Below are 72089 nucleotides of genomic sequence, written 5' to 3' on the forward strand. Positions count from 1 at the left end.
AATATAAATCATATATGTATACATACATATCCATATTTATATATCATTAGAAGGTATCGACGATGCGGTCAATATAAGACTAATATTGAATACTTTTGACATTAGTTTAAGTAATTATACGAGTGTTTTTTGAAAATTAGTTTACTATAAATATGAGGCTCTAGTCTCATAATTCTTGCACCAAGTCTCTTTAAAGAGTTTTTTTTTTTCTCACCCTTGAGCATTCCGGCCCCTCATGATTCGACTTCTTTTTATATAGTTTTAATATAGTAAGTTTAGCGCTAAAGTGCTGGATGAATATTTTAAGAAGAAAGATTTAGCGACGAATTTTTTACCACAAACTTTCTAAGTGTTGCTAGAAAACCCTGACTTTTGAAAGGTAAAATTAAGGTGTTAGTTGCGAAGCTCTAGAGCGTTAGAGACCCTGGAGAAAGAGTTTTCTATTTTGTAGTTCTACCCGCGTAATATCCGGTTTTTTGTCAAATAATTTGTAAGTTGAGTTATGTTTACTATCCTTTAAGTATAATTTATATTTAGGTTTATAACTGTTATTATGAACTTAGAAATAAGATGTATCAATAGTATTAGTCATTATACTAACCAATCTACTTATGGGAAAGATGACAATGCAAGATATGTGAGGTGTTTAAAGTGGATTTTCCAAACATTATATTTTTATATACCAAACGGATCTTACCTCCGATAAGATCTTACTTGGTTGTTTCTTTGGTGTTTAGGACGTTACTTTGGGAATCTAGAAGTATGTATGTATAGTGCATATTTTTGTTTGGTTTTGACTTTAGGGTTAGACCATTGTATGTATAGTGCATATTTTTGTTTGGTTTTGACTTTAGGGTTAGATCATTGTCGTCATCTAATTCCCTTCAAATGTCTAACTTTGAGTTTACTCACTAAGATCCTAAACCTAGAATTACTATTTTTATAAGTACTCACGTTGAAGGATTGGTGAAAATTAGTAAAAAAATTAGTTTTTTGATATTTAAAATACTTGTATATTAGTTTTCATGTAATGTAATTTTTTATTAAGCTATTGCTTTTAAATCTATTTTACTTGCACCCTCATATGATTTGGCAAACTTAAAGATCCGAATGATTTAACGGTTTAAGACCCAATTTTACAACATGATTTTCTAATAAAAAATATTGTTTTTCTAAAACAAGTTGATTGTTTATTTTTTTAATGAAAAATTCAACTGGTTTATGTTAGGAATGTTTCATTTGGTATTAGAGTTTTGATTTATGTAAATTATATATTTAATATAATGCTTGTACTTAAAGTGTAAGCTTAAGTAAGTATTAGGATTAAGAGTTAACTATGTTTTGCGATTGAAACATAGTATTCCATATTTGTATGTTATAGGATAGAAAGGATTATCATTAGCATTTGACATTACTTAGTAATAAAACAAAAATTTGATTATCTTGGATTTGAAATTCCTAGGCATCTCCAATCCTACATTAAAAACCACTTTTACATAATAAATTACATTATAATGCTTCAACCCTACATTATAACTAACACTATATATAGTGTTGGATTTCAGTGTAACACTAAATATAGTGTTGAATAAAAAACAATATACTTAAGATATTCTTTTTAGTGTAAAATATAATGTAATGGGTTGAAAAATTTTATTATTTATACTATCTTCTACACTACAATTATAGATATATTGTAAAAAAAAATAGTAGTAAGGATAAGAGATGATCTTAGACCTACCAATTTGCTATACTAGGAGTTAAATTGTAAGTGTTATTAGAATAAATTTAATATGATATTGTACTTTCTATATTTTGCCCAAGAAAAAATCAAGAAGAGTTTTTTTTACTTCCTATCTTAATAAAATAATATTTATACTAACATATGTGTACAAATTCAATTTACTTTAACTTAGTTACTAAAATCAACTATTTAAAATATTAAGAAAACCAAGCATTTATTTTCAGTTGTGATTATATATATATATATATATATATATATATATATATATATATATATATATATATATATATATATATATATATATATATATATATATATATAAAAGTTTTATGAAAAACAAAAACCCTAAAAATAAAAAATATTTAGAGATCATAAAACTTTTTGTTGACTTTATAATGAAAAAATCGCAGTTTTTTCTTCAAATTCGCTGAAAAAAAATTATAAAAAATCTGCGATTTTTTCATATATAAACTCAAAAAAAAAAACGTTTTGTGATCTCTAAGTATTTTTTTTATGAATTTTTATGATTTTTAGGGTTTTTTTGTTTTTCATATAACCTTTCCCTATATATATATATATATATATATATATATATATATATATATATATATATATATAGAGAGAGAGAGAGAGAGAGAGAGAAATGTTCAATTGAGAACAAGGTGAATCTGAGCCACTCCTTTTGAATCTGTCATTTAAACGTTCCAGCGTATCGAACCGACGGAACAAGTAATATATATATATATATATATATATATATATATATATATATATATATATATATATATATATATATATATATATATATATATATATATATAAAAGTGTATTCATATATGAATAAGTATATCTGGTTACTCATATATAAATATGGCAGTGATGTGTGGTGGCGGAGGGAGGTGGTGAAAATTATTCTCCATTCTCAATCTTTTTTTATTTTTTCAATTAAACTTATATATATATATATATATATGGGACTTAGGGAATATATATGACTGTTATGTACCTATGTTTATATATAGAACTCTCCAAATTATATAATTTTGATCAATTATATCTAAACTAATCATTATATCTCTTTTACTATTCTTCTTTAATCATGTGACTTGCTAAACCGATCGAATTTATGTTCTTTTTCTTCTTTGTGTCCAAGAACTTAAAACATTAATAGTTATAACCATTTAGTAATTTACGCAACCTTACTAAATTTTAAATAAAATCAAATACAATAAAAGATTAAAAGAAAAAAAGAACATCCAATAACTCAATCAAGGTTTTCACAAAGCATCGCATATAGTTTTTCAATTGAAGGAAAAAAACCGTTTGAGTTATATTCGTTAAAAATATATTTGTTTTTTGGGTAAATTACAAGAATCGTCCCTCGTGCAAGTGTCAAAATGCACGTTTAGTTCCTATTTTCAAAAATTAACTCGGACCATCCCTCATTTAGTTTAAACTTGCACGCTTCATCCCTACTTAGTTTAAATATACATAATTAATCCTTTACCATACATAAAAAGACTATATTACCCTTACTAGTTCATTTTGAATTTATAAAAAAAGGGAAAATAAATTCTAACCCTTACTTTCATATTTATTTATAACTTTTAAACAATTAAAGATATAAACTCTACCTAACCCCACCTATTTACCAGAACTCGTAGAACTACCCTAACTCCTCTCTTCTCGTTTCTCCACCTTCTCACCTCTCCCTTGATGCCAAAATATGGCCACCGAAAGTCTTTGCCTCCAATCCACCACCATCCTCCCCGCAAGCCATTGACTGCTTCTACAGGTTTCAGGTGAGGGTTTCTATCTCATAATGATGGTTATTTGCGCTGCTGAACTTCGCCATCACCACATTTGAACCTGATGTCGATGGCTACTCCTTCTGGCGAACCTTCGCTCTTCATCCATCACCGTCTCCAGCCCACTCTCTCACATTCTCACTCACAAATCTGCTCAATTTATACATAATCGTTGCTCGATTTGTGGTTCGATTTTTAGATTTATGGTTTTCCAGGTTTCAAGTTTCTTCTTTTCAGATTTGATTTGGTTTAGTGTTGATTATAGGCAGTTTTTGGAATTAGAGCATGGTTGTTTTCATGGAGGGCAGAAGGAAAAAGGGAAAAGGAATGGGGAGAGGTGGGTAGGGTGTGATGAGTGAGGGTTTGATGGCGTCGTCGGAGGTGTGTTAGAGTGGCCGGAGTTGTATTGGTGTCATCGGAGTATTGGGGGTCGGCCGATGTGGGTGGTAACGGTAGGTCAGATGTACTGAAGAAGAAAGAGGGGGGGGGGGGGGGGGGGGATGGTAAAGACGAGCTATTGCCCTTGTTAATAAATAACAAGTAATTAATAAATAACACGCTTTTATCAATATATAATTAATAAATAACAAGTAAATAGAAAATAAATCAAAAAATAAATAAATAAGGGTAAAATGCAGAGGGACTAAGCAAGCAAGAAAAAACAAAACAAGGGACGGTCCGAGTTAATTTTTTAAAATAGGGACTAAACACGCTTTTTGGCATATGCACGAGGGACGATCGGTGTAATTTACCCTTGTTTTTTACTTTCCCTATAATCTTCAAAGAATTTTTTTACAATAAAGAAATATATAATTGATCTTTTTCATTTCATAATTTAACTCAATTCAATGATAATATACTAAAACAAAATTAAGAGAATGAAATTGGATTTGTTTTATTTAAAATTATGTCATTTAAGAGGTTGTATACCTAAGATTAGTTACATAACATATTCAATTATATATATATATATATATATATATATATATATATATATATATATATATATATATAATTTTTTTTTTTAATTGATCATTTTTTAAGGATATCACAGGTATCTCCTATGAAATTCATTATTGTTTTTAGATTTTTGATAAAAAAAAAAAATTATATTATTTTTGGGAACACCTTATTTTGATTATCCTAAATTGTCATTTTTTTTCTCTAATTATAATTTCACTTGCAGTTTATGAAATTACTCTGTATCCTCAAATCTCTCAAAATGAAATTTAACCGGCATAATTTATATATATATATATATATATATATATATATATATATATATATATATATATATATATATATATATATATATATATATATATATATATATAAAAAGAACAAAAAAAAAGTTGTAGGAATTTATTTGAAGTGAAAAAAATAAAAGAAATAAAGGGAATAACCAAATGAATGAGAAAGCATTTTGACTTTTGACTTTTGTTTGAAAGATGGTTGACTAGAAGCAAGCAGGTGATGGTGGATTGGTGGTGGTGTATGGCGTGCGCTTTACTTGAGAGACATGTAGGAACAGGCACCCAGTCTCTGCACCTGCACACCCCATATCTTTCCTCACTCCTCACATCACACGCCAAAAACACTTTTCACCTTTCTTGCTTTTTTTTTTTTTTCCTTTTCTTTTAATTTTACTCTTCAAAATAAAATATTAATTTTTAGTAATAAAGAGTTTAGTAAATTACAGTCTTGGTCCCTATGGTTTACAGGTTATAAAACTTTTGGTCTTACTTTTGGAAAAGCAATACTACTAGTCCCTATGGAGGGTTTTGATAACATCCGTGATCCTCCTCTCTAACAACCCTAACATAGGAGTTGTTAAACATTTCAAAAAGACAAAATTGCCCTTCTACCATTGATTCCACAACCACCTCCACCTACTCGGCACCATCAACATCACCAATCTGTAATCACCACAATCTCCAACCACCATCGCAATCACCAATCACCACCACCATAACACCACACTTGTTGCAACCACCCTCGCAACCACCATGCCCTTGTTCATCATTGGTTTGATATGGTCAACAACTTGCTTTATAAATAGACTCGATGGGGTTGTTGTAACGATAGTGTCATAAGCAATTGTGGGTGATTACCGGTAACCATGGTGAACATAATTTTCTCACCGGAAAAATACTGGTGGTGATTGATGGTGGGGCTAGCATGTGGTGATGGTTGTGGTGGTGTGGCAGTTGAATGGTGGTTTGTGGTTGTAAAAGTGGCAAAAGAAACAATAATGGTGTGGCAATGGCATGGTGGTTGTGAGGGTGGTGAAAACAAATGTGGTGGTGATTAGTGATGATCGTGGTTGTTGGATATGTGGTGATTGGTGATTGTCGGTGGCGGGCTAATGGTGGTAGGTGGGTGATGAGTGGTGGTGGAAGTAGTGGTAGAAAGGCAATTTTGTATTTTTAAAATATTTAATAGCCCCTACATTAGGGTTGTTAGAGGGGATGAGCATCAATGTTACCAGAACCCTCCATATGGACCAATGGTGTTACTTTTCCAAAAATAGGATCAAAAATGTTATAACCGATAAACCATAGGGACCAAGACTGTAATTTACTCTAAATAGTTTAAATAATGCTTAGTTGGCAAACATTGTCCACGTGTCATTCAAATCATCATATCAAAAGGTCATATTTGTATAATTTAAACAATTTCTACCGATATAAGAAATAGAGTATAAAAACCTTGATATGGAGTATATACTTGTGGATTGTGGATGACGAATTTTGAATAAATTATATTTCTGGTCCCTGAGTTTGTTCAAAGGTTACAGTTTTGGTACCAAATAGTTTCCTTTTGCAATTTTGGTGGCTAGATTTAATCGTTGTAATAAATTTAGTCCTCTATATTTTCAATAGTTTCCTCTTGCAAACTAAAAAATGGGCACCGAAAAGAGGAAACCATTCAGGACCAAAACTTTTTTTTTTTTTTTTGGTAACAAACTCAGGGACAAAAATGTAATTTACTCTTTTGTTTTTGATAACCAAACCCACTAATGACAAATCCAATCAAATTTTTGAATATGAGTATGTATACATCTTTAGAAAAATCCTTTCGTATCTCCTTTTAGGTGTAGGTGTAGAAAGTAAAATGACAAATTTGCCACTAACATAATCAAGAATGAAGCATACATAATAACATCAACACCTATTTCCCACTAACATAATCAAGGAGATGTTTGTCAAGTTCAAAATGCCTGCAAAGACGTTTCTACAACCCAAAAAAAAAAAAAAAAAAAAAGTTATTCCCATTAAAAAAATATATCAAATAAAAATAAAAAATACCTTTGTTATATCAGAAGCTTTAGCGACAGAATTTATCTCAGGAAAACGTGAAATTTCTTCAGCGTTCTCAAATAAAATAAAAGTCGGGAGTTGATCGGGTATTCCTGTATATTTTTTCATTTCAATTATCAGATTTTTTTTAAAAAAAAAAAAAAAGTAAACAAACTTAACACATGTTTATATATTTCTTGCATTTTACGTTTTTAACCCTAAAATTAATAGCATATATCACGCACCTAAAGAGACGCCAAATCTTGCAGCTGTATTTGGGAAAAGCCCAAGATCAACCACTCCAAAAGATATATTTTTATTTGAGAAACTATTGCACAAAAAATATATATAATGAGAATGATATTATTTATATATATTTTTTAATTTTTAATTACCACAATCAAAATTATATAAATATACTCACGTAATTGATAGTTCAGGGAGAACACGACTCGTGCGTATACAAGTAGATGAAAACAAAGATCGAAATTCCACCTGCCAAAATTTTTTTTAAAAAAAATGATAAATAAATATTCAGATTAAATACACCAAAATATAATAACTTTTTCTGTATAAAATTTGATAACTTGTAGAATTGTGAAGCTAACCAGCCAAAATTTTGATGTGCCACCTTCGGTTAATAAAGCTTCTAATTGTAAGGGTGTTAATTGTGCTGAAGAGCCTGAAATTATATAAATTTTGGAAAAATTTGTAACACGAAACTTCAAATAAAATAAGAGAATAAGTGAATGTAAAATTGAGTGTTTACCTAGTCCTGTGTAGGGAGGTTGTTGTGTGAAGATGTATATAACTATAAATGAATCAATGCAATGAGTTATGTGTCAAGAATTTATTAAAATGAAGGAGAAAAAATATATTTTTTTTTTAGAAATGAAAGGTACCTAAGAATGCTAACATGAACCAGAGTGTAAGGTGATAATCCACAACTAATGAAATGCCAACAAGAAATATCTGGAAAATGTAGGGAAGATCATATGAATAGAAAGAAAATCTATAATTGTTGATGTTTGTTGAGGGAGATATGCAGATCCATGGTGTATTTTGAAGGGTAAAATAGTCATTTTACCTTAGCAAATAGCAGCATATCTGCAACAAAACCATCCCAGGTTTCTTCTTTCACCATCTGCAAATAGCAGGAAAGTTGATTAAGTAGACTATTTATTAACAATACTTCAGAAAAAGTAGAGTAACATTTTCTTCATGAACATTGTTCATCATGTCAGATGCAACCTCACACTATGGATGGATTCGTATTATTTTTTACTATATGATTGTGATCAGAAAGAAAAAGAACTTAATTTGTTAGTTGAACTCTTTCCCCTTTAGCCTTAGGATGTTCCCAAAAGAATGTGTCCCTCACTATTCCAATAAAAAGACCTACATTTTGATGTTTGATATCAAAGCAGAGGATTTTGTTGCAGAAGTAATAATAATGAAGTTCAAGCAGTTAACAATTGGAAACCAAATTAAGGGCGTAGGGGTTTCACAATTTCATGGTAACATTAGATGTGGTAGTCAAAGCTGTATACCTTGACAACGGTTAATGTAACGAAAGCAAGAAGCGCTTGAAGTTCCTGTAATCAATGAAAGATATTTGCAGATCGATACATTAATAAACCTGTGTAAGTGATAAAGAGAGGCCTGAGAAAAGGAGATCGCTTACACGGCGGAGGAGGTGTCCGGCGAATTCAGGAGAAAATAATTGAGAAGTGGAGAATCTGATGGAGAAATAAGAGAAGAAGGTGAGGAAATGGAGGAGATAATAGGGCTCCGACACCATGGCGAACAGTATGTTCATTGTTATATCGTAATACTGAGTGCGATCAACATCGGATTCACCGTTATTGGTGTTCTTCCCTTTCTTCCCCATGATTCCTAGGGTTTCAGATAGCCGGAAGGGGGGTTTCTGCCAAATCCGCCTCTGTAAATCTCAGATCAACATTGGAGCTGGTTGCAACTTGCAAAGACTCCCAACTTCATTACACTTTACTAATGATTTTTTGATGGACAAATTTTTGTCAAATATGTATATTCATGTACAGTGATTTAAAAACAATTTGTTGTTTGTTTGATTTTTGTGTTTTTGTTAGGAAATATATACATGAATATTCATTTATGAAATTAAAAAGATGTTAGGAAAGATGTAGAATAAGTAATTTATTGCCATTCAAATTGTTCATCTAGATACAAAACAAGCAACAACTTTCAATACAATTTATTCAAACAACCTCATAATAAGGAAAAAAAACAAATCCATTAAATTTTGCATTTAGGTTTGAATACCTGGGAAGATATGTTCCAAAGTCATCCCATCATTCGAGAAATCTGGTATATCTTTACGGTATATTCAAGCGATCAAGTTAAATCATTGTGTAAAAAAATTATTTTTGAGTGAAAACAAATAGTTATATCTAGTATATCTTTTTTTTTCGGGAAAGGAAACTTCCCTAATAAGGGGTTATAGATCGGTTATCGCGTGCTAATTATCCCTTCTGCAAACATAAGATTATGTCTCGTGACCTGGATTCACTACGACGAACCTTCATGACCACAGGGGATGTGTACTGTCATGATTTGAATACGAGTCAATAGATTATCGATCATATTTTCCACATGTCTTGTCAAGTTACCACAACTTAAGTGATTAACTTTTATAGGATATTAGATAATAGATTATAATGATTATTATAATGATTGTTAACCGATAGCCGAAAATAAGCTAGTTACTATTTATTGTTGAATTTCATGGTTGATGTTAGCATTAATTAGGTAAGTTTATGCTTTTTGTTATTGTTATACATAAGATCATGCATAATAATATTATATCTCAAAGATATATTGATGTGGTTTTAAAAAAATAGTTTTGACATTCAAAAAGTTGTAACGGTTTACCTTGTTGTCTGTTTATCCTCAATGTCTATATAAAATTTTTATGTACAATTTAATATGTATTTAATTACATGTTATAAAAAAATAACAATTGAAATGGAGTTAACAACCTAAAAAAAAGTGTTAGGCGTGTATGAGAGACGATGCATAGACAATGTCTAAATGCTATGTAGACAGTCTACTTAGTCATGTCTTTTATACCAAATGTTACCTAAATGGTCCTCACTCGAGTGTGAAAAAGGTTGCTAATTCATGTCCTTGAATCCTAAGCAGGGCAAAGGAGTACATCGTTACCCTCAAATACCAATTTAGCTTGCAACTTTTTTTTTTTTTTTTTTTTTTTTTTTTTTTTTTTTACAATCACGCCTAATATATTTATGTTCAATTAAACACATTGACCAATTATTTTACAAGGGTCAAGTTGTAGAAGACAAATATTTTTAACCTCTAGTATGAATCTAAAGTTGTTAAAAAGATCAAAGGTATTAGGTATATGTATAGTTTGTAAATTAATATATAAGAGTAAATAGTGACCCAAAGATCTTTAGCCCGTAGCCAACTATTCGATATTGTTGGGTTTCATTGAATCTGAATGCTTGACTTTATGGGCCCATTGAATCTAAGTTCTAAACATATTGATCTTTTTTTTTTTTTTTTTTTTTTTTTTTTTTTGTGTGTGTGTGTTCTTTAGTTATAAACAAGGCTTGATATTTTACAATTATACCCAAAATCCACATACCCAATATTCATAGATATATTAGAGTACTTTAAAATGTCTCTATGAATACTTTCAAATATATATTAGAGTCGTTTAAAATGCCTCTATGAATACTTTAAAATGATGTATGTTGTATTGAATATACGATGTAAGGACATGATAATAGGTTTAATTATTACTTTTTAAGTTGTAAAATGAATAGCGTGAAACTAAATTTGATGTAATCTAACAAGTTTTTAAATATTTTTAGATTCTTCTGAAAATATGTTTTATATATTTTGTAGGAATATTAAATCACTACAATGACCAAAAATGGGTAGAAATTTGATACAAATGGTTTTTTTCTTTTTTAATCACAAAATAACAATCTATTTAATAAAATGAGCTTTTGAAAAATACCTTTTGTTGTGAAACAATGATGTCAAAATGAAACTCAAGCTTATACAAGTCTATATGAATACTTAAAAAATAAAATCAACACCAATGTTTATTTTTGTAAAAAAACGCTGTATATATAAGATATATTTCTTTTCTATACAGAATAAATGGTTTGAACAAGCTTGAATGCCCCTTTAACCGTTACATTCAAAAAAAATTCGACAATATTCATCAAATTCAACATGAAAGAAGTTGGAAGAAAAAACACAAGGTACATCTATGTAAAGGATTAATGTCTAGTCAAAATAAGTCAGTTTTTTTTTTTTTGTAAAACCATTTTTAATATGCCTCTTACTAGGTCCGATAAAAGATTGATTCTAATTCGGTCAGATTCTGACTGTTTGATACAACAATTAAAAATCTTCGATTTGGTCATATAACTGGTGATATGCCTCTGGGACTGCTTGATAGTTGTTGTCAGAATTAGATCTAAGTCAAGACTTGACCAAGTAAGACACAAGTCACAACTATGAAACTAACCCTATAAGAGACATATGAGACGAGCCAGAGGCTTCTAAGTATGATATCAGACCGTATTAGACTCACCTTTTTACTAGACTCAATAAGAAACATTATCAAAAAGCCCCTTCCTAAGTCTGATAAGAAGTTGGGTTTAACTCAATCAGATCTAAGCTCAATCAACAACCATCAAACAACCCCTAAATCATTATCTCTAGATTAAGTCAAAAAGAATTAACCATACTCATTAAGCTCATTATGTCAAAAACAAACAAACCTTTCCCCTACTTAAAAAAAACACCACTAGCACTTATTATCTCACTCAATACAAATGGAAGATCAAAGTGCTTTCCACCATTTATTATATAACAAAAACTTTAATGTAAAATAGAAGCAACACACAGAGTGCTCTAACATAGATTATGAGATAAATTCATCGTAATCATGGGTTAGCAAGATTAATTAACAAGAAGGATGGAAATTGAAAACAATAATTGAAAATGAATTTTTGGAATTCTATGCTTCCATTATACAAAATTGTTGCTAAAATCTTTCAACAAATATATGAAAAGAACTACAAAAAAAGATACCAATTTTGTGAATCATCATGCCATCTTTTGTGAATTTTAAGGTAGACTCCTCCCTTATCGAGGCACACTGAGACCCATTTCTGGAAAACAAAATAAGTCAAAATAAAATGAATTTTAAGCATGTACATTTATTAATGGATATATAGTAAAGTCTTTGAAGTATGCTAAACAAATGTATAAACAATTCTTATTTCTTTCCATGAAAAAACACATAGCTAATTATTAAAACAAAGAATAACATTCCCACATTCCAAAATCAAGTCAAAAAAAACAAATATGCAAAGGGTTTAAAGAAACCATCTGACTATTGGTTAAACATCCTTTATACCTAAATCAACCATGAATAGTTATCACAATTACTAACTGGCAAAAGGGTAATTCTGGAATAATTTTTTCCAGAAGAAAAAGATGTTGCATTTACATGAAGATACCAAAAATGTCGTTGCATTTGTTCAAGCAAAAAGGAAGCAATCAAGGTTATTTTAAAGGTTTCAACTATCAACTTAATTACCACAAACCAAAACTAGATTTGGGGTAGAACTATGAAGAAGGGTCGGGGCTTCTCTCAGTTTACAGTTCATATCCTAAACAAGATTAATCCAGGATAAAGAAATATCAATGATCAGATTCTATCTAATCCTCAAACAACAAGCCTAGTTCATGATCGCATGTCATAAAGGTTTGAAATAAAACAAAGTAGTATGCTTACAGATAAAGATAAAGAGAAATTTTCAAACTCCCGGGTTCGCACTGGAAAGCATACCCTGAGACAAAGATCTTGACCCCTTCGAGTCTATCCCGAGACATGATGTTAATCGAGCCGAGGACACTGCTGAGTGTAGTGGCAACAGAGATTGCACACAACCTATTCGAGAAAATGACCTGAAACAATGAAAATTTTCTTTTTTTTATTCAACTAATTCACCGATAAAACAATCACCATTTATAAGGTAAACATGACATAAGAACACCCGTAATTATGGATTTAATATTGGATGGAAGTTGCGCATTTACCTCGTGACAGTTGTTGGAGATGAACGAGGAGCGAGGGATGGAATTGAAGTAGGTTTAGGTGAAGGAGTAGCCATGGATTTGAAGATTGTTGAAGCTGGTCTACAAATTGAGCGATATCGAGACGCCATTGTTGATGAGTGTGGAATATGGAGGTTCCGTTATTAGGGTTATAATTGGGGAGAACGGGAAAAACTTTTAGCGGGTTTTGCCTCCGCAGTCGGCAGTCAGCACTTCGGAATAAAGGTGTGCCATTTTTGGGGCTTCGGTTTAACTTTTTATTTAAAAAAATAAAAAATAAAAAATAAAAAAATAAAAAAATTTACTAGAAAAAAAAAAAACCCAATAACAATCAAAATCAAAATCGCAAATGATTTATCGGGCTGCTATTCGTAAATGGGCTCCAATTCATTGGACTACGATTTTCCCGAATGGGCTGACTGGTAATACAAGTAAATCAACTAAATTGCATTTTAAATAGGGATAATGTCAAAATTTGCAAGAATTTATGGTTTTATCTTTATCAGAATTTTGGTTCATATAAAATGTTTTTCGTTTTCATCTTTTTTACCGGTCACCTTAAGCTACATCTGCGTTAACTGGGCGTGATCTACTGAGATGGAAGGTCACATCATCATTACCTTTTTTTCACTGAAAAATTGTATCAAATTAAAAAGGTCAGGATTCGAGCCCGATGCCTTGGCAATAACGAACAAAGGTCTCTTCCACTAGACTACCATGTGATTATGTTATTTTTTGCTTGCGTTTTATATATAAAGTAACTGAATAGCGTGTGTATATATATATATATATATATAACTGTATTTGTACACTAAAAAAATATTTACAACCGAAAACATATTTATATAATCGAAATAGTATGTTTTAGATTTAATAGCATATTTACATATTTAATTGTAATAATATTTTTTTTAAGTGTATAAACAAACGAAATATGTTTTAAATGTATAAATAAGTTTAAAAATTCACATCAGAATAAATATTTTTATGTTTTTGAAATTCTAAAAGATATGTAGTTGTAAAGGGTATATTTAATATATATTTATACAGTTAAAAAAATATTTGCAAAATGTATTTATACATAAAAATGTATTTTTCATATAATAACGTTATTTATAATATATTAATACATAGTTGGAATAATAATAATAATAATAATAATAATAATACGAAAAAATCAATGGATTATTTAAAATACCAAGAAAAAAAAGTATTTATGATAATAATACAAAAAAAATAAATATTTATACTGAAAATAAAAAGAAATACATACTCAATACGTGTGTGTGTGTGTATATATATATATATATATATATATATATATATATATATATATATATATATATATATATATAAAAGCTATTTAGTTATGTTATATATATAATACAAAGTTACTTGGTAGCCTAGTGGAAGACGCCTGGTTGGTTATGGTTGAGATGTTAGGTTCGAATCTTGGCCTTGGCCTTTACATGGTGGTTCATTTTTTCAGCAAAAAGAGTGAAAGCTGATGTGGCTTTCCACCTCAACTGATCACGCCCAGTCAGCACGGATGTGGCATATTGTGATCGGTTTAACCTGTAAAAAGGGCAAAACTGAAAAAATATTTGCAAGTTTCCGGCATAGAGGAACCAAAATTCTGACAAAGCGTAAAACCGTAAATTCCTAACAAACTTAAGGCTTTTTATGACATTATCCCTTTTAAATATGGATATCAATAAGGTGGTAAGTATGGATGCTATTCGGGCCGGAACTAGACCAAACTGAGTTGAACCCTAATAAACCGAAAATTGAATAAGACTAATTTGAGGAACTAAAATCGGACCGGTTAAACTAATACAGGTTTGGTTCGACTTTGGGTATTCATCGGTCTGATACGGTTATTGCCTAAAGTAAATGTTAGTTAAAAAATAGCTTCAATACACTTTGTTTAGAAGTTTGTATCTCATTGAATATACAATAAAAAAATGCATGTAATCTGTGTAAACAATAGTTTAAATTGTGAACTACAAGCTGGAAAAAAAATCAAACAAATCTGAAAAATAATGAAGATGCTATTACAGTTCAAATTGACCTAAAATTTTGCAAATATGCTGAAACAGAAAACTTACCTTCAACACCCTCTCTTTAGGGACATTTATCTCAAATAATATATAACAAAAAATAACATATAAAGTGTGTCAACAGTGTGTTCAATTGTGAAATACAAGTTGTGAGAAAAAAATTAAGCAAATCGGGCAAATAATGAAAAAACTATAACAGTTCAAAGTTGGCCTAAACATCTACAAACATGCTATTTTTTTCACAAAAAAAAAATGTATAGCTTATTCTACAAACGTGCTAGTTTGTTTAATTCATTTTATAAAAATATATAAAATACTTTTATTTTCCATTAAATAAAATGAGTTAAACGGAATTAATGTCATATATAAAATATTTTGAAATGTTTCATGTCTTATTAAGGAATATATTCAAAATTCGATAAAACAAAATAAATTTTTAAAAATAAAAATCAAAAATTATATCGAACATATAAAATTTACCAAACTTAAATTATGAAATCAAAACCGAGACATATTTTTATCTTTAACTCAATATCTTATACTTATATTTTTAAAATAAACAACAACATACTATTATTTCTATAATATATATATATATTAGCACATCATCGTTTCTCATAAAAATAAAAGAATTTGTATAAGATAAATGAAAATAAATCTTAAAAATCACATCATGTAAAAATTAAAGAGTAATAAAATGATGTTTTATACTTCAAATTCTTTTAGATGAAAAGTAAAAAAACCAATATATTTAATTATATATTGTAGTTTGATAATTTTAGATAAAGTATAATCAACAAAAATTATGTATATATTAAATAAAATATATTTGTATGATGATTAAAATGTATAAGTTTTAATTTTTTATTTATATAAATATTACATTTTATATAAAAATAAATATATTTCATAATAAGATTTCATGTAAAATAATGTTTTAGAAAAACTAATCTCTAAAATCATAACTTTAAAAAAATATATTATAACAATGTTGTGAAAAAATAAGAAATATTTTTAAAAGAAACTTGAATTAAAAAATAAACGGATGGCCGAAATTTTAAAACGAAAAAAAATGAGAGACTAGATTGTAGTATTTCACAAATAATCCATGTCTTAAATTTCACAAATGGTATTTAGACAAGTTTCACAAAATGACAAAAATGACCATTATTCAAAAAAAAATTCAACTTAACGGATTCATATAACGGACATCTACGATAAGGACTATTTACATACAAGGTTTGCACCAAAGAGGCTATCCATACAAAAAAGTTTCATAAAGACTATATTATGGAAAAACCGAAAAGCATTAGGACCATTTATGAAATTTTATCTTAACTAAATGTCTTAACCTCAAATTTTGTCGATGAGTCGAAATGGGCCGTTGACAAGCCCAATTTCCAAAAAAAAAAGGGGGTGGGGGTATATTTGATTCCAGCACCAGTTAGGATAGGATGTGGGTGGAGACATGGTACGAGACTCATAAATGAAGAAAGAAATGGCCAACCCTATCATGTCCCCATGGCCGACCTTACCTTTAAGTTTACTAAGCCCTTGCTTACCCCCCCCCCCCCCCCCCCCCACACACACACACACACAATTCTAAGGGTACCCTTTAACACAGTTAAGCAAATCTCGATTAGTCAATTCTTCTATCTCCATAAGGGCACGCCACAAAAATCATCGGCCTGAATTCTTCTTCCTTCTCATTCTTTGATTCGCTATTCTCAGCAGAAACCAATATCGATTGAATATTAATCCATTCTTGCTAAATCAATTCTCGATCATGTTATTCTTCCATTGATTCTCCATTGTTTATTGTTCAAAATTAAAAGTCAAAACTGAAAAACTTCAAGGCTATCAAGAAGACAAGAACTAAAATCTGAAACGATATGTTCTTCTTCCTCTTATTCTCCATTGTTGATTATTCTTTCTTGATTAGTCTATTAGGCTTATGTTTGATATGTATATCAGTTAATTCCAATATGGACTGATTATCTATTAGGGTTAATAGCATATTAGGGTTAATTTTTTTAAATTATCCATTGTTAATTGACTACGGAACCCCAATTTTTCCATATAGCCCTTAATGGATAAGAAAAACCGAAAACAAACCATATAATTTTTTTTTGACTTATGCAAGGTGATATAAGCCAACTTAATATTGTTTTCGTTTTTTCTACCATTCTATATCCTTAGATATGATGATATGCTTTCCATAATATCTTGTTTTTTATGCCTTCTTTTATCCTTATATAACTCAACAATACATCAAGTTGAACCCTTTCCTTTCCACGTGACTTGATAATATTTTCTTTTCTTCTCTTAATTTTGGCACTTGCTCTCAGCAAGCAAAGCAAACCCATGACTATATATTGTTTCTTTTCTTTTATTTTGTTTCACCAAGTAGGGTAGCCTACAAAGAAGATGTGTATAAAGTGCAAAGTAATTAGGAGATGTATACAAAGTGCGACTATGGACTAGATTTGCAAAATGGATGGCTTTGGACTATTAAAATTAATAAGTCATTTCGGTTTTTTAAAGGTTTTAAGTATTATAAGCATTATTACCTAGGTATGTTAATTGTATCTGATATTCTAATTAAAAGTTAACTAACTCGAAATACATATTTAAAAAAAATGAACATAAGTTAATGTACATAATTGTTTAATTAGGTGTTATAAATTAGAAGATGCTAACTTTTAGTTTAAGGTAATAATGTGAATATATTGATTGTGTTTAGGTCCTCGTTGAAGAGTCAAAGAGATTACAAAGTTACGAGTAAGACAACTTTTACTGCAATATAAGGTGAGTATAAAGAGCTCCAAAATTTTGGTTCACTGAGAGCCTTCAAAATGATTGAGCCGTTTTCGTAACCCATTTCCATTCATAGCCTTATTTGCTAGACATACGTGGAGAATGCTTCTCATGCTTCTAAAAATATGACCTTACAATGAGAAATTGAGAATTCGGACATTCAGTTGTTTTTTAATCTAAGCACCTAAAATGGACACATTATTAGATGGTATTATTTTGCACTTCGTTTTCTTGGAAATTCAATTGTTAAAAAAAAAAGTCACATATTTTTATTCATTATCAAAACCGACCATATACACCTTTACGTCATGAACTGCAATGAGTTAAGAAACATATTTGCAAATTTTGAAAAAATCGATTCCATTGAGAATAGAAAAGAAATTGGAGCTGTCCTATTAGGTTGTCTTACATCAAAATAACAAATCGTTTTAGGTTATCTAACATCAAAATGATAAATCTTATCTGATTTCAACATACACACGTTTTGATATTATGGATTTTTTGCTATGTTTGGAATCAGTATTATCTCAGCCGCTCATTTTATTTTCACACTTAACTAATCCATAACTATAGCTCTAAAGTGATATTCTATCTGGAAACAATAAATCCATTATAAAACATTCTTGATGCACGATAAAAACAAAAACATACCTATCAAATGAACTAAGTTGTTTAGTTGCTATTTTTGACATACTTTTTGATTGCGACTTTTGAAGTTTGATTTCTTGTTCTAAATAATCTTAAAACGTCTTATATGACATATTACACGTATAAATCATAATAAAGATGTTTGTTCAAATGTCCCAGTCCCTAAAATTATAATCCAAATTCGATTTTAGTTTGTTATGCCAAATTTGACTTTATTCTAAATCTAAAGCCATTTTGTCGATTTGTACAAATGAGTTTGTAACAAAAATGATAAGTACAATGAAGATGTATATCAAAAACTCCAAAAGTTTGAATAAGTGACTGTTCATAAGATCAAAAGATTTTGTTGAATATATTATAATTTTAATTTAGTATAATTTTAATTTGTACATAAGATAATTAGTATAATTTTAATTTGTAAAGATAATTGACAAAAATCAATAAATCTTTTAATTATACCAAATGTTATATCATACCCACATGTAAGGGGTGGTTGCTGATGTGGCCCATCAGTCACGTTCGGGATACAATGTTCTCATACCCACATGTAAGGGGTGGGTGCTGATGTGGCTCATCGGTCACGTTCGGGATACAATGTTCTCTAGAACGACTTTGTTGAATCTTGATCATGCCATATGGTATTTGTTTACTTTTCTCATATTTTGACCATTATTTTTATTGAAAAAAAAAAATTTAACTTTTTGATCTCCAACAAATAATTATTTAATTCTTAACATTTGTTACACAATTATTTTACTCTCCATTTACCATAAGTTATATCGTCTTCGTTATCATCTTCGAGTGAGTTAAATATTTTTTTTTTCACAACAATCATAGAAAAAACTTAGTTAGGATGAATACAAAGACTAGATATACATTTATTATTATATTATATATTTTAGTTGGAAGTGATTTGATTTTATTTATCATGAAGATTTTAATTTTTTTAATGTGTATTAGTGGATTTATTTAATAATTATTAATTTTATATTATTTATTATTTAGTAGGTTAAATGTTTAAAATTAATAATTATTATTTGTAGGGATCCCTTATTTGTATCGAATGATAAGAAAATTAATTGGAGATGAACGATGATTATAACATGATTTGAAAGATGGAGCAAAGGAGTGACGTAATACGATAATGAAAGATGAAAGATAAGTGTAACAAATAGTTTTAAAAACATCTATATGATCAGATTGATGATTCTAGCCCAACAATATTATATGTTGTCAATTGTCATCATTTACGTCGAGAGTTCAAGTTTGATATATATGAATTTAAAAGTAGTTTATAAATAGATTAAATTTTCTGTTACAAAAAAAAAATCTAAATATATATTTTTATTTATAGATTATGAGTGTTGATATAATTTTAGATATAAAAATGATTTAGAAACTTATATAGAACCTATACAATTGAAAAACTATTGGAAGAACTTATTCGAACCAAAACTTTTTCCAAAAAATGTTAATTAACATATTACTGTCATGAGTTTTTTCAATAATTTGGTAGGCCACATAAAGCTTAACCAATTATAAATAGAAAACTTACACAAACAAAGATAGAATAAACAATAATAAAATGATAAAAACAATGAATAAGATAACATTAGATTTTTATTTAAAAAAAATCCACTTAAAAGCACTTTTATTTATATAGTTTGGATGCACTGTAGTAAAAATTGGAAAATGAAATTTGCTGTGATTTATGAAATGACTTGTTAATAATCTAGAGAAAGAAGTTTAATGGGATTTTTAATCCTTGATTAGAGTGTTGATGGGATAAATAGAAGTTGATTGATTTTGAAATTGTTTCTATTTGGTTTTATTTAACTATTAATTATTTTGATTATTTAACAAAACAATATAAACTATTTTACTTATTCTGATAGCAATTCAAAATTTTTACAACATCTAATGAAATTAAAACATAATTATTTAAACCTCTTTGGAAAAAAAAATGAATAACTTAATAGAATATATTTATGACATCATGCTCCAAACTGTATAAAACTAAAATGCGAGGGAGATTGGAAAGTTGGAGATCGATCTCTAGCCGGAGATCATGGCAGACGCCGGAATATATGTCGATTCAGGTAGCCTATCTCGGAAAGTAATTGCACTTGCTGCCGGAGAAGCTCATACGCTCGCTCTCACTGGTAATGAAACCTCATCTACAAGCTCTATCTCTCTTCATTACTTCTGTAATAAATAAACGATGTAGCTAATGTACGGATTCGATTTTGATTTTATGCGAGAAGGTCATGGGAGTGTGTATTCATGGGGAAGAGGAACTTTCGGCCGCCTTGGCTCCGGTTCGGAGCTCGATCGCCTTTTTCCGGCCAAAATTGAATTTAATTCCACAGAAAAGGTCAAAATCGTCCAAGTATCAGCCGGTTCTTACCACAGTCTCGCTCTTTCTGGTAAATTCCACGTTCTTCTTCTTCTTTTTCGCATTCAGAAGCCTCAAATAAGCACTCCAAAATCCAATTATCTCCATCAACAAGCTTAGAAATACATCGAATACAAACTTTTAGCACAAAAATTCTCCAAATTAACAGATTAGCGAAACAGATACGATCAACAGAAGAATCGAATTATTGACGTACTCTAATTGTTTCAGATGATGGTTCAGTTTGGAGCTGGGGTCACAATACTTGTATCCTTTTCGTGATTTTTTTTCATTCTCATTATATAAGCTCTGATTCAGTTCTATAAGTATGATATTTTGCATCCTTCACACCACCATAGATGGTCAACTCGGGGTCAATGGAGGGAACTCCTTAGTTCCATCTCTGGTACAGGTCTTCAATGAGCTACACCCTCCCAGTGCCTTGACAGATGAACCAATAACAAAAACTGAATCACGACTTCAGGTTTCAAATTAAGCTCTCCTCATCTTTCCTTTTGTAAATTTCTGATAATTCATATCACGAATTCAACTTCTTCTTCTTCTTCTTCTTCTTCTTCTTCCAGATTTCTTCCATAAAAGCTGGAGGAATGATGTCACTTGCCATAGACAATCTTGGATCCCTCTGGATGTGGGGAAACTGTCCTCCACAAGATAGTTTAACAGAAGGTGAATTCTCTCTTGTCCCTACATACACTCCAATACCCGTTTGGAACTTCCATGGTCAAACTGTGGTCAAAGTAGCATGTGGAAATGAACACATTGTAGCATTAGTTAGCACAGGAGAAACATATAAAGGTGATGACAATCTTGTTTGCTATACATGGGGCAACAACAATCACGGGCAGCTAGGGTTAGGAGACACAGAGATTCGAACAACTCCTCAAATCATTAAAACATTCAATCAAGAATCATCTTACACACCATATGAAGTAGCTTGTGGAGCCTTTCACACTTCTATACTCTCAAAAACAGATGGCGACATGTTAAGAAGTGTATGCTGGAGTTTTGGACTTGGGGATCACGGGCAGCTCGGGCAGCCCGGGCAGGGCACCATTAAGGATTCTTTATACCCTGAAATCGTTGAAGGGATACCTGAAAATATATGGTTGATATCAGTGGATTGTGGGTTGTTTCATACGAGTGTTGTTTCATCAGAAGGGTATGTTTGGTCATTTGGAATGGGAAATGGGCTAGGCCTTACAGAAAGTGATGGTGGAGATGCGGTTACTCCACGTTTGATACCATGTAATGGACTAAAATACCCTTGCTTTCAAGATCCTTTACAAGTAGCTTGTGGGGCTGCACATACTGTTCTTCTTGCAGATAATGGATATAAGCTTTGGTCATGGGGGAGAGGGAGAAGTGGGGTTCTTGGAAATGGCCAAGTAAATGACCTTTTTACCCCCAATCTTGTGTTATGGCCACCACTAGAAGAAGATTTTAAAAAAAGTGAGAAATTAGATGAAAAAGATTCGTTTGAGATCATAAAGATGAAGAAGGAACTAAATCTTGCAATGAAAGAGATAGATTTGTTACATTCTAAGCTTTCAACAATGGAGCATTATGCAAGCATACTTCATGGTATGATTTTTGGGAAGCCTTTTGAAGAGGAGAAAGATTTATTGTTGTCTTTAAAGAGTTCATATGATGTTGGTAAAGAGTGGGAGGATATGTTGGAGAGTTGTGATTATGGAAAGCTTGTAAGACTTGAAATGTTTTATTGTAAGATGCTTGCAAGTGTGAAAGATAAGATGATGAATGTAAAGATTAAGGAGATGATCAAAGAGTGTCTTGAATCTTCAACAAGTGTGTATCATTAAGGTGTCTTAATCTAGTATTTTGTATGATATATGAGTAATTTGATGATGTTTTAAAGGTTCTAAGTAGCAAATTTATAGATTGGATTAAAGATTCTTGGGTTGTAAGTATTAGGTAAGATATGTACTTATGTATGACAGTTATTTGTATGATTAATATGGATTAATAAAGGTGAGAATTTTGTATATTAATTGTGTTGATAATTGCACCCATGTCTAGTAAGATATCTATCTAAAGCATGCATAATGGTTGACCTTAGTAACATTCATTTAATAGAAACTTATTTTTCATATATTGGAAATAAGTTGCTAGTGTTTTTTTTTTTTTTTTTTTTTTTTTTTGCTTATAATCTTAATTAAAAATATTTTTTTTTTCATGACAAACCTTACTTTTCGTGATTATGCCTTATGATTATGTGTGATTCAAGTTGAGAAGATGTTTTGCTTGAACCTTTTTTAAGAAACACAATGTCTCGTGTATATCATAGTTCAACATAATAATGAAATAAAACAAACAAACAAGCCCAATGTTGTGTTTAATATGGGAAACCCGAGGTCTCATATCATAGTATCACATTGTCGACCCCAAAGGGCTTTTAGCACAACGATATCAGGTGTTGTCATCCTTCACTAAGATTGATGTTTCAAGTCTTGTTGTAGACATATATAGATTTAAGGAATAGTTTATATTAGATTTGCTACATAGCAATTGACTTCCTAAAATACATGAAGATTAAAACAAAACTATCCATCTCTTTTAATAAAAAGATCTTTAACGTGCCATGTGTCCCTTTTTCTACACCTTATTTTGCCATGTGGCATTATTCACTAGTACAAACGACATTGGTTGGCATGAGGATTTTTTTTGAACAGCTAAAGATTTTTTATAAAAAAAAAAAAGCAAAAAACGACTAACAAGAAACTAGCTAAAAACAACATCAATCAACAACACATATAGAGTTTTGAAGCCAACCCACCTGGTTAAGATTGTTTTTTGACCTAACATTACACCATAAAAAAGACTGCATGGCAAACTTATCAAAAAAATCTCCGAACTTCGGCTTCAAAGTAGCAAAAAGCATAGCATTATGAAAATTCCATAAATGCCACCAAGCAGAGAAGAAAATGCCTTCCAACCAAGACTTCAAATTCCCAAAAAGCCTTAGACCTGCTAACCAAGTACACAAGAGAAGGAGAAAAGACTCAACGCATTAAGACCCCACCAACGACAAATCTGAACTTGGACCTCCGAGGCAAGCCGACACGAGAAAAAAAGATGACTAGAACTCTCAGAAGCAGAATCACAAACTGGGAAACGTAAAGAATGGATATCCAAATCACGTCTATCTAGGTTCACACGTGTAGGGAGTTTATCCAAAGACACCCTGCAAGCAATCATATTCACCTTAATCGGAACCATTCTATACCACCAAGTATGAGAAGAAGATGCAGGTAACACAACATCATCCAAAAACCCATGTGCTAAAGACACAGAGAACTCCCCGTCACCAGTTAAGGATCACACCCACCTATCTTTAACCGGGGCTAACGAAATGTCATTAATCAAAGCTCGAAACTCAAACCATTGCATATTCTCGGCCCCTCCCCTAGGTAACCTGCGAAAAGATAACATCAAAGAAGATTGGGCGAATTTATCTTCAACCTGAATATGCTTATCCAACTCCATATTAATAAGTATCGGAAAGTGAAGCTTAAGCGGAGCATCACCAAACCAAACATCCTCCCAGAAACAAGTAAGAGCACCATCACCCACCTTTCTTTTACAAAACCAAAGAAGATCAAAACCTTTCTCTGACATTTGGAAAATAGTTTTCAAAATGTCAATCCAAACAGAGGAACTCCCTGCAGGCAGAGATACGCCAATAAAAGCACTGACACCATGAATCTCCCTAACAACTCTGGCCCAAAGCACATCAAGAGAAGTAAGAAATGTCACACCCATTTGAAAAGAAGGGCAAAATTAAGAGCAAAAATATTGCTCACCCCAGACCACCATTAGATTTATGCATTAAAACTTTTTTCCAACTAACCCACATAATTTTTTTCTCTTCCAAATCCGCACCAATAAAGAAGTTATTACACAAGCTTTCAATATGTTGAAGAACGAATATGAATCCCTAAAAAGGGACATAAAAAAAGTAGGCATAGAACCCAAAAATGACTTGATAAGAGTCAGTCTACCACCAATAGAAAGGGTCTTAACTTTCCATCTAGAAAGTCTTAACACCATCTTAGCCACCACCTCTCTCCAAGATGAAATTCGATTCATCATACCACTAACAACCAAACCAAGATACAGAAATGGAAGAGTCATATTACCACAACCTATATGATTCGCCAAGATAGACACCTGCTCAGAAGGAACTCCAATACCAAGAAGAGAGCTCTTAGAATGATTAGTTTTCAAACCCGAAGTAAAGAAGAAACACCGAAGCACATGAAAAATAGAAAATAAATTAGATTCTTTCTACCCCCAAGAAAATAGCATCATCTGCATAGAAAAGATGAGAAATACAAACATCAACATCCGAGTCAATATGAATGGCCAAAAAAATCCCCTGATCAACAACTTTACTAAAGGCAACATGCAAACTCTCCATAACCAAAATAAAAAGGAAAGGAGATAGGGGATCCCTTTGTCTTAAGCCTCTATAAAACTGGAACTCATTCGTAGCAGCTGCATTAACAAGTACAGAGGCCCTACAAGACTGAAGGCACCCTTGAATCCAACTTCTCCAAATTTGGCCAAAACCCATAAGGCGGAGCACATAATCTAGAAAATCCCATCTAACCATTTCAAAATCCACTTTAAACACCACAACCTTCTTTTTCTTTCTCATACACCAAGAAATTGTTGGATTAGTGTCTACGCCCGTAACTATATTTGGTAAGTACTTGACCCAGTTGTGCATGGTCCTTTTAGGTTGACTTCACCAAAGCAACTTGACAGGGTGATTTATGAATAGAGAGGTTAATATGGTTTATTAATATATTATATGAATAATATATGAAAGGAGAAATCATACAGTTTAATTATTAGACAAGAATTAATTAAAAATTAATTCTATGACTAAAAGACATTAATTAAATAAAGGGGGCTTAAACTGTCAAATGTATGAAAGTTGAGTATTGGGTTGAGGAGCCTCATGGACTAGGCATGGACGAAATTAGGGATGTGTTCATCCTAATTTCGACCATAAGGGGCCTATTCCAGAAGCTTCCTTGGATTGCTTAAGGCCTAAGCTGCCCATTAGAGTTTAGACTGAAACCCTAGCAACACTAGTATAAATAAGACCCTAAGGCATCCAATTTTCGGCCACTTGAACCTTAAAGAGTCTTCATATCTGAAATTGTGACTTTCCCCTCTCTCCAGTATCATCCTCTTGCTTGTGTGGTGTTTGTAAGCCGTTAGAGGAGTAACATTTGCGACTCTAAGCTCCAAGACAAGAAGATTCAAGCCATTGTTCAAGAGGTAATCATCTAGATCTGTTTTGTTGTGATAATTTTGAAATATGTATGCTAGATCTAGGGTTTATAAGTCTTGGATGAATTGCATTTACAATAGAGAAACCTAGATCCAAATTTTAGGGTTTGCATGAGCATATATGATGTTATTTTGTGTAAAACCTATTAGAAATAATCTCATTCTTGATGAAAGGCTCGTCCAGAATTTGAGTATCTCTAATAAACACTCACTACTCCCAGCTAACCAACTCATCAATCACCGTAGCCAAACGATTGACCAAAATCTTACCCACGATCTTATATTGAAAGCTAATAAGACTGATGAGTCTAAAGTCCTTGATCAATCTTGCATCATTAAATTTTGGAATCAAAGCAATAAAAGATAGATTGCACCCTTTTAGAAAGGAACTAGACTTGAAAAACTCCCTAACATCAATAAAAAAGTCTTTCTCAAGAATAAGCCAAAACTGTCTAATAAAATCAAAAGAGAAACCATCAGATCCTGACAGTCCCACAATCCCACACAACTCTGTTGATTTCCTCAGGACACACGTCATCGTCCAAAATCGCGGCCTGATCAACACTAAGAATATTAAGAAAATGCATGATTAACCAAGAAAAGAGCAACTGGGGGCTTAGCAAACCGATTTTTGAAGTGCTCCAAGAACTCAACTTTCACCTGAGACGGATCATCAATCCAATCGCCATCATGTGAGATACCACGAATCACTAATTCTTTTATCTTCTTGTTCAGAATACCATGAAAATATTTAGAATTTCCATCACCTTCAATAGCCCATCTAATCTTAGCTTTTTGAGCCACATCAGTCACCTCAACTCCAATCTTCACACCCTCTTTGAGAAGAGCCGCCCAATCCACTGAATCAGAAGCCATACCTAGACCTTGATCAATTTTACGATAAATATCAACAAGTTTCTTGAGAATCTATACTTTAGAAGCAGCCCGAGACTCTCTAACTTGAGAATTCCATAACTTGAGATTCTTTTTTAATACATGTAATTTCTTTTTTAAACCAACCATAGAATTGGAATTAATAATTCCATCATTCATCAAAGAGTCCACCATCACGTGCTCGAACCCATCAACAGAAAACCAAGAATGGAAAACTCTGAAAGGCGTTGGGCCATAATTAATAACTAATTCTTTTAAAAGAATAGGTCGATGATTAGATAGATAACGGTCAAGAATACCACCTAAAATATTAGGGAAAACCTCCAGAAGACCATCAGAAATAAGGAATCTATCAAGCTTACTCATCTTGCCCACAACTCTGTTAGACCAAAGTGAAAGAAAACCCACCAAGCGAAATGTTAAACAAAGAAGTAGTAGCAATACAATTGTTAAAAACACCCACATTAGAAGCATTGAAAATTGACCCATATCATTCACTTTCACACCTAACTTCATTAAAATTATCCATAATAATAGTCTCCCCCTCCCACCTTCTACAAACCCGAGAAAGATAATCTTAACCAAATTATAGTATATGTTACAAGGATTCCGTATATATAAAGAGCATTGAAATCCGACTTATAACAAAGAAGTAATGACCCGTCGAAGTTTTGTGAAAAAAACCAGCACGACTTCACGTAACGTAAAAAGTGAATTTTTGATAAATTACTTTTTAGCCTTAGCGATCTAAATGAAAGTCATAATATATGTTAAACCAAGAGCATATAAAAAAAGAACGTCTAAATTTGACTTCATTTGAAGAAGTTATGATTATTCTAAGATTTAGCATAACAATGCACAGTCCGGAAATCGAATTTTAAATCGATCGATTTTTAGCCGACACAACATAAATGAGAATTAAAGATTTCATTAATAGGATCTTAACGATATAAAGACAGTCGAAAACGGACGTCGGATGAAAAAGTTATGAATTTTTAACAGATTTTAACCGTCTAAGTCTGTTAAAATATAACTTTAATATAAAATCAAACTTAGCCGACAGAGTCTAAATGAAAGTTGTAGATCCTGTCGATACCTACATGTGGATATAAAGAATGTCAAATATGGATCTCGTATGAAAAAGTTATGGATTTTAAAAGATAATTAGTTTTTAGCGAAACCAGAGAGTAACACGTGACACGACCTGAGCCACTGCTTCCTCGCCACGGCTTGGCACCGGATGATGACACCTGGCGACGAATGCCCAACGTTTAGCAAGGGAATGACCCACATTCAAACCGGATTCAACCCATAAATAGATGCACAAATCACCACAAAACTCACACATTTCTCATTCTTTCTCTCTCAAACACCCCTTTTAGCCTCTCCTATTCCCTAGCACTTCCTGAGTGCTAGAGGTGAGTCTTAGAGCGCCAGAAGGCTTTGAGAAGAAGAGTTTTTGGCTCGGAAGTTTAGCCCCCGTAGAGACTGGTTCTTAGCAAACCTCCTAGTAAGTGAGTTATGTTTACCATACTTTAAGTTTAGCTTATGTTTAAATCCAATATCGTTATTATGAACTTATAAACTATATATATATATATATATATATATATATATATATATATATATATAATATAATATAATATAAAAAGGGTTATTATAATATCTTTTAATTACTCGCGGTACGGGAAATCTGGTTTGAAGGGCTGCATAGGATTGTTGGATTTCAGAAGTGCTTAAATGCCAAAATGGTCCTGCCCTCCGATGTTTCATATCTGGCCCCTGTCTGTACATAGTAGTTGAAAAGTATTGTTTAACACCAATAAAACAATATCACTCATAAATATTTGCGATAAATATTAGACTAAAATCTAGCGGTAATGATACTAGGTTTCGCCAAAGGAAAATAGAATTATTAGAAGCGAAGCGCTGCTCGAGTCTGAAATCATCACTTTAACAAATGAGTGCATAGTTACTTTCATCTTACACATAGATATGAAGTATTTAATATATATTACATGCTATGTGTGCATATTATATGTGTTCTTGATATCTTTGCTAGCTAAACGATTTATACATGTTTATGTGATTTAAATTGTATACGTATTTTTATACTTATAAATATATATTGGGTAGCAACGGGTGATGAGAGATAGGTGATGATAGAAAGGTGATGATAGATAGGTGATGATAAATAGGTGATGTGGTGATGAGAGGAGATGTCATAACCTTGACCGACGATAAGTTTGTTTACTACCTTTTGTCAATTCTTAATTTATCATTGTGTTTCATTTTTGCATGTTATACTTTCCTAATAATTCGATTATTCAAATTCCACAGTCGATCATACTTTTGGAAGTAAGTAGTGAATCAAGATTGTCATGTATTAGATTGTAGATTGTCTAAAGAGTTTTAGATATAGCAATGATATTGATGTAATGTTCATGAGTACTTTTAATGGAGATTTAAGTATTGGATTAACCCACGCTCAAAGAATTACTTCATGGAATTTATCACAGGTAATTCTGAGAAGATAACATCTTATAATCTTGAGACAAAGATATATGAGTTGTGGTTATGAATAATTTGTGTGTTGATGATACGAAAACGCATCAGTAACTTGATGTTATAAAACGTATTGTTGTGCATCATTTGATGAATAAATGGTGCAAGCATAGAACTCAAAGTTTATTCGTTCCTTTTACCTTAACAAGAAAAAAAATATCTTTGGGCCCTTTAGTGATTTGGTGTTGACTTATAGTATCGGGCCCGACCAGGACTAAATTGAAGCATTCGATTCGAAGTTTTATGTCATTACAAATCAGAAATCGAGAAACAAAGTATTATAGAATGAGATTGATTCTATTCCATGTCTCATGTCCAGATGATATCTTGTAGAATAGATGATTATATGATTACTTATCTTAGGACATGTAACTGACTCGGTTAGAGTTCGACAGCAACTTTTGGAAGCTACAATTTACTGGTCAGTTTTGAAGTTATATTGGTAATTATAGTTATAGATTTATCTAAGTGGGAGACTATTGTATTAGATTTCAAAACCCATAACTATAATTGGTATAAACTTGAATTGATGGTAGCATAATTCTTTTGAGTTGTCCTCAAACCTAGCAATTGAACAAAATATTTTGGAAAGAGATGTTGATTTATTATTTGATTAATAAACTGAAATAAATAATTTATTAATATATTATGAAATCAATATATTAATCAGAAATAATAATATTTAATTAATATTTAATTAGAAATTAAAGGGAATTTATTTTGTGATTAAAAGTATTAATTAAAAGTGCAGGGATTAAAGTGTAATTGTTTAATAATTGAACAAGAGGCATTCTAGAACCTACCTAGAGCCTTGGATGGTTTTAGGAGTTCTAGAATAATCCTTGGAGGATAATCAAAAAGCTGGATAATTACTAATTCAAGATAATATTATTATATTAGGTTTGAGCTTATCTAGGATTTCCGGGCTACACTATATAAAGGCTCATAGGCCTTTGATTTTCGACACTCATTCCTTAAAAGAGCTAGGCTGAAATTCTGATCTCCTCCCTCATCTTTCCTTAATATCCTTCTTGCTTGTGTTGGGTGTGAACAACTAGAGGCATGATGCTTGTGTTACTTGTTCCTAAAAGATCAACAAAAGGATTCTTGGTTGTTTATTTCAACAATCAATAAGGTATGCATTCATACTAATGAATTCAAGTTCAAATAGGAAAATTATGTAGTTTAACAGTTCATAGTATCTTGCATTTATATGAAAGACATCGATCTTTCTTAGGTTGCATGTGCCCTAATCATTTAATTGTTAAACATTTTTCCGCTTAGTGCTTTGTTTTTGTAACCTCCATAAACCATCACAAACTTGTCTTTAGCTTGAATAGTGTTAAACTCTAATGACACCCACGTGCCTCCTAAGTAACCCAAGATTATTAAAGTCTTCGTTATAAAACATTACACATAGGTTTGTAAGAGAACAAATGTCTTTCACCGATCCAATAAGAAAACAATCGTAATTCCTTTTAATTTGAGTTCCTCATCGAGCACTAAAATTGGTTTGGTCATATTCGTTTCATTCAACAACGTATCTCCATTGTTTCCTTTAAGAATAGAAGCATAAGAAAAACCTTTAGTCTTATGTTGACAAACCGTGGCAACATTCTTGATACCCACAGCCGACACATTACCTCCTAAACGACCCCTTTGAAATTTGGCCACATTAGCAACAAGTTTACAATTCCTAACCCAAATGGTGCAAAGTTTAGACATTAAGGTATCAATGTTCACTAATTTAGAAAACCGAACAAAAGCAAAATATTATCCCATTCTTGAAAGCCTTTTGGCAATAAACACGTCCAAGACACTCCCAAACTTTTCACAGGTACGCCACAATTCTCCTTGAGTAAAATGAGCAGAAAACTAGTTATGTAAACATTATGCCCTAACTTGGAAGTTAAAGCTTCATTCAATTGGTTGGTACGATAGCCGACCCTAGCGCCAACCATGATGAATGTTGGATCAAAAAACATAGCAAAACAGACGTGAGATCAAGGCCTTTTGGCGTATGTTCCCGCCGAATAAGAAGGCAATCGGTCATAGAGAGTTGCTGACGATTGGTAACCACGTCAACCGCAAGTTGCTATCATCTAAAGTACTTGTTGTAAAAAAGAATCGATGTTTAAACCAATAGACAAAACTGTTACACAAAGGGTAAAAGGAAGATTGAGATGTCGCAAAGAAGGAATGCGACAAAAAGGATCCAAAGAAGCAAAATAAGCCGAACCTGGAGAACAGTGTTGGTCTACCAACGTTTTCACTCGCCAGAGAGGAAGAACCACCGCTTTATCTAGTGGATAAAGATGTAGCATAGAGGACAAGAGGAAGACTAGGAGAGTTGACTTCCTGCATCATAAAGAGATGGTACCCGACTTGTTCCATCAAAATGATGAGTTTTTTTCTTATTGACGCGGTTGAACTATTAAACCACATTATAAAACCATAAAATTCTGATTTGCATCAATAAACAAAGGAAGCGCACCATTTATAATGTTTTTTGGTATGATTTTGTATAATCACATTAAAAATGATTTTGTTAGTGCATATTCATCACAACGCACCATTAAAACCCGATTTTTGATGCGGAAGTTTATATTCACACCTTCAAAACAAGAATTTTTATGCTAGTTTTATAACCCTATCATTAAAACTCTTAGGGTTTTTAATATTTTCATAAACACTTTTCTGAAATCACTCTTCTTCTTCTTCATCGAGATCCTTTTCTACGCATAAATTCTTAAAAATTCTAAATTTATCTCTCTCTTCATTAAAGGTAGTTTTATTACTACTATTTTTTCTTTTATTTAACCTGTTTATGTATTAAATGCTTGTTTCTTTTTATGTGTAAAAGTACACATGTAACTACATCATTAGATAGAACATTAACACCTTAAAATATATACATAATGAGATAGAGTATTTAAAAAGAGGGTTAGACCATCGGTTTATATTTAATTACATCATTTTTTGTTTAATTTATTTGTTGTAATTTGAATATATTGGCTTCATAATCCCTACATGTATATATTGCTATATTTCCATGCCTTTTGGTCTTAAAAATGTAGGGGGGGGGGGGGGGGGGGACATACCAAAGATTAGTGAATTGAATGTTCAAAGACAAACTAAAGGAGACCATGGAAGTCTATATTGATGACATGGTGGTCAAGTATAAGAGAGTTAAAGATCACCTCAGGGATCTTCAAGGAGCCTTCAACATTTTAGATCAATACAACATGAACCTAAATCCCTCTAAATGCCACTTTGGGATGAAGGTAGGAAAGTTTCTTGGATATATGGTCACCAGTAGGGTTATAGAAGTAATTCATGAATAAATCAAGCCATAATTGATATGAGATCCCCAACAACGACCAAAGATATCCAAAGGCTGATCAGAAGAGTAGCGACTCTAAACAGGTTCATTTCAATATCTTCAAAGAGGTGTAAACATTTCTACAACATATGGGTCATGATCCTTAACCCTATCCAGGATCCCGGATCTTAAGGATTCCAAAACATATATCAAGATCCTGTATATTATCATTATTTCCTAACAAGATTAATGGCTATATTTTCTTGTTTACTGTTTGTTTGTGCATAAATAGTCAATAAAAGACTCATCTATTCCAGAAAATTACTTTAAACTAGCTTAAGACCCGGAAGTACCAAGTCAACACAATGTGCGAATACTTATTCAAGAGGATCCTAGAAATATCAGACTTTTAGTTATTTAGATTAGAATATAAATACACATGTATAATTCACACTACGTACAAACTGATAGTTACTCAAACACTTGTATTCGTATTCATACATGTAACTCACATCCAAATCAATAAAATCAAACAAGTCATGTGATCATTATCACATCCGAAGGTTTTATGTTGGAGATCCTATCAATGATCAAGGGTTGTCCTTGTTAACCACTTGTGTCATTTTGATCTCAATTTGATACTCATTATAGCTATAATACTAAAGCCTCTCATACAATTTGTTTGATATCTGTATATGGTATATTTTAACACTTTTCAAAATACTAGATTAAAATTAATTTTTGAAATTAACGTTTAACTAAATAATTTTAACCAATTAATGATTTATCAGTTATCCTTTAATTAACCAATTAAAGTAATTTAAATCATTATATATTTAAATAATTATCTTCAATTAAAAAATTAATAAAATAACTCAAATTTAATTCATAAGGGATTAAATAATTATCTTCAGTTAAACAATTAATAAAATAATTCAAATTTAATCTAATCCTTTAACCTTTCTAATTTTCGAAAAATAGGGATATGGGTTACCAAGTTTTAATTATCCAAACTTTAAGGTATTTAGAATTATAATTAAGAAAATTAGAAACCCTATCGTTTTTGAAATTAAGGGTGGAGGCTAGGGTTTCAAGAACCCTAACCATTTACGAAAATATGAAGCCTCTAGGGTTTAATTTCCATAAACCCTAATTTTGATCAGTTCACCATTATGCACAATCAAATAGAAAACTAATGCTCTAATACCACTGACGATTTTCTAGGTTATAAAAATAAACATATGAGTGGAAAAACACTTAACATTTGAGTTCACATGCAACCTAGTTTGGATCTATGTTTTCTCTATTGATAACAATAAACAATGAATATCAAGAAACCCTAGAGAGAGGCAATGAAAATTGAAAATCACATATAGATTAGGGTTACATAACTCTGGATTATTATAACAAATATCCAAATTGATTCCTCTTGTAGTTCCTTGGAAAACAAGCACCCAAAACTTGAATGTCTCTAATGGCTTGTACCCAAAACCCTGATAACTAAAGGACTTGAGGAGATGGGAGGCTAGAGCAAAATTTCGACTCTTAAGAGTGTGAAGGAGTGGATGAAATTCTGAGACCTTAGGGGTCCTATTTATAGCTGATAAGGAAGACTTGGATAACCCTAATTTGAATATAATAATAATATCTTGAATTAAGTAATTATCCAACTCCAATATTATCTAATAGGATAAATCTAGAAACCTTAAAAGACCTAGCTAAAACCGGCCACACTTAGAAGGTTCTAGAAACCCTATTTTACTCAACTATTGAATAATTACAAGTTAGCCACTACTCTTCCAATTCTAATTAACCCGAATTAATTTCAATTAATTTCTGATTAATTCTTAATTAATTAAATATTATTTCTAATTAGTATATTAATCATATAATATATTAATAAATCATTTGTTACAATTTATTAATCATATAAAAAAATTAACAAATCGGTCTCTCTCTCCAAAAGTCATTTTATTAGTTACCAGTTATGAAGGCAACCTTTGCTTCTAATTCAAGTATATACCAATTTAGTTATTAGCTTGTACATCTTAATCCAACATACATTGCAATACATCATGAAAACAAAGTAAACTAATAGTTTAGTAGTAATTATGCCTTAATTCTCTTCCAAATCAAGCTCTAAATGAATTCTGATCGTCAAAGCCTCCTACGAACCTCTTTGGTCTTCAAAAGTCTAATATTATGAAGATTTCCCAATTCATTAGCAAGAGATCGACATACATTATGAAGATAATCTCACTAAATCAACTCATGAAAAGGAAACACGAAAAGGAAACATTATTCTAATGCTAGCAATTTTAAAGTTTATATATTGATATGTATATTGTTTTTTCCATTTTATTAATTTAATAACTCATTTTTAATAGGATTTAAATGTCTTTTGTTCAGATGGTGGATATGGATGGACAATGATAATAAGAATGTATTTAATTGGTATAAAAATGTGATGGGGGTACAAACCTTCTTAGTTTTATATTTTGAGGTATGTTTTCAAATTAAATCATTTAACCAATTTATGTATTTATTTATAACGGATTTAAAAATTGATGTTATAAAAATATCAAATTTTATAAGTTAGTTTGTTTTGTATTTGATGAATTGGAGTTGATTTTTCCACAACTCATATCTACTTTTTTTGTTTTTATATTTGATGTGGTATTTCTTTATCACAATACAATTTCCATATAATGGTAATGTATCACATCAAACATAAATTAAATGTGGTAGTTCTTCAAATTCTGTAGCTCTCTTATGGTAATAAACTTAATGAGACTTTAAACTATTTTTAAGCTTCTTTCACTTAATTTGATTTGTTATGTAATCAACTTAATGTTTTTTTATTTACCTAATATGGGCAACTTACTTATATTTCAATAAATGATAATGACATTGTACTATCTTTTCATATAATATCAGCATGGAAATTTATGAGAGATCATACACATAAAGATGGATCCATTATGGAAATACATCATATACCCAAAAGGTTCCATATGTATGACAAATCATTCTTTCCTAAATTACCGATCAAGATATTTGTGAGTTGGGAATGTGCGTCCTTATCAAAATTGATGAGTGATCATTTCATATAATTATAATTTTATGATTTCTATTATGTATAGTAAAATTTTAGGAGTGTGACTAGCAACTGGAGTTAATTGGGAAATTGAATATAAACCTCTCAATAAGATGCACGCTATGGATTGAGAATAGATTTCACATAAAAATAGGAATCAAATGATTGTTTTATTAAATGGAAATGACAAATGATAAAGTGTTAGCAATTTGAGAAGCTACCGATCTACACAAGAAGAAATATCTAACCATAATCTTTTCATACCCAACTTATACCCCAATACTCTATTTATTCAGACAATAACAACTTTTTGTAATTAATTCCCATTTTACCCCTGATTCCCAGTATGCTTATAGTCTCCACGTAGCCTGTTGTGGCCCCTATTCTAATGGCATTGTCTTATTCCTCCTTCAACTGTAAGTGTATTGTATTGGTGGGTGAATAACAATGTCTTTAAAATACAGAAAATTATAACAAGGTTGTTCACATTAGAAACACATGAAGTTTTCATCGGTCGATATTGTTGGAAATGATATTGTTCACGGGAATCAAGAGTAAGTTAATTATGTGTAAGTTTTTATTAGCCAACATTGCTGGAAATGACATTACCTAAACATAGTTTCATGCTTAAAGATTATTTATTACAAACGAATAGTTACACTATAAGACATACAAACGTATAATAGATTAGTCAATAAAAGGTTTAGATGTAAAATGTTAAATTTATTTTGTATAGAATCTTAGCACATAAATAGCATACTTAAAAAAATGTAATTAGTCAATCTTTTGTCATTATTAGTGACTCTCTCATACCAGAGTTCATGAGTTCATTAAGAGACATAAGTGATATTTAAAACTAGGATAATTTGTTGTTTCAAAAACAAATTAGTCAATCTTTTGTCAAAAATTACATGTTTTATAATTTTTGTAAGATTCTAAAAAATAATATACATCAAATTATTGAATCTTGCAAATAAACTAAAATATAAGTTTTGAACAAGTTTTACTTCAAAACTAGAAGGGTGCCCTCGCTTCCCTACGGGTCGGAAAAGTTGTTGTGATTCAAGTTTTAACGGTACATATGTGTTATTAGATTGTTTTTTTAAACATACATATTCATATTATATTTTCAACATAAGTTGGTTTGTGTAAAAAAAAAAAAACAAGTACAGACAACATCTTATTAATTGGAAGATTTATGAAGAAGAAAGAAAAATATAAGGGTCATTCAAGCAACTTTGAATTCATAAGCCAATTCAACAAAGAAGCATAGATGCATTATAGCAAATTCAACTCCTTTAATTCCGTTGGCCCGTGCAAGATAGTATACACAACACATCTACCTTTATAAATTTTTAAAAATTATCAATTGTATATATTAATCTTAATCCATCGTTATAAACTTACACACAACACATCTATCTTCGTAAACTAATAATATTTTTGTAATTTTTTTTATTAAACTTTACGATTTAGATTTATCAATAGTATTTTTTTCTTTCTTAACCATGGTTCCCACATATTATAACCTAGTATTATTACGTGAGGAAGAAAACAAAGATAAAAGTAGTCAAGTTTAGTCTTATATACAGTATTTAGAATCAAAGATAAGAGTAGTCAAAATAAAATCTTATATACAATATAAAGATAAAAGTAGTAAGATAAAAATCTTATATATAGAATATACGTGAGGAAGGAAACAAAGATGAAACAGTCAAGATAAAGCCTTATAAACAATATACATATATTAGTTTTTTTATTTATACGCGAGGAAGAAAACAAATGAAACCACTAGCCAAGATATGCGTTAACAATTTACGAGATATTAATCAAGATTAACTACAAGAACATGACCTACATGAACGTGGCTTCCAGAGAAGAAATTCATTGTTTAATGCTAGAATGTGGCATCGAGAGAAGAAATTGATTGTCTGATTCTATATATAGCTATCCATACTTGACTAGCGATATTCCAAAACTAGTAAAAATGGTTTGTGGCCTCCCATATCAATTTTTATTTTTATGTTGTTCACACCTAATTGTATATAAAATTTGAGAGAAGCAAAGGATTAGAAGCTATAGAGCGCAAGAAATTTTACATTAAGAAATTACGAGAACTCTCCAAGTTACTACGTACATTCTCAACTTTTTAATAAATTAGTTTATCTAGTTAGTATAGAATTAAGTGTTAAACCATTTTTCTACAACCTAGTTCATGCCGGTTTTTACAAATATTTGGGTTGTTATCTTTATACTCATTGTGAAATATTAGATCAACAGATAGCCAGGTGCGTACAAATCAATGTTTTGCAAACCGGACCGGACCGGCCGGTTCGACCAGTTCAATCGGGAACCGGTACTGGATCCGGTTCTTTAAGGTTAAAAAACCGGTATTCGTGTGAACCGGTAAAAACCGGTCGAACCGGTGCAAACCGATTAAAACCGGAAATTTTAAAAAATATTTATTTTTTTCATTTTTTTTTAATTTTTTGTATAATTAAATATAATTATGACGCCATCCGATTTTTTCGGTTTTTGAGATCGGTCCGACCAGTTGGACCACTTGAACTATCAAACCAGTAAGACGATCGGTTCGGTCTCCGGTCCGGTTTTCAAAACCTCGGTACAAATAGACCATCCGAGGACCTACCAGAGACTCGTTTGCATTACTATTTTCCATATAACATTTTGTTTACTGTTTTTCTTGAAAATATTTTTGTTACCGTTTTCCTCATAACATTTTATTCACTGTTTTCTTAAAAGTTTTTTGCTTATTGGTTTGCATTACTATTTTTGTTTACAATTTTCCTTATAACATGTTGTTTACTATAATTCAAAGCATCTTCATTCTATGTGAACTATACTATTTTTCTTAAAAGCCTTTTTTATGTTGGATTATAAAATATAAACATAAATATTTATCGGATCAAATAGTTATGAATGTAAAAAAACTAAAATCCCAACCAAAAAACACTAAAATCTGAACCGGAAACAGAAAACACAAAGATTGTGAATTGAACTTTTCTACAATGATGACCAATCAAAAAAAAGGCCAGTCCGTTTCAAAACTGGTCCAAATTTAGATCAATGAGTCACCATGTGAATTATTCATGAAATGAAAAACACCTGACTTTTCAAGTGAGCTCATTTAGTATTCTATAGAACTCGGTTTATATTAATAGTATTTTAGCAACTTGGTTTATGTTAATAGTATTTTGGCATATCACATTTATAACTATATTTATGGATTATATGGGTCGTTGTTAGTTAAGATGAGAGGGTGTGGGTTGTGGAAAAGATGAGGTGAAGCCTATGTGTCATGTCTTTGCCATGGTTAACACATCATTCCTGGTATGTGGTTTGTGTGACATGACTCTCTCTCTCTCTCTCTCTCTCTCTCTCTCTCTAAAAGATGGTATACCATTCTTGATGCATGATATGCTTGGTGCTAAAATGAGGTAGAGTATGATAAGGGTGACAACACACCCTCCAACCTAATATCACACTAAATATTTGTGTCCTATGTGCAAACTAGGACTCCGTTGATAGGTATAGAGTATGGAAGTACCACCTACTCCAAGGTTGTATTCCCACTAGATCGAAAGGATGTAGAAGTCAAGAATTGTTTTGTGCTATTTTACAATATTAATTATATATGTTATCACCTTTTATGTCATGTTATTGTTTTTGGAAACGACAAAATTTTTAATAAAAAAAATAGACAAGGGCCGAAGCCTTACAAGGATAAAGACTTGTCAAGCAACCATACAAAAGCAAAAACAAAAGCAACACAACACCAAAACATCTCCAAACACCCCCCCCCCCCCCCCCCCCACCCAAAACAAAGACAAAGCTACAAGACACTAAACGGGGAACAACATCAATTTGCCTAGTTACAATTTCCAAAACGATCCCTATGTTTAACTCACCCAACCATATTAATAATATTGTCTGCAACTTTGGTAGGGGTTGTATGGATCTTACTAAAAAGATTATCATTACGGGTCTTCCAAATACACCACAAAGCTCCGTACAGGATGACAATAAAGACCTTCCTTTTTTTTGGGGCAGTTCCTCCATTTAGCAACAAAATTCAATACTTTAGGGATCGAATAGAAAGAGGTGATGGGGACATCACACCTCTTAAAAATCCACTTGAATACCTCCTTAGCGAAATCCCAAGTAATAAGCAAGTGGTCGTCTCATCCACACCATTATTACAAAAGTGACATCTAGTAGAAGCCACACCTATTCCCCTCCTTGAAAGAACCATGGAAGAAGGGATACAATCCAAACTAGCCCTCCAAACAAAGCAAATGATTTTTAAGGGGACCAAATACGACCAAATAGATGGGCTATTAGTCCCAATGGTGACTTTGGAATCGATAAGTTTACTGATATCGTGAGCATATAACTACCCGTCACTAGAAAGTTTGGATTTCCAAGAGTCAGGCTTCAAGGACAAGATAAGCCCATCGAGGAGCCCACTGACTTGGGCCAGCTGTGCCAACTCCATGGGAAGACTGGGCATTTTCCTCCAAGACCATGAAAAACCTTGAGAAGTAAATCTATCTGCTAGAAAACAAGCTTTACGTTTATCCAAAACATATAAATTTGTAACACCCATAAAATCACAGAAAATTAAAACTTTTTTCAACACACTTAAAAACCAGTTAATCATTACATAATTTGTTTTCAAAATAATAATCATCAGAGTATCCTAGTTTTCAATCATAAAACATAACAGCAGGAGGAGTGGTACAATCATGCCTTTGCCTTCCATCGATCACCAGAAGTACCTGAAACAACAAACTGAAATTGTAATCCCGAAAACTTAGTGAGCTACCCCCAAAATACCACCCTTACATATCCATAATCATATCATATCAACAAATACAGGACAACATGCATAATGAGCCTTCAACCTGACTAGACTTCCTCGTAGGGCCTACAGCCTATCTGGACCGCTCCCGAGCCTTTAGCATGACTGGACTGCCTCGCAGGGCCTACAGCCTATACGGACCGCTCGTAGGGTATGTGATGGTTTTTGAGCATTCTAACACTCTTGTGGTGTACATGCAACCCTATAAACCTTGGATCTATGTTATCTCTATTATACATGCAAATATTCAATATTTTAAGGTTTCATCCTAACTAGCATAATATGAAGCATATACAATACAAGAATCTAGTAAAATGACATACATTTTGATGGAGCTTGAAGTCTTGAACCTTTAAGAGCTTAGTAATCTAAGTGTTGCACCTCAAATGGTTCATACAACACCAAAAACAATTGGAATAACTTAAGAATAAGGATACTTGCACCAAAATCAGTTTTGCCCTCTTGTGTACACACACTAGTAGTATTTCATGAATAGAGACCTCTTTATAAAGTGTGGAGGATTAGGGTTACATTCATTTAAACCTTAATACCCATGACCTTTCATTTCCATAGGATCCATGGGTTAAAAACTCCATGGACTATCCATGGACTTTCCATGCAAGCCTAGCCCATTCTAAATAAACATTGGCCCACTCTATATAAATATAAGAGTCCATATTTAATTAGTTCATTTTGATCACTAAATTAATTCTTGATCAATACTTATTAAATAATATGATTTCATACTAATATATTAGAACTTATAATATATTAATATAAATCGTAAGTATCCTTTTTCTTATTTTGTCTATCAAGTTGTTTTGATGCCATTTAACCCAAATGGACCGTGCTACTCTCGGGTCGAATACATACCAATAATAGTTATGGACTTAGATATCTAATCCAACAGTTTCCCACTTGGATAAGTCTAAAACTATTATTGCGTACGGCTCCAAGACCTCGACTAGCAATCGTAGCTCTTAAAGCCGTTGCCGAACTCTGACTTAGTCAAATGACTTGTCCATTAGATACGTGGTCATATATTCCTCCATTCTAGATATCATATTGACCAAGACATGTATTATAATCATTCTCTCTGTCTATTTGTTGTTTCCTGATTTCCGATTTATGATGACTGACTAATTAAACAAATCAAATCAGTCCAGGCTTGGCCAAACACTTAGGGGTGTCATCACTAAATCATCGACGAGCCCACAAATATCGCTTTTATCTGTCCAAGGGTAAAAGGAATGGATAAACTTTGACCCAAGTGTTCGCTTGTACTTACACATCAAATTACACACAACGATATGTTTTATAACAACCAAGTTACTGGTTGTGTTTTCATATGTCAATGTGCAACCAACGCGCAACTATAACTCACACGTCTCTGTTTGAAGAATATAAGATATTATTGTCTCATGATTCACTCGTGATAAAATCCATGAAGTGATTCAAATTAGCGTGGGTTTAATCAAATACTCAGAACTTATGAGCACTCATGAATGTCGTAGCAACTATTGCTATGTCCAACACCTTAGACATCTACAAGCCAACTTCATGAAAGTCTTGATTCATACTTACTTCCAACATATGACCGACTGTGGAGAATTTAAATAACCCAGTTATTCGGGAAGTCAAAACATGCAAAGTGAAACACAAGAATAATACTAATCCAATATGGTCCCAAACACCTTTGAGAGTAATTAGAACATCTTTTATTTAAACACCATATTGATTACTCATTATTCATTGTATAATGTTTCAAATAATCAACTTTATACTTGAATCAAAACAATAGTCATGCTATGCTCTAAGAATACACACTATGTTTATCCAAACAATAGTTATGCCATACACCTATGTTTGTCTATGATCCTTACTTTGTGGAATAGATCAAATGAACATAATTCCAATGATTCTCATTTTACTATCCCAAATATTTATTGAAAGTGTAAGAATTCCAAACTCTTTTCACTGCTCGAATGTGTTAGATTCTACATTATTATGCAATATTTTTTTGTAATGTTCAGGTACCAAGAGTCACAAAGACTTGACCAACGATATTATAATACATTCCACTGAAAATTGTTACAAGACAATTCCAAGGAGATGAAGTCCCAAGTTCAAAGTACATTCCTTTGAACATCCTTCTTGCATAAAAGTTCCTAACTTTCTTATGAAATCCAACTTCCAATATGGAAATTGTTACAAGACAATTCCAAGGAGATGAAGTCCCAAGTTCAAAGTACATTCCTTTGAACATCCTTCTTGTATAAAAGTTTCTAACTTTCTTATGAAATCCAACTTCCAATATGGAAAACATTTCCATATTCCCATTTTGACTATTACTTCTGAACAAGAGATACCTCTTTTCAGAATATGTCAATATGGTCCTTCTCCAAAATTTTACACCATACCTCTAACTGTCCATGAGCAACCAATCTTTGGTAAAACCCCAGATTGTCCTCAACAATGACTTAATCATTTTAGTCATATCCAATTCTAGACCTTTTACCCTCTTAATGCCCTAGACATTTGGAAAATTTAGACAAGATAAATATTATAGCACATGTAATCGATCCTATACCCGAAGCATATGGGACGCAATTCATGATGTATCACAAAAAGACATGATCCTAGACCAGTCTTTTGCTACAATATATTTTTTTATTTGCCATGTTTTCATGATTCGACTATGAAGAGAAATATCGTATTCATAATCGAATTTGAGAATGCAATATATATATATATATATATATATATATATATATATATATATATATATATATATATAATTTCCTCATGTTGAACCATTCCAACACAAAATTCATATATATATATATATATATATATATATATATATATATATATATATATATATATATATTCTTGACTAAAGATGATTAAAATCTTAATCTAAGCTTTTAGAATTGAAATGAAGTATAATTTCCTCTCCCTTAATTATAGCAAAACAACTTTTCCCAATTGAAACTTTTGTTTTCTATAATTAACATTGCTAACTTGCAACATTTATCATAATTATCATGCTCCCACTAACATGATAATTATTAGCGTAACACTTATGCTCCCACTAACTTTGTGTGACATCCCCATTTTCACGTCCAAAAAAGACCGATTTTGTTTATGCTTTATAAAAATCAGAGTACCTCTTTTAATAAAAATGTTGCGGAATTTGTTCCCAGTAAAACATGATGAATACGTTATCAAAGAATTTCCAAAGAAAAGTATTTTTATTCATTTTAAAACGTTTGGGATGTCATCATTAATACAAAAAGCATAAGCATAAACAGAACTTACATTCATTATCACTAGTGATTTATATCTCCTTAATCTCTCAGTGTAATGTGACTTCATATCAACACCTATGATATAAATAAACTGAGTGGGTCAGGTTGGGAAACCTGGTGAGTACATGGGGTTTTTAACCCACAATAAATAAGTTTATTAACTTTATCAAACCAAACAAACTCGATTACCCATTCCCGTTATCCTCACTTTACATCCCTAAAACATCTAACACAAGTGACCTAGTCTAAGGACTTTCATCGGGGTGACAACACATACTTCGGGGGTTCCTCAGCAATTCATGTCAAATAAGGCAACCCTGTGGGGGATGGAGTACTGCAGGTGAGCACACAGTTCAAATAAACACAGTTCGAATAAACACCTACTGGTTGTAAGCATGCTATCGTTCCACTAGACTGTCTAGAATAGTTCGTGGTCGTCATCTATACTCCGTTAGATGACTGGATCATCAATAACATCTATAACGAGGCCTCTCATTATTTTATTTGGTCACACAACAACTATTACATCTACCCATGTTTTACCCAACACGTTTTGTAGATACATATACAATTTAAATCATTTAAAACGTGTATAAAAATATTTCACCCAACATAGACAGCAAGTATTCAGACAATATGCACACATAGCACGTAATTTATATTAAATATTTCATATTTATGTGTAAGATGAAAGAGACTATGCACTCACTTGAAAAGGTGGTGATTCCGAATTCAGACAGCGCTTCGCTTCTTAAAGATAATAATTTCCTTCGACGAAACCTAGTATTGTTACCACTAGAGTTTAGTCTATTATTCGTCGAGACTAATTAATAGTCTAGCTATTATTACTATTATATAATCATTAATCAATACCTATATAACCCATAATAATAGCCAAAGTACTTATTATAAGTTCCTAATAACGTTACAATAATTAAATAAAGGCTATTTACAAAATAGCATAGACGTAGCTCACTTACAGATGGGTTTATGGAAAACCGGGTTTCACTGGAGCAGTGTTTCTGAGCCGAAAGCTTTTCTTCTCGGAGCCCCCCGGTGCTCCGGGGCTTGCTTCTCGTGCTAGGGAGGTTCCCTAGACTTGGTAGGGGTGTAGGGAGGCTAGAGAGAAGTTAGAGAGAGAAAGAAAGGCTTATGGTGTGAATAAAATATGAGGAGTTCACCATTTATTTATAGGAGTTTTATAGTAAAGTAGTCTCTAAGCTTCGTTCGTATCTTCCGCGTACAAGCTCCGTTTTCTACGTTATTTATATCCATACATTGGTATTTACGAGTACTATAACTTTCATTTAGAACCCATCGGCTAATCTCATTGTATCTCAGATTTACAAAACTGTATTCGAATTCGTCGCGCTCGAAAAGTAGAGACTAAGCTTCGTCCATATCTTTCGCATACGAGCTTTGTTTTCGATGTTATTTATATCCACGTGTTGGTATTTATGAGTACTACAACTTTCAATTAGACACCGTTGGCTAATTCTCATTCTATATCGGAATTACAAAACTGTATCAAATTCGTTGCGCTCGAAGAGTAGAGACTAAGCTTCGTCCATATCTTTCGCATACGAGCTCCATTTTCATCTGTCCTTTTATCGTTTAAATCCTATTAATGATATCTTCATTTCTCGTTTAGATTATTTTGGCTGAAAATCGACCGATCTAAAATTCAAATTTCGGATTGTGCACTGCTATTCTAAATCTTAAAAAAAATCATAACTTCCTCATACGAAGTCAGATTTGGACGTTCTTTTTATGCACGCTCTCAGTTTAACATATACTATGACTTTCGTCTAGATCACTAAGTCTAGAAAGTATTTTGGCGTAAGTTCACGTTTTACGATTCCCGGTGTCGCATCGGTTTTGCCATAAAACTTCGATGGGTCATAACTTCTTCGTTATAGCTCGGATTTCGGCATTCTTTATATGTACAATTTTTAGAACTTTGAAAAGGGATGTCGTAATCATAGTCTCAATTGTTTAGACCTTTGCCATTTCTTACAAGTCCATGTTAGTGTGTCGGTTACCCGCACACACTCCGCTAACGACTTTGAGAATGCAAATATTACAATTGTTATCTACTTAAAATCTACTTAGTGAAAGCGTTTTCTCACCATTATTTTCATGAATCAGAGAGAAACCTTATGACACTTAGATTTTATGATGTATGTGTTCTTATCCATGTGAATTTGTTAAAACCATAATCACAAGAAAAAGTTAGTGACAAAACCAAACTCATATGGGCTAAAACTTGTGCAATCTTAACTTCTTGCCACTTGGAAGCACAAGGTCTACCATTGCTTCCAGGTTGTTATGAAAACATTTTAGAACTTGTAGAACTCAGATGCATAGTCAACTTTAACTATAATGGGCGCATAAATAAGAATATGTCAACACGATAGGTTACAAACCTCGAGTTGTGCGCTAGTGATAAACTACAAGTTTTATTCTTGATTAGTTCTTGAAGCTCTTTCAGGATCTTTTAGACTCTCACTGTCTTGTTGACATATAAGACTCTCTTTGTCAAATACCATTACTTGACAACAAATACAATCTTGGAGTATGTTTCTAGGAATTGTTTTGGAACAAAGTATGACTCTTCCTCTTGATTTAATCACTTCAACAATTCATGACTCCTCTTCTTAGCCATAAGAATGCACTAAGCTGTCCTTAGAGGATGAATTGTGATATGGTTTCATGATCATTAGGATGATCATAAAACATGATACTAAAGTACTCTCCCGTCTTTTCAAATTTGAGAAACTTGTATCTTTCTGCCTAATTTGATTCTTCTCATTTGTTTTTCCATACATCGGAACTTTTCCAATGTTTCAGAATTATACTTAAGCATGTAAGTATAACCATATTTACTAAACTTTAGTAAATCATGACAAATAGTCTTATCGATTTTTTGTGGTGGACTTTGACTAGTGCACAAGAAGGTGTACTTGATCTCTTAGTCCATCACTTGACTTACATATACATGTGAAAAAGGAATTAGTCTTAATTTTCCAAAGATGGAAATTCTCATTCATCATACAATACAACTTGCATGATTCCAAGTTTCAGTCTAATTGAAATTTGAGTGATGAGAATCATTCCTTATTTGGTAAAATTAGACATTACTACAAATGAAAGAATCAAATTCATACTTCCAATATTGCTAGAAACATACAAACATCGATTCTTCATAAATGCCATTGCAAGGAGATATAAAATAAAACAAAAAAATTATTTATTTGTAAAATGCGGAAAAAAAAAACTTTTTCCTTACAATGCAACCTTAAATGAAAACTATGCTATTACATATTTCCTAGCAATCTATCATAACTCCTAAGTAGTAGCTCAAAAATCCGATCTTCGAACCATGCAATTGAAATCCATTTTCGCGATCAGATTCAACATACTCTTCTTTTAAGCTTCCTTCCCTTTGCTTGATCTTGCAAAACATCAAAATGTAACCTAGTCACATCATGTATTAAGAATCAACAATTAGGAACTTAACAGAGTTAGATAGTGGACTTACCTGAAGCAGAGTCAAAATTTTTGATTCTTCCTTCTCTCAGATCTTTCAGGTGGTTAGGGAAACTTCACAACCAATGTCCCTTCTCTCGACAATTAAAACATATAGACTCTTTGGGAATGGTACACAGGACTATCATAAAACTTAGCCTTTCCCTTTACCTTTTGGTCAACCGGGTTGACCAAGGCCGATCCTTTTCCATTGGGAAGAGAAAGATTTTCTGGACTTCCAATGTTACCATTGTCAATGTCCATCGAAGTTTGAGAACTAGACCTTCCACCCATATTTGTTTGAACAGTGCGCCAAAACATTTCTGATTCAGCAACAACAAGCAAATAGGTATGATCAATAAGGGTCATGTCATGATCTCTCACATAGTAGTCATTAATGAACTCACTATACGACTCAGGAAGTGACTGAAGAACCCAGTTAATAGCCAACTTCCTTAGAACAACGACACCCAACATTCTCAACCTGTCAATGTGTGACTTCATTTCTAATACATGAGTACACACAGGTCTTCCATCTTTATGTTTCATTGCAAGTATAGATTGAGTGATCTTGAAATTTTCAAGTCTTCGAGCTTGTGTGTCAGGGGGAATAATTGGAGGAGATGGAGAAAGAGAAGTATGATTTCCATGATCCAATCGCGGGACATCATCTTCATTGGGAAAGCTTGTTCCAAGAGATTTGGGAAGATCATAGTTGTCTGAACCAGACACCTACAATGGGAGAAATTCAAGTTAGTTGATTTAAGTCCTTAATAGAACACCTAATATGGAATATTAAGGCTAGGACCCAACACAATATTTTATAACTTGGAAGAGGGATGCCATAATCCAAGCTACAAAATATTTGAAGGTAGGCGAATGATGATTCACCAATTTCCACCATGAAAAAACGAAATAGGTATTAGGTTTTAATTGGATTGAAACTCCTAGATCTTCTGAAATTTATTGAACTTTTCAATGGCATGTTTAAATCTCGATTTTGCCCTCTCAAGTTTGTGACTGGGATATCGAGGATCACAAACAATGTGTGAATAACCATGCAAATAACTTGGTACCCTTAATTTTTATCACCTAATCGATGTGCCGGTTACCCACACGCGCTCCACCAATCTATGATAAACATTAGGTTACCCTTTGCCACTCTTACTAGTCCATGTTAGTGTGTCGGTTACCCACACACGCTCCACCAATGACTTGGTAAGGTACAAAGTGTAATTTCATGGGTTAGCATCAAATTCACATTTTCCTAAAGTAACTAAGATTGGGAATTTATAAAAAAGTTTAGTTACTTTATATTTATCATTATACTTAAAATGAGAATTATAGTTCTTGTCCTACCCGTTTGGCTAACGACCCTCCCCAGTCAAGGAAGCGGTGGTGAGAGTGGACACCCATTAATCTGCCATTTTATAGGGAACAACCTTATACCCCCCCTTATAGACCAGCTTCGTGAATGAGGTCTTTTAATAGTAAGATTGATTTGCTCTTATACATATATATATATATATATATATATATATATATATATATATACACACACACACATAAGAGCCAGTGAGTCTTTTAAGAATCATATAAACACATATAAAGCTTGAAATTTTGAAAATAACCTTGAAATTGGTTTACCATAATCACTACCAGATCAAAAATAGGTTTATAAGTCCAAAACAGTTTAAGGTAATGATTCTAGACCAATTCCAACACTAAAACTCAAAAATCTGCCCTCATGCATGCCAACTCGTCGAGTGCATGAACTGACTTGGCGAGTTAGTTGAATATACGCATGGACGCATCGAGTTCCATGAGGGACTCGGTGAGTCAACTGGGCAGAGAACATAATTTCAACATTTTTCAGCAATTTGCATCAAGTATAAAGAAAACAAACTTGGCTCTGATACAACTGATGGGTTTTGAGCATTCTAACACGCCTATGGTGTGCATGCAACCATATAAACCTTGGATCTATGTTTTCTCTATTATACATGCAAATATTCAATATTCCAAGGTTTCATCCTAACTAGCATAATATGAAGCATATACAATACAAGAATCTAGTAGAATGACATACCTTTTGATGGAGCTTGAAGTCTTGAACCTTTAAGAGTTTAGTGTCCCAAGTGTTGCAGCTCAAATGGTTCACACAACACTAAAAACAATTGGAATAACTTGAGAATAAGGATACTTGCACCAAAATCGGGTTTTCCTTCTTGTGCACAAACACTAGTAGTATTTCATGAACTAGAGACCTCTTTATATAGTGTGGAGGATTAGGTTTACATTCATGTAAACCCTAATACCCATGACCTTTCATTTTCATAGGATCCATGGGTTAAAAACTCCATGGACTTTCCATCCAAGCCTAGCCCATTCTAAATATGCATTGGCCCACTCTATATAAATATAAGAGTCTATATTTAATTAGTTCATTTTTATCACTAAATTAATTCTTGATCAATACCAATTAAATAATATGATTTCATATTAATATATTAGAACTTATAATATATTAATATAAATTGTAAGTATCCTTTGTCTCATTTTTTCTATCCAATTGTTCCGATGCCATGAAACCCAAATGGATCATGTTACTCTCGGGTCGAAGAGATACCAATAATAGTTATGGGCTTAGACATCTAATCCAACATTATGTTGGCCTACCGCACAAAGCAGCATCGCCTCAACCCAACCCCTAATCAAATATACATGTGCACATAAATGTCATATGCTAGCTCATATCATATAATAGTCAAACCGATCTAACATATCACTAATCATAGCAATATCCCAAAATCCGGGATACAAACCTAATCGGTCACTAACATAGCATCATTATATGATCAGGAAACTAACCTAACCAGGTCACTAACATAAGCATATCACCATCCTAACTACCAGGATGTAATCAATAAACATATCAAACCATAACCGGATACAATCATAAAGGGCCGATCTTGGTGCGTTAGACCCTATTGATATAGTGAGGATAACTCACCTTGCAACGGTCGACTCGTAAGATAAGCTCAAAATCTCAGATTACTATCACGAATTCCACCACCTATATTCATTGTAAAACCATACTTGTAAATTTCCAACCTCCTAAAACATACCCAAAACCCTTAGTCAAAGTCAAAGTCAACTGTCAATGTCAACAACCCATGTTGACCTCAACTCGTCAAGTACCCTCAGCTACTAGCCGAGTTTCATGCATAACTCACCAACTCACTAAGTCACTAGAGTGACTCGTCGAGTTCCTAAGGTTTGCAACCGTAAAATCCTTAACCGACTAGTCGAGTTTCCTTTGCAACTCGCCAAGTCTATATATGTCCAAAAGTTGGAGAAACCCCATCCGACTTGTCGAGTCACTTATCCGACTCACAAAGGCTCCATATTGCACTTGACCATGCCACTCGTCGAGTCCCTTTAGTCCTTTATCCATACATATGCTTTTTAAGCCATGCAAAGGCTCCATATTGCAGATCCAGCTTCCCAATGCATGCTTATCATGTAAAGTTGCAAACTTTACGTGCATGCAAAGCTCTAAAGCCTTAAAATGACAAAACTAATCTTGCAAAGAAGTCTCACACTTGAGGGGAGGTTCATACTTGCTAAAGTTGGCAACTTTATAGACTTAGAGACCAAAACGAGTTCAGATCTGAAGTTGCAACTTCATATCTTAGCTCAAACACAAGAAAATCTGTAACGTCCCAAAAATACAAGCCAAAAATTTCATTTTTAAAATGTGTACTTAGCAAAACATTTAGGAATAAATCATTCAACAATCATTTCATTTCACAAAAGATGTTGCACGTCGGAAAACATTGTCATAATCATAAAAGTGTCAGAGTACAATTTCCCAGGAAGATATCATAATGCGGAATACAAGTAGGTGTGTGATGTACCAGTACCGCGCCAGCTCCTTCCCCTTCTGAGAAGAGATACCTGAAACCAAAACTGAAAACCGTAAGCACGAAGCTTAGTGAGTTCCCCCAACCTGCCAGATACCATACAATCACATAACATGCATATATCGTCAGGCATATTTGGGTGCCCGACCTACCCCTTCGGTCCTCTCGACCGGATACTGTCTAGCATAATTGGGAGCTTGCCTCCCCTTCGGTCCTCTCGACCGGATACTAACTAGCATATCTGGGTGCTAGTCTCCCCTTCGGTCCTCTAGACCGGATAATGGGGACTATCTCACCCCTACTACTACCACATAACACACATATCTCATAATATATCTAGCATGGCTGTGCATGACCGCCCCTTCGGCCCTATCGACCGGTAATCTGGGGACTATCGCCCCTATGGTCACTAGCACATAGCAGCATATCATACTAGCACATAAACATATCACAGGTAGTAGCAACCTTAGATGAATATCACAGAGACAATCATCCATCATACAACTCCTACTGGTAGGCCGGCATTATGGCCGTAGACCCACCGCTACTGGAAGGTAACTCACCTCGTAGTAGCTGCTGATATGTGTCGAAATAGTCTGTCCGCTGCTGCTGCTCCGGAAATCCTCCGGCTGTAATTCCCACCAAACACTTAGTCAAATATTGCTAACCGCCCTCAGGGTAAATTGTCCATTTACCCTTATCAAGTCATGAGTCAAGTCATAGTCAACTGCCAGTTGACCAGACTCGCCGAGTTGGCTTGCCAACTCGCCGAGTCCCTTTCTCTATACCCAAGTCCAATAGTCCTTCATCCTACTCGCCGAGTTATATGAACAACTCGCCGATTTCACCTTCATACGAAGAACACTCTAAGCTGTGACTCACCGAGTTGTATGAACAACTCGTCGAGTTGTTCTTGAGACAAGAAGATTGCCATGAACTCGCCGAGTCATGGCACTGACTCGCCGAGTGACTTCATGAGTGAGTCTGGCTTCCAACCCACTAAGTCATACCCTATGACTCACTACTCCAACCCGCAAACACAAAAGGGAACAACCCTGGGACTCGCGACCCGACTCGCCGAGTCAGATGAACGACTCGCCGAGTCTGCCTCATGCAAAAACTATACACGCGATTTTGCTTGAATCCAGTTCATGCCATTCATAGATCTGGGTTCCTAGGGCCTGGTTTACACGTAAAGTTTCCAACTTTACGTGTAGATAATCACCAATGAAGGTTTTAGGGCTCAAAGTGCACCAAAAGGGGTAGATCTAGGACTTTCATGCAATATGACTCCATAAAGGCAGTAGATCCAAGCTCCAGGGACTAAATCATGCCTAGATCTAAAGGCTAACAACTTATTACAACCCATAAAGCACAAACAAGCTTGGAGAATGGCTTAAGAAGGACTTTCATGAAGCTATTAGGGACTACAAGCTTGAAAACAGAGGGGAAACTAGATATACCTCAAGGAAAACGTTGAGATGTCACAAAAATGCTTGGCCTCCTTCTCCTCTTCTTGATCTACTCTTCTTTCTCCTCAAAAACTTCAAGAACACACCCAAAACACTTCAATCTCACAAGGAAAAGGGCAAAAATGATGTTGGGAGCTCTGAGGGTGAATAGGGGCGAGCTTGGGGCGGAACTGAGGGTTTAAATAGGGTGCAAACCCTTGAAATTTAGAGTTTCATCAAACAGCGGTGACTCGTCGAGTCCAGAATATGGACTCGCCGAGTCGCCAACTTAAATGTGCCCCCGGACCGCGTCCCTACTCGGCGAGTCGGACCTACAACCTTCCGAGTCCAAGGCTAAAAATGTCAAATACTTAGATAAATTTTACGTACCAGGAACCAGGTGCTACAAAATCTTTCCAAAAACCTTCACAAAAGATATCTAGGAAGAAATGAGACAAGGTAACAACTAAACGCCTTCAAAAAGAGTGCCCACTGAAGTAGATCTCTAATTCCCCATGAGTTGTTTGCTTTTAATCATTTGTTTTCCCCAAGCTTTTCTCACCAAAATCCTTCTTTAAAGCTTAACACTAGGGAGGCCAGTGATCCTTTAAATAGGGTGCGAAACCCCATAAATTAAGGTATCATCCTCCAGCTCCTACTCGTGAGTCCCTCCTTGGACTCTGCAAGTAGGTTACTTAAACACATGGACCAACCCGTTGCTACTCGACGAGTCGAGCAACCAACTCGTCGAGTAGACCATGAAATCAAAAAGATCTTCTAACAAAAGAAATCAATACCTGGGAATCGGCACGTTACAAAATTAGGAAACATAGAGGCCAAACTTCAATCACCAGTCCACTTATCGAGCCAAAAAAGGGTATTACGCCCCGATCTGATTTTAGTAGAGACAAAATGTTAAAATTCGAGGCCTAGATCTCCTAAAAAACTCAATAAAGTCATCATATTATTCTAAACTCCAGGGATAGATCACTTGGACACATTATAAATAGGTTTGTGTGAAAGGTTATGAATCCCACATATAGCTTGCTACCATAGATAAGATTTCTTCGATTTTAACCTCCATATCCATTTGCAAAGTAAAGCAATATCGAGGCTCTTAAGAGAGCCAACACCTAGACCACCCAATTCTTTATCTGCAAGAACATGCTTCTAGGCAACCCAACTATTTTATTTTTCTCATCCGTCCCCCGAAGGAATCTTCTATGAATCTTCTCCAACAACTCAATAATGGAATTAGGGGCCTTAAAGATTGAAAAACAAAACAGAGGCATGCTGCCAAGAACCGACTTAACCAAAGTCAATTTGCCTCCGAAAGAGAGGGTCTTAGATTTCCAAATCGAAAGCTTACCTTGCACCTTATCAATAACGGGTTTCCAATTTCTCTTGAGGTTCATGTTATCCCTAACGGGAACCCTGAGATAAATAAATGGGAGGTTCGCAGCCTCACATCCCATAATATTTGTGCAACTTTAAACATCATTATTAGCGATCCCAATTCCATAAACCTTTGACTTATGAAAGTTAACTTTTAAACCTGACACCACATGAAAACATTTAAGGATTCGAGAAAGGTTCATGAAGTTTGAAATGGACCAATCACCAACAAATAAGACATCATTCATGTAAAACAAATTAGTGATAAAAGGGTCATTGTTTGGAAGAGGAATACCCAAGTATAAGGAATTTTGAATTGCCGATCTCAAAGCCACATTAAGACCTTCCATAACAATGATGAAGAGAAAAGGTGTGACTGGATCACTTTAAGAAGACCAAGAGTGTATAATAACCTCTATAGTACGAATACCGTGCTTTTTTTTCACAAAGTATAACGTACCTGTACTAAATTAACTTATAGTTAATTTTATTTGCATATATATATATATATATATATATATATATATATATATATATATATATATATATATATATATATATATATATATATATATATATATATATATATATATATATATATATATATATATATATATGAGACGTTTCACTTGAGATTAAAAAAATAGAGATCTTGAGATTCAACCTCAGCCACATATTTTTTATTTGCTGCTCAAACGTTCAAACTTTCCAGCCACATCGGGATATGTCTAATCATAAATGATTATATGACAGAGAGGTATAATCATATATGATTATATATATTTATACGTATATATCTAATCATAAATGATTATACATATATGTATGTTCACAGATTGAGTAATCATATATGATTATAATAATTGGTGGCAGAAGAAGTAGTGGTGACAGAGGTGACGGTGATATAAGTGACGGAAGTGATGGTGGGGTCGGCTGTTGTCAGAGGTGGTGGCGATGGCGGTTGTGGTGGTGGGGATGGTTGCGGAGGAGATATGAATCGGCGGTGCAATATAATCATTTATGATTATAATAGGTTTGTCGTGCCGGTACGCCAGATGGCTAGAGCGGTAGATGTGAAATATATGGCTGAGGTTGAATCTCAATATTTCTATTTTATTTTTAATCTCAACGGAACTTCTCTCTCTCTGTGTGTGTATATATATATATATATATATATATATATATATATATATATATATATATATATATATATATATATATGGGAAAAATGAATATACCATCAAGGGTATATATTATATAAGCTTAAGTACTCAAGTTCATCATACTATGTGGTTTTGTATCATAGATATACATTATAATTGTCTAATATACTTATAATTTAACTTCTAACTTCATTTACTTCTAAGACTTTTATAAATTTCATATTTATCTTCCGCTTATATAATGTTCATATCTAATTATAATATAGAGCCTAGTAGGTGTTCGCCAAAAAAAAGTGATGTAAGAGGAAAACAATAATAAAATTTCGAAAAAACAACTCATAACTATTTTTTTTTGTTTTAAAGTAGGTCCAAATATATTTGAGGTTTGGGGAAAAAATAAGTAGGAACTCCCTCGAAAAAATAGATTATTAGATTGTAAAAGTTAGCTAAAAAAAGTTAAATGTAATCTTATATAAAAAAATGAGGTTATTTTTTAACTGTTTTAAGAGAGAAATAAAATTTGGATTGAGATTTGAGCATGATATTGCCATGACCAAGCCACATGGACGATTCCCTTAATTCACTAATTTTTAAATTGCTAAAATTTCATAACTTGGGTTATCTTGATTTTCTTTTACTTTCCAAATCAATGCCAAATTAAAATGAACACCATGCACGAGAATACATGCCCTATAAATACCATAAACTTTCAGGGAATCTTCTTTGATCAAAACAAGAGGCTTAATTGCACCGACTACCGTTATCCTCCAAGCAAACACTAAACCCACCATGGAGCCAGTCCGTCCTTTGACTGACTTCCCTCCTTCCTTGTGGGGTGATCGCTTCTTATCATTCTCTCTTGACAATTCAGTAAGATGTTCCTTTGATTAATATATCGTAACTCAAAACGTGCACACAATACTCACCATAAATTCATGATATTTTAGCATCTAATTGTTAAGTAATACATTGTTTCCTTTTCTAGCAATTGGAAGAACTTGCTAAAGCTATGGAGGAGCCTAAAGAACAACTGAGAAGATTGATAATAGACCAAACTATTGATTCAAACAAGAAACTGAGTTTGATTTATTACGTGTATCGTCTTGGCTTGAGTTATCATTTCATGGAAGACATCGATGGCCAACTTGATAAACTTTTCAAAGAGCTGAACTTGCAAGATTACCATGAAGCAGATCTTTATACAATTTCTCTTCTCTTTCATGTTTTCAGAAGCCATGGTTACAAACTACCTTCTGGTATATATAGAAATTGCTGAAACAATATTTTAAACGACGTTTCATTCTATTATTCTGTTAAAACAATTGAATATGACACAAATAGGTGATTGTGAATGCAGATGTGTTTAAAAAATTTAAGGATTGTAGTTCGGGTGCATTCAAAGAGGACATGATTACTGATGTGAAGGCTACGCTAAATTTTTATGAGTGTACGCAGTTGAGAATAAGAGGAGAATCTATTTTAGATGAGGCATTTGTTTTCACAGAAGCTCAACTTAAGAGTGTTGAAAATACACTCGAAGGTAATCTTGCACAGCAAGTGAAACACGCATTGAAGACACCCTTTCATCGTGGGCATACAATGGTAGAGGCAAAGCTATTTTTTCTCAATTATCAGGAAGAATGCTCCACGTAAGACTCACTGCTAAACCTTGCTAAGGTGCACATCGAGTATTTACAACTCTTACACAAGGAAGAACTTCGAATCATCTCACAGTAAGTAATAGTTAAAAAAAGAACTTTAGTTGCAAAAAATGACGCACTAGTAAAGGCAAACGTGTATTTTAATTCTTGAATATCTTTGCATAAAGATGTAACGCAATCCTTCTATGAAAATATCGATGCTCAATCATTGATAAAAGAGATAGTTCGGACACCTTATCAAGCCCTTAATTAATACATTTCGAAGGGTATATATATACTATAACATTGTAAAACCTAACAAATTTATAATTTTCATTTCATATAGGTGGTGGAAGGATATGAACTTCGACGTGATAGCTCCATACGCAAGAAACAGAGTAACTGAGCTCTATGTCTGGGTATTGGCATTATTCTTGGAGCCTTATTATTCTCATGCTCGAATCATATCATCAAAAGTCATAGTGTTCTTGTCATTGTTAGACGACACATATGATGCCTATGCTACTATTGAGGAGATGCGACTTATAACCGATGCAATAAATAGGTATTAATTGGTTCTTTATTACTATGTTGATTATTATACTAGTGCTCAGTTTTTGAGGTTTTTGTATGACCCAAGATGCTAAATCCTAAAGCCTTATATATGTTGGTTATCATCCTTTCACTTCAATACGTTGTCTTATGATGAATAACTATCATTACTATTAATAAACGTCTAACTAGGTGGGAAATCAGTGCTATGGGGCAACTTCCAGAATTTTTTAAACCATTCTATGAAATTATATTGAAGGAGTATGATGGATTTAAGAAACAAGTACCTCAAGAAGGAAGAGTGAATCTTGTTGAAGCTTCAAAACATGCGGTATGATTCCATTTTACCTTGTACATTCTACTTGATTAATACATAAGATATTGTTACTTACTTCTTTCCATTTATGCCTTTTAATATCTTTAAATATTAGCTTCAAGAACAAGTTAGATCTTACCACCAAGAAGCTGAATGGAGACATATTGGATATGTGCCATCATTCGAAGAGTATATGAAGAATGGCTTAATAAGTTCTAGCTACAACCTTCTTTCAAAAACCGCTTTGATTGGTATGGGTAAGATTGTTACTGAACAGGGATTTGCTTGGTACGAAAGTCATCCAAAGATCTTGACAGCTTCAGAAACTATTTCAAGACTTCATGATGATGCTAAAACTTTCGAGGTACTTAACAACCTTATTATATGGAAATAAAAATTTCTAAGGTATTTTCTAGAAACAAAATAGGGAGCCTTTGAAATGGTGTACCAAAAAGGTTATAACTTCTAAGCCATTTACAACAATATATAAATGAATTATATGTAGTTATATTTAATCACTATATATGGAATTTGTCTTTGGATTTTGTCCTCGTTTTTCTTGTACATTAATATTCATGGACGAGTTTCATTTAATTATGTGGATTACGGAAACAATGGTGATCGATAGTTTTGTAAACAGTTTAGTATATAATTAATCTTAAATTTATGTTAAACTACAACATAAGATTTACATCAGAATTAATTATAATTGACGATAATAAACTTTGGATATATGAAGTACGAGCGTGAAAGAGGAATGACAGCCACAGGAGTAGATGCGTATATGAAGACCTTTGGGGTGTCGGAAAATGTAGCTGTCAACGAGATCATGAAAAAGGTGGAAAATGCATGGGACGATATTAACGAGGGATGTTTAAAGCCAAGAGAAGTCCCGATGGATCTAATTAGTCCAATTGTTAATCTTGCAAGAATGATAGATATCACATATAGATACGATGATCAGTACACGTTTCCAGAAAATACCTTTAAAGAGTATATTACACTCTTGTTCCTTGATTGATTTTGGGGATTTGACGCTTTTACCCCTAACAATTGTTTTCTGGTGTTTGACGGTTCTGCCACTGGGGACGTCGTTTCAAGTTGTTTGCGGTTTCTGCAGTGTTCGGTGGTATTTCGCCTCTTTTGTGTGCCTTGTTTTGCTTGTGTGCTGCTGTTTTGTTTTCTGGAATTCTGTTGTCGTTGTGTTGCTTGGCTGGTGATCTTTTCTGCTTGCTGCATGTAGTTCATGTTTCTTCTTATTGTTGCATGTTTAGTTGGTTGGTTTTGGAGTTGGCTAATTTGTGTTGCTTTGAGCTTGTGTTGTATTTTATATGGTGTTGTGTTGTTTGTATGCTCCTCCAGCCTCCCGCTCGTATTTTTAATCTAATGTTTTACTTATTCAAAAAAAAAAAAAAAAGTTAGCGATTTTCTTTCCTTAGTTATCTTTTTAAAATAATGAATAATGATGTTGCCATAAGGGTCGGAAGAACTCCATGTCATCTCATCTCACTACACTACAAGAATAATGCCCTTTAGTGGCGACGCCTTCGGCAATGACATCTAACTTTTGCGTTAGATGTCACCACTAATTAAAGGCATCATCACTAAAGGTCATTGACCCTCATCTGCGTCAAAATCTCGCTTTACTTCCTATCCGTCGTCGATCCGGTCCCTAATCCAACGTCTAGAATCCATTGTCGTACACACTTTTAGCGGCGACATATGTCGCCGGTAGTACTCGAAAAAATTACCTGCGAGACGTTCACTCCAAACGGCAGCCACTAAACCCTAGAGATGCCTTTTGCTCTCGAGATAATCTGACCACTGCCACTAGCGATTAGGACACAACAAACATTTTCTTTTTATCAGTGACAACAACCTACATCACCGATGACACAAGTTGCATCAACACCGACAACGAAAAACTCCATCATCGGCGACCCCTACAGTCGACGACAACCACATGTCTTTCTCATTCCCTCTTTTCTTTTTCTCTTCTCCCTGGTGACCATTTAGTGGAGTTTGAATGTTTGATTTCGTGATTTTAGCAATGTTGACCTCTTTGCTCTTGTTGTCACCATCGCTGTAGCACCTGATTCTTGGTACGTATTATTTTATTAATATTTTTGCATTTTTGGCCTTGGACTCGGCGAGTTGAAGGATCAACTCGCCGAGTAGAAGCGGGATGAGATGCAGGGTTTAAGCTGTAAACTCGACGAGTCGGTTCTCGGACTCGGCGAGTAGGCCCTGTCTGGACAAAAATCCTAACCCGAGGGTTTGCACCCTATTTAAACACCTTAACATGGCCTCCTTCGTCCTATTTGCTCCCAGAAGACCCCCATAGCAAACCCTAGACGTTATTGAAGCCATCTAAGGCATTTGGAGTGATTTTGGTGCTTTTGTGAACTAAGGAAGGAAGGAAAAGCTTGAAGGATCAAGAGGAGGCTAGAAGGATCCGATTTTGAGCATCATTTGCAGTCTACAGAAGGTATAAAGTCTATACCTTGTTTGTTCTTTTGATAGATCCCATTTTGTGGAGTTTTAGGGCTTTTCTAAGCCATTTTGGTCACCAACCATGATTGCAAGTATGGTTAGGGGTTGATGTTTCAGATCTAGGCCCTTAGAGGGGTTACAAGCCAGAAAGGAGTGGCTCTTGCACTCAAAGAAGGCCCCATGCATTGTAAGAGATTGTTTTAAGACCTTTTGAGCTCAAAGTCCCATGCAAGCACGTAAAGGTTGTAACTTTACATGCTAGATCGATTGTAGAAGCATAGATCTATCTTTTGATCAAGGGTTGTACATTAGAAATCGAAGATTTAGTTAGAGGATGTGACCAACTCGACGAGTCCATTCTTGGACTCGGCGAGTCCAAGGTTTCTGTCCCATATCAGTTGAGGGTCATAAGGTCCCAGTTGAGTGTGGAAAGGTTTTAGAGGGGTCACAGGGAGTGACCCAACGTTCTGGACTAAGTCATTGTTCTGGAAGTTCATGGGACTCGACGAGTCCAAGGCAAACTTCTTAAGGATGAAGATGAACTCGACGAGTTGTTCATACAACTCGGCGAGTCAAGGACAGGACCTGTGTATCAGTTGAAGATGAACTCGACGAGTTGTTCATACAACTTGGCGAGTCGGATGAGGATTCAGTCGATGTTCATTTAGAAGGAAAACTCGTCGAGTCATCGCCTAACTCGACGAGTAGAGACGAGTATAAGGACAAATGGAAGGATAGGGACTCGGCGAGTTGGCGAGCCAACTCGACGAGTCAGGTCAACTAGAAGTTGACTTTGACTTTGATTTGGTCAGGAGTAAAATGGTCATTTTACCCAAGGAACAGTTAGTAGTGTATGACTAAGTGTTTTGTGGGAATTATAGCCGAAGGATTTCCGGAGCAGCAGCAACAGCAACAGTCAGAGGATTCCCGCACAGATCAGCAACTACTACGAGGTGAGTTACCTTCCAGTAGCGGTGGGTTTACGGCCACAATGTCGACCCACCGGTAGGAGTTGTATGATTAGATGATTGTCTTTGTGATATCATCTAGGTTTGCTACTACCTGATATGTTATATGCTGGCATGATATGTTATATGTGATAGTAGTAGAGTTCGGTTGTTAGGACCGAAGGGTAGGTCAGACACCCAAGATATGTCTGATAATATGTGCTGATATGTTTATATGCTGGCATGATATGTTATATGTGATAGCGGTAGTAGGAGGGGAATAGTCCCTAAGTTTGGTTGTTAGGACCGAAGAGTAGTTCGGACATCCCAGATATGTCTGATAGTATGCTTATGTTATGATATGTGAGATAGTAGCAGTAAGGGGTGGAATAGTCCCTGAGGGTCGGTTGTTAGGACCAACGGGTAGGTCAGCACCCCATAATGGCTTGACATGGGTAGGACAACACCCCAGAATGGCCGCATGGGTAGGTCGGCACCCCAGAATGGCCGTACCGGGTTGGTCGGGCACCCCATAATTACCCGACAGTATGTATGCTATGTGATCGTATGGAATGTGGTACGAGGGGGGAACTCACTAAGCTTCGTGCTTACAGTTTATAGTTTGGTTTCAGGTACCTCTTCAGCGAAGGGGAAGGAGCTGGCGCGGTAGCGGCACATCATACACACACTCTTTGTTTTCCGCATTATGAGTTATTCTGGGAGTTGTACTCTGACATTATTATGTGTTTATGATTCGGTTTTCAGATATGAGACATGTTTTTATTAAATGATATGATGGGTTGATATTTTGATACAAATATTGTGTAAATCACTTAATCAAAAATGAAATTTTTGGTTGTGAAAATTGGGTCGTTACAAGTTGGTATCAGAGCCCTGGTTTAAGGGATTCGTACACACCTTCGGGGGTGTCTGGACTCAACCCAAGGGATTAAAAGATTTTTACAAGGAAAATGATTTTCTAAAAGCTAATATAAAAGAGTTTTGAGAAGTAACAAGTGTGTGGTGTGCGCAACCAGCCGAGCTCAAGTAAGTATTCCCCATAGTACCCATACAAGTTATATTATGTTTATCAGTTTCAGTAGAATAGCATGCTAGAATAGGACTAAGGATCTAGGAATGATGCTTTATGTGCTTCAGCTTATGAGGATTCCATGCTAGTATTGAGTAGACAGTAGTAGGATAGCCTGTTTAGGTTATGCCTGGTAGTATGAGCTCAGCATTATATGTTAGTTCAGCTCCTCATTATGAGGACATATTTGCTTGAGTAGTTTTCCTACGTCCGAATGCCTCTTGCTTTGTGCTTTGCGGGACTCTGAGTGATGGGAGTTAGCCATTAGGTGAATACGTCACGTCACATGTGATCAGGGTTGAATAATCTCAGAGTGCTGGATTTGGCCCTATTGCGCAACTCTCGTCTGAGTATAACCATTGTAGGGACGAGTCTGTTACTTGAAGGATTATCTGACACTACAAATAAAATAACATTTAGTGGCACATAAAAAGTGCCACTAAAAACTGAAAAAGTGCCACTAAAAGCCCCCTGAAGAATCAGCGGTACAAAAAAGTGCCACTAAAAGCGTTGCCACTAAAAGCCTTTAGTGTCACTTTTTGGTTGTGTCGTTGCAGCTCATTATGTTTTAGTGACACTTTTCTACTATGCCACTATAGCACTTGTATGTTTTAGTGACACTATTTTTATGCCACTAATTGTGAAAATAAATATTATTTTCATGCTTTTAGTGGTATCTTTTTTTAAAACAAAATAATTATACTAATAAATTAGGTTTGATTTTTTTTAATTTTTAAATACAATATAAGATAATAATAAGACAATTAAGATAATAAATGATAAACACAATATTATTATTTCTTCATATTTATCTTACAATAATATTCTCAATATTTAATACACAATAGGGCTTCAGTAGTTTAATATCTTTCAACTTGAAGAAAATGTAACGGTGGAAGAGTTATAAGAAGAGGAGGTGGAAGAGTTGAAAAGAGACGATGTCTAGTTCCATAATTACCTAAGAAAGGGAAGACATTTTCACATTGACTTGAATGTTGAAGATCATCTCCCAAAGAACGAGGAAAAATATTTTCATAAGAACGAGGAAGACCTTTTTCATCTTGATTAGACATCTAAAAATTAGGAGAAGAAAGAATTCAAGTTAGTTGATTTTAATCCCAATTATTAACCTAAATTTAAATTAAGGCTAGGATCCATATTTCCATTTCGTAATATGAAAAAGAAGACCTTTTTCATCGTGACTAGACATCTAAAAATTTAGGAGAAGAGAGAATTTAAGTTAGTTGATTTTAATCCTAATTATTAGCCTAAATTTAAATTAAGGCTAGGATCTGTATTTCCATTTTGTAATATGAAGATGGGTGTCGAAGTCATATCATAAAACAATTTTAGGTAGGTAAAGCATTTCACCAATTTCAATCACATGAAACTCCTAGATCTTTTGATATTTTCATTGAAACATCCATGTCATGTTTAATCTCGGAGTATGCTCTTATCAATTGTGAATGGGATGTTGAGGATCACAATTACGATGTGAATAACCATGCAAACTTGCTCAAACACCCTCAATCGATTTATAATCTCCCATTGATGTGTCGGTTAACCACATACGTTTCATCAATAATTATTAATACAAGTTGTTTCATCATTTCAACTTTATAGTCCCACATTAGTGTGGCGGTTAAATATACACGCTCCAATAATGACTCATAAAGAAATGATATCTGTTTTCATGGATTAGCATACATTTCACATTTTTTCTAAAGTAACTACAATGAGATTTTAAAAGAATATTCTAGTACTTTAAAAAATGAAATTTTAAACTTTTATGTCCTATCAAACCCGTTCGGCTAACGATCCTCCACCGCACAATGGAGCGTTGGGTGAAAAGGACACCCATTCAACAATTTTATAGGTCATTTTCTTATACCCCTTTTATAGCATGGCTTCGTGAATGGGGCATACTATTGATTCGCCTGACTTTTATAATACATATAGTAGTTAAACGTTTTACGTATGTATATGGTGTATTTTGAACTTTTTTAAAACACAATGTTGAAAAAATTAATTATATGAATTAATCATATAATTAATTAATCAGTTTAAACCTGGATTTTATAGTTATCCTTTAATTAATCTAATAGTTAAATTTATTATTAAATCCATAAGGATAATTCAGCTTAATTAATCTTATAAATAAAATTTATATATTCCATGATTATCTCCTACTATTTAAGGTTTTATGTTTTAATCATATAAGGTATTCAAAATTCGGATTTTAGCATAATTAAAACTCGATAATCACTAAAAATATCCCTACTAATCAGATTAGGCAAATCGAAGGACAAAAATTGAAAAAACCAAAAGGCACGCTGTGTATTTCAAGAAAAAAAAGTTGTTCGATTCAAGTCATATACAATCAATGTTAGACTCACCAATGATCTGATACCACTGATGGATTTTATACGTTATAAAATACATGTACATGAGGAAAAATCAATTGACATTTAAAGGGTACATGCAACCTTTAAGGATCTATGTCATAACACTTTGAAGGTAACATACAATGAATAACAAAATCTACAAGAACCCTAATATAATCTAAAATATCAAGTTAGGCTTATATACCTTTGTGTTGTTGTAGTGAACAACACTATTGGATCTTTCTTGATCTTGGAAAGCTAGCACCAAAAGTATGTTGCCTCTAATAGCTCACACCCAAAACCCTATAAACCCTAGAATAAAGAGGAAAGAGAGGAAGGAGACGAAATTTTCGTTCATAAAGCCTCTTAGAAGGGTTATGCATAAATTTTGGGTCCCAAGGGGTCCTATTTATAATTTAAGTAACTTGCAGACAAAACAAGATTTGAATTGATTAAATAATAGATTTAATCCCAATTCAAATCATTTCTTATATGTAACTAGGAGGCTTCCAGAAACCTTGAGAATCCCTCCAAAACCGTCCATGCCTTGGATGGTTCTAGAGTGATTTCTTTTGTTCAACTATTGAATAATTACAATTCATCCATTGCACCTTTAATTAATTCCAATTAATCTAAAATTAATTCTAGATTAATTCTGATTAATAATTAATTAACTCTTATTTATTTCATATTAATTTATTAATCATATAAAATAACAAATCAATTATGTAACTATTGATATTAATTTATTAATCACATAATAAATTAACAAAACATTTATACATTTCTAATCAACATATTAATCATATAACATATTAACAAACTATAATAAATTATCATTCTCTCTCATAATATCATTTCTATCTATTTTCTAGTTATGGGGCAACCCGAAAAGGACTTTTTTTTAATTATAAGAATATATTAATTTAATTATGAGCTTAGACACATTAATCTAACATCAACAACATAAGACTCATCCATGTTTCTTGTTTCAAACTTTATCACACTACATGATAAAGCTTATCAATATGTACATCATTCAATGTTATTCGTTACTGCTCAAACATGTTAGTTTTGCATTACTAAATATGTTTTCATACCTTTGCTATATTTGTAGCTTATTCAACTTGTCTCTGATGTCATGAAATACTTAGTAGTGGCTCTATCCTTTTCCCTTAAGTTATATAATGACCGGTCATTACATCATATAAATATAGATATCATCTAACATACTGAAAATAGGCTTGTTCATAGCATCTATTATAACACTATTAAAGCTTTCTGAATAGCCATTCTCCACAGATTCACAAGAAGTATGGTGAACTTTGAAAAAATCCAAAGACCATTTCTTAGTATCCCTCTCCATAAGATGAATAAATGCAACATGGTTTATTTGTTGAATCTCCGTCATGATTGTATTGAAATGTTCTTAAGTTGTTGCCTTACTAGCCTTTTAGAAAATATTTTCAAACTGAGCTCACTAAATTTCTTTCTAAACTTGTCATATATATATGCCTTGCACACTGCCTGTGTTCTGTTACTGGTAATACTTTCTTAACCGTCTCAACCAAATCCTACATATGTAACAAGATGCGATGAAGTTAGAAAAGCATAGCTTGTATTGTAATATAACTATAAAATGAACCATACCTTGTGTTGATCAGGCATTATAACTAGCCTGGATCCTTGATTTGAAAACCCTAAATCTTATGTCAGATTTTCTATAAACCATTTCTAAATTTCTTTGTTTTCTACACATACAACTATCTAAGTAAATGAGAATACTCCATTGTTAGCATCCTTACCCAAATACAAAGTAACTCACATTAGAAAAAAAATCAGGAAACAACCATCCAAGTTAATGATCCTTCTACCCCTTGAACTCTACGCCTCTTTCACTACAGCAAAACATTAAATATTGATGAAATAATTCTTATTATCAGGCATTACATCAACAAAAAGCTTTTTACAGTTGATCCTAGGTTTGATCTTCCTATCTCCTCAACATATGGCGATAACTTGAAATAATTCTCTATATTGATCATTCAACTAGATTCAAAGCATACTTTTTGGCTCTCCTACATTGACTAATACTAACTTTAATGCTAAATATGTTTTCACATCCTCTCAAAGCAGTCTACCAATCATCTTTTTATTGTTTACAAATTCTTGAGTGAAATGACTACTTATCCATCTATAACTGACAACTAACCCTTACTTGAAATTCCTTGCATAATTATGCTTACTTATAAAAGACTTGATCTAGAAAGGTTGATCACTACTTATCCATAAACCCTAAACCCTAAAGCTATAGTTTCCATCGCAACATTTCACTAATAGCTTTCTACTGTCATTTTTCATAAAACATAATTTATAACCATTTGCAACTACATATTTATAGGGCATGTGTTTGAGTAGTTTAGGATTCTCAAATCTCATTCCTAACATGTGTTGATGATTCTTCTAGTGTACACCTTCATTGAAAATACTTGGCAAATCAACATGAGCATCAACAATTTCATTCTTACCCATGTCCTCATCAACATGCTTAACTTGACCTACATTCTCACACATATCAAAATCTAGGCCATTGTCATTTTTGAAAAAAAAAGAGTTGCTATTATCATCCCCACGCCATGTCACACCTATTTCAACATCAACATGTTTATCATCAAACACTTCTTCCTGTATATTATCAAGTACTTCATCTGATTCTTCATCCAACCACTCATGTATGTTAGTATTATGAAAATGGTTTACATACATTGGGATTTCACAACCACATTCATATACAATGGCTATAAAGTCATCATAATCAAGCTCAATCTGAATTAAACTCAAACCTTTTGGACAATTAAGATAAGGAAGATAATAATAGAGCATCTTACATTTTTCTTATGTGAATCTTTCAACAAATGCATAACATTCATCCTTGTCCATGCTTGTGAAATCAATGTTTTTCAACTGTTGATTAATACCATCGGTGTATTGTATGTGGTACTTAGCGAATATACATTGGAAGTACAAAATCGACAATGATGTATACAACCATGTTTGAACTTTAAAGAGATGAAATGGAGTAAGGGTTTTCAGTCGACAGAAAACGATAAAGTAAATTGTTCATCAATTTTTGTCTAATTAAAAACCTAAAGGACATAGTCAACCATCACATGTGGCTCAATTAAATGAGGTGTCAAAAATGTCACCAATTTACCCTTCCATTCTTCCAAAATGACCAAATAGACCTGATAAAAATGACCTTATGCCCCTATAAAACAACAAAAAACTTTAAAAACTGATTAGACCAATTTCGAAAACGTAAGACTTTAGTGTCATTTTCCCAAACTAATATATGTAAAGGAAAATGTCATTATAGTACAATGAACTTATATGTTTTGTCCGATTTAACTAATTATGCTTTTTTACGCAATATGTTATCTAACTTTTACTGTAAATGTCAATTAAGACATTTTTGGTAGTTTTTAACCATTCCTCCATTAACCAATTATTCTAAACTATACGAATGACCCTTATGGCTTACATTTCTTCCGTATTTGGTCCTTACAGGCTATGGTTTAAATTACACGACCAAAACTGCTACATTTCTAAAACTTTGGGGGATTAAAGTGTAAATTTCTTTCGTATATGAAAACACGAAAGGGTTCTACGGGGAGATGGAAACCACCAAACTATAGAACACCGATCAGACAATCTCCGAATGATAACCAACGAAAATGTGTTAGAGTTTTAGAAATATAGTAGTTTTGAAAGTTTATGTGTACGGATTGCCATCAAAGATTGTTGTTTCGTTACTGTTCATCGATCCATACATTGTTTGAGCCTAGGTCATAATAAATATTAATTCATTTGATCTATTTATTCTTTCGATTTACCACATAGACTTCTTTATTCATATATACTCAATTATGATCTCAACTTTCCTGATAAATTTACTCACATGTTTATCCTTGTACATTTCAGTGTTCGTTTCTCGATCAACATTATCTATGATTCATGTTTCTATTTTTTTTTCAATTTTGATTAACTAATTTCAAGATTTTTACCACTATTGTGATTTAATACTTAGTTCGTATTCACGATTACACATAAACAATTCCTTTTGTGTTCTATTTTACTACACTTTCAAAAATTTTCCGAGCAATGAAATGGTTGGAGAAATTAATGATGTTGATGAATGCTTGAAGAACACGATGAAAATGGTAATGAATTTGTCTGAATCGGTCTTTGGTCTGAAAAAGTTTGGAATTGAAAAATTATGTTGTTTATCGAAGAACTGATGAAGTTGGGATGTATAAAAGTCAATACAAGAGTCAATAATTGGTTTTGATGGGTCATGATAAAAAAGTCAAAATTGATGACTTTGAAAGTTAATCGAAGCAATACATTCTAGTCAACAATTCAAAGTGGTTGTTGTAAATTCGTAGTCCAAGAAGTTATGAAATTGATGTCCACATTGAAAATTAAAAGATGATTTGGTTTTTGATGGGTTAAATGATCAGTCAAACGAAACGGTCAAAATTGAAGTTCCATGGTGTGATTTGTGATTAGAACTTCCAGATGTCGATATGTGACAATGCATTATGTTGATTTCCAGTCCTATTCAAAGTCATATGGGTTAAACATGATTGTATGGTGTTCATATCACGCTTCAATGGTTTTTACTTGCAATTAAAGTTAAAATTTGGAACTACAAAAACTTTTCTAATTGATTATCGACATGCTTGTAGGATAAAGAAGACCGATACTTAGTTAGTTATAGAATGAATGATGAAGTGAACTAGAAGCATTATTTCCAAAAGTCAAAGATGATTCCATGAAGTCGAAGTTATATTGTTAACAAAAATATCAAAACTTATACTTCAAAGGGAGGTCCCTAGAGTTTTAGAAATATAACAGTTTTGGTCGTGTAATTTCAGCCATAGCTAATAAGTTACTGACCATGAAAGAAATTTGAATTATAAGGGTCATTCATGTAATATAGAATAACTGGTTAATGGATGAATGATTAAAAACTAACAACAATCACTTAATTGACATGTAAAGTAAAAGTTAGATGACCTATTACACAAGAAAAAAACATAATTTATCAAATCAGAAAAATCACCTAAGTTCATTATGTTAAGCTGACATTATAATATTAATGGTTTATTAAGGGGGGTCTTTGGATAAATAATTTTTAGCTTATTAACTTATTGCTTATTTGCTTATTGCGGTGGGAATAAATATTTTTTTTTAAAATGTGTTTGGATTAGCTTATTGCAGTGGGAATAAACAATAAGCAATAAACATTTTAAGTGTTTGACAAACAAAATAGCTTATATGAGTAAAATGACCAATAAACAATAAACATTTTCCATTGCTTATCAACTTATTTGGATTATTTCTACTACAATAAACTGATTTTTAAAAATTTCTATCAAAACATTAAATTTTACTTATTGCAGTGAGATTAAACAATAAACGACCTACTTTTTCCTTATCCAAATACATTTAATATTTGAAAATTTGAATGTTTTATTATGTCACCCTCTTGTGGTTATTTTTGTGATTGAGCTATGCTACAATACCGCTTTATAAAATTAAATCACCCTTTAAACCCTTCAAAGCCCTAAAACACACAACCTAACAACTTTCACATCCCCGGCGAAATGCCAGGCCTTCTTACAGGTTCCGGCGATTCTTCCTCCCTCGTTCCCTTTTCCCCGGAGCTCAACACTCCTGCAGTCTACCCTCTACACCACGGCCTTAAACACCCAATCACTCCTCGCCTCTCAATTTCATGGTCAAGTGGTAACTCGCTACGCGTGTCGGTTTTCCGGTCACCTGAGACTACCAACACCATCGATGATGAAGTTGAAGTTGGCGGGAAAGTAGTTGAGTTGAAGCTAAGTGGAGAAGATGTCCACAGTGAAGTCAATGATGCTGTGCGGTGGCGTAGAATAGTCTATGGATCAGTGTCTCCATTTGCGCATCTTCAGAATAAGAAAAACGCCATGGCAGCATTGTCGGAGTTGCGGCATTCAGCTCCTTCCCAAGTGGAATGGTAATCATACATCATATGATAACTTTAGTGTATATATTGCTGCCAATAACCCTGCACATTTGATAAAACTATGGAGAGGTTCGAAAATTGATAAGGGCATTCGCTTTTATGATCTTAGCTCGATTAATAAGAACAATGTCTTGTGAGTATCTATGCAGGAAGGTTTGATAACTTAGTAATTCTAGAATCAGAACAAGGGGAGTGAAATCCCCAATTTTGAAAATTTCTTGTTTTTCTTCTCAATTGAGAACTCGTACTTGATTTTACAACATTAATATTGAGGAAATCAGGTCAAAATCTTGAGGACATTCGAATTTACTTTCTGATTGTTAATCTACTCCATCCTGGAAGTCATTTCTTATAGATTGTTGTCTGACTTCATGTAATCAGGTCAAAATATGTTCTTGAGTACAGCAAGGAAATAAATTCCCTTTTAGGAAACAGGAAGTCCAGCCCTAGCTCGTTAATTGAAGATCCAAAGACAGTATTAAAGGTACTTGTTTTCTTGAATTGTTTCTTTTTATCAAATTGTCAATCTTTATGTTCTCTTTTTAAAATCTTCACAATAGATTGATGAGGAGCCAAGCTCACTGAAAGCTGCATGGGAGCTTCTTGAAATATTCTATGCCAACAAACAATCTCAGTCTTGGATCCCTGAACAGCTTGTTGATTGGTTAACTGTAAGTATACTTGTCTAAAGCCTAAACTTTTACAATGAATTTAATCATCTTTTTATTCATTATGAATATGACTATAATACTTCTCTGATTCTCTCAGGATTATGATAGTTTGTTCTCTGGACAAGTGC

At 33.0% G+C, this 72089-nt stretch overlaps 4 protein-coding genes and 1 pseudogene across 6 annotated transcripts in view; 3 read left to right on the forward strand and 2 right to left on the reverse strand.

Moving 5' to 3' along the window:
* Window positions 1-6572: 6572 nt before the first annotated feature.
* On the reverse strand, window positions 6573-8944 carry LOC144999638 (Thioredoxin superfamily protein). Its single transcript, XM_078958761.1, has 10 exons — window positions 8536-8944; window positions 8402-8446; window positions 7939-7995; window positions 7754-7823; window positions 7621-7662; window positions 7460-7533; window positions 7276-7346; window positions 7097-7179; window positions 6861-6964; window positions 6573-6786 (listed from the first exon to the last, which is right to left on the reverse strand). Exons 1-10 carry the CDS (start codon window positions 8740-8742, stop codon window positions 6724-6726), a joined length of 816 nt encoding a protein of 271 aa, XP_078814887.1. The 5' UTR covers window positions 8743-8944; the 3' UTR covers window positions 6573-6723.
* Window positions 8945-11851: 2907 nt separating this feature from the next.
* On the reverse strand, window positions 11852-13236 carry LOC144999892 (protein NONRESPONDING TO OXYLIPINS 2, mitochondrial). Of its 2 annotated transcripts, none has more exons than XM_078959050.1 (3): window positions 12981-13236; window positions 12730-12848; window positions 11852-12046 (listed from the first exon to the last, which is right to left on the reverse strand). In XM_078959050.1, the coding sequence occupies exons 1-3, from the start codon at window positions 13106-13108 to the stop codon at window positions 12021-12023; spliced, it is 273 nt and encodes a 90-aa protein (XP_078815176.1). In that variant the 5' UTR covers window positions 13109-13236; the 3' UTR covers window positions 11852-12020. The 2 variants fall into 2 exon arrangements, with proteins under 2 accessions (XP_078815176.1, XP_078815175.1); XM_078959049.1 differs by having other exon boundaries at window positions 12676-12848.
* Window positions 13237-20552: 7316 nt separating this feature from the next.
* On the forward strand, window positions 20553-22948 carry LOC145002026 (ultraviolet-B receptor UVR8-like). Its single transcript, XM_078961336.1, has 5 exons — window positions 20553-20685; window positions 20788-20949; window positions 21150-21185; window positions 21278-21402; window positions 21503-22948. The coding sequence occupies exons 1-5, from the start codon at window positions 20592-20594 to the stop codon at window positions 22757-22759; spliced, it is 1674 nt and encodes a 557-aa protein (XP_078817462.1). The 5' UTR covers window positions 20553-20591; the 3' UTR covers window positions 22760-22948.
* A 33599-nt stretch (window positions 22949-56547) lies between these two features.
* Window positions 56548-59681, forward strand: LOC145000372 (germacrene A synthase short form-like; annotated as a pseudogene). The gene is made up of 7 exons (XR_013661209.1): window positions 56548-56665; window positions 56781-57051; window positions 57153-57528; window positions 57782-58000; window positions 58180-58318; window positions 58419-58667; window positions 59043-59681. The product of XR_013661209.1 is annotated as a germacrene A synthase short form-like (transcript).
* Window positions 59682-70826: 11145 nt separating this feature from the next.
* LOC145001628 (nuclear pore complex Nup85-like protein) overlaps window positions 70827-72089 on the forward strand; it is a 4737-nt gene continuing 3474 nt past the window's right edge. Inside the window, exons 1-4 of the mRNA XM_078960989.1 lie at window positions 70827-71281; window positions 71672-71774; window positions 71851-71961; window positions 72059-72089. The exon at window positions 72059-72089 is cut by the window's right edge and continues 125 nt beyond it. Of these exons, the coding sequence (XP_078817115.1) occupies window positions 70887-71281; window positions 71672-71774; window positions 71851-71961; window positions 72059-72089 (640 nt within the window). The 5' untranslated portion in view covers window positions 70827-70886. The remainder of the gene's footprint in view (window positions 71282-71671; window positions 71775-71850; window positions 71962-72058) is intronic.

Source organism: Lactuca saligna, chromosome 6 (assembly GCF_052625555.1).
Source record: "Lactuca saligna cultivar CGN05327 chromosome 6, ASM5262555v1, whole genome shotgun sequence".
Taxonomy (NCBI): domain Eukaryota; kingdom Viridiplantae; phylum Streptophyta; class Magnoliopsida; order Asterales; family Asteraceae; genus Lactuca; species Lactuca saligna.

Coding starts and splice junctions, on each gene's coding strand:
- LOC144999892 (XM_078959049.1), bottom strand. CDS start 13,108: ATGGCGTCTCGATATCGCTCAATTTGTAGACCAGCTTCAACAATCTTC. Junction 12,849..12,980: donor TCTCCAACAACTGTCACGAG/GTAAATGCGCAA, acceptor TCATTGTTTCAG/GTCATTTTCTCGAATAGGTT.
- LOC144999638 (XM_078958761.1), bottom strand. CDS start 8,742: ATGGGGAAGAAAGGGAAGAACACCAATAACGGTGAATCCGATGTTGAT. Junction 6,965..7,096: donor AAGATTTGGCGTCTCTTTAG/GTGCGTGATATA, acceptor AAAAATATACAG/GAATACCCGATCAACTCCCG. Junction 6,787..6,860: donor AAGCTTCTGATATAACAAAG/GTATTTTTTATT, acceptor TTTGGGTTGTAG/AAACGTCTTTGCAGGCATTT.
- LOC145002026 (XM_078961336.1), top strand. CDS start 20,592: ATGGCAGACGCCGGAATATATGTCGATTCAGGTAGCCTATCTCGGAAA. Junction 20,686..20,787: donor TCATACGCTCGCTCTCACTG/GTAATGAAACCT, acceptor TTATGCGAGAAG/GTCATGGGAGTGTGTATTCA. Junction 20,950..21,149: donor CCACAGTCTCGCTCTTTCTG/GTAAATTCCACG, acceptor TAATTGTTTCAG/ATGATGGTTCAGTTTGGAGC.